This window comes from Cimex lectularius, unplaced genomic scaffold (assembly GCF_000648675.2).
Source record: "Cimex lectularius strain Harlan isolate CLEC.00 unplaced genomic scaffold, Clec_2.1 scaffold129, whole genome shotgun sequence".
NCBI classification, from domain to species: Eukaryota; Metazoa; Arthropoda; class Insecta; order Hemiptera; family Cimicidae; genus Cimex; species Cimex lectularius.
This window is the reverse complement of record NW_019392715.1, coordinates 128,919-201,007: the sequence shown is the minus strand read 5'-3', so window position 1 is coordinate 201,007 and position 72,089 is coordinate 128,919. Positions and strand designations below refer to the sequence as shown.

Sequence of the window (72,089 nt, the reverse complement as noted above, 5' to 3'; positions counted from 1 at the left end):
AACAAATATGATGAAATGGACGAATTAGGAGTAAAAGTGCCTACTCCTCTCAAACTGGGCCTAACCAGCCCAACATCATCCTCTTCTTCCCCAACACCTGCTCCTAACACCCAATCGCTCCCACACACCCATCCCAACAAACATCCTGAACGCCCCTTGAACTCAACTACCAACTCCACCACTCCGGCTCGCAAGACAGTCGATGACGAAGGGTTCGTCCTCGTTCCCGGTAAAAGGAAGAGGGCCCCACCAGTTTGCCAAAAAATGAAGCAATGGAATGTATAGAGAAGGAAAAGAAACCTGTGCTTTTGACATCTGAGTGACCGGCTCAGAAAGAAAGAAGAGAAGAGAAAGAAAGAAAATCTGGAAAAAATCGCAGAATAGCTTGGCATGAGTGGGTCTCGCTCCCATGGGGATTAGTCCATTCACCGAAACATTTGTGACGCGATACTATAATGTGGCAAGAAAAGAAGGAAATTTTAAATAAACATGCCCTTTCCTCCTTCATGAAAGCATCAAAGGGAATTTGGGCAAAATAAACTCTGTCACAAAGAGCAGGGACGGCAAAATATGTATCGGCATCACAGGAAAAGTTAATGAGGAGAAACTTGGAAATTTAAAGACGCTTTGCCGGACAAGAGGTCGAGGTTACCCCTCATCATAGGTTGAACACCTCAAGAGGGGTTGTAACATGCCATGATCTCTTGAACAGCAGCGTAAACGACATAAAGGAAGGCCTTGAGGTTCAGGGAGTGTTGGACGTTAAAATAATGAATACTCGCCGGATCAGACAAATTCTCACTTCGGCGAGTCTGATCCTCACCTTCAACACGCCAAAATGCCCAGAAGAAGTAAGAGCCGCCTTTTACAAATTAAAGGTTCGACCTTATATCCCGAGCCCTCAAAGATGCTATAGGTGCCAAATATTTGGGCATATCTCCATGCGGTGCAAGTCGTCGCACGATATGTGCGAGTGTGGCATGGAGGCACACCCGAAAGAATCGGGATGTGTCAACCCACCCAGTTGTGTTAATTTAGAAGGCCACCATACCTCGAGATCGTCCAACTGTCTTGTACTATTAAAAGAGAAAGAAACACTGAAATTAAAAGCCCTTAATACCTTGAGTTTTCGAGAGGCCAGGACAATGGTCGAAAGCCGAGGCACTGTGTGGTCATATGCCCAGGCAAAAGCCTTTCCTACTCTGGGGCCAAAGGCATGAAACCAACCCCTGGCGGTTCCACCTCAGAAAGAGCAATCGGGAAAGCTCTGTTTACAACGGGGGCACGTTCAGCCACCTACCCCATCAACCCAAGCAAAAGGATGGTTACATCCTCTTCACAAACGTCCCCGGCACGTAGCGTCACAGCCAGCTTGGAAAGGCAACCAAACGAGCAGGGGGCAACAATGCATCCACCCAAGCTTCCGCCTTGCTGGGCGGGAGTAATTCCTCCGTCATATCCGTCGCATATAAATTGGATGACTGATATAGAAGCCACGTCTGGGTCCGACAGTTCTTCAGCAGCCCGAGACGCTTCAGCCAGGAGGAAAAAGGGGTACCAGAAGGTTCGACCCACACCTAACCTGCGGAAGCATAAACCACACGAGAGCAATTAATGGAGTCTATCCTGCAATGGAACTGCAGAGGGATAAGTAACAAGAGACAAATGCTGCAGTTAATGGTCAGAAAACATCCTGGATCGTGGCACAGCAGTGAGGTCACTGCCCTGGTTGAGCAGCTACCCCCGCCAGTTTTGGTGTTGGGGGATTTTAATTCGCACAACACATGGTGGGGGTCGATGCGAACAGACGCTAGGGGCAGAGAGATGGGGGACCTAATAGGCGAGTCACCAGTGAAGCGTACAACATGCCTCTGACGATGGGAGAGTTCGGGTCCGCGAGGGGCGAGTCCGAAATTCAAGCCCCGGGTGTGACTGTATCCCATATGAGATGCTTCGCCACCTTTCCCAGGGTGCGAAGCGGCGTTTGTTGGACTTGTTCAACAAAATATGGGATTCGGGCTCTTACTCCGATCGTTGGCGATAAGCGCTTATCATACGTGTCCTTAAAGAGGGTAGGAACCCAAGCCTGGCTATGAGTTACAGACCGATTTCATTGACAACTTCCTTGAGCAAAGTCCTGGAATCTGCAGTGAACGGTCGTCCGACCTGGCACCGGGAGACAAAGGAATTTTACAGCCAGTATTCCGTAGAAACTGCTCTGCGATCGATTATAAACGTCTTTCCGAGAGTGACCTTCAGGACACGTTCTTGAAAAGAGAGCACACTCTGGCCGTGTTCTTCGACCTCGAGAAGGCCTATGATACGACGTGGAGATACGCAATATTACGGAAATGTCACGATTTTGGTCTAAGAGGCAAATTGCCACGGTTCCTCCAGGGTTTCCTGGAGAACCGTAGGTTCCGAGTCAGGCTGGTAATTGTGCTCTCTAGGGAGCACGTTTAGGAGAACGGTATCCCTCAGGGTTCGGTGATGAGCGTTGCGCTTTTCTTGGTGGCGGTCAACGGTATCTCTGACGGCCTCCCCCCCGCAGATAGAAAAATACTCTTTGTCGACGACCTCTGCTTCTACCATTCGGGTAAGGATCTGGCGGAGGTCGGCGGTAGGATGCAATCGTCGATAAACGATGTGGTTGCCATAGCCGAGAAAGGCCGGCTTTACCTTTTACACTTCGAAAACGGTGTGTGTTCACTTTTGCAGATTGAGGAGGGTCCATAGCCAGCTCTGTTTGGGGGGCACACCTGTGCGGTACGTGAAAAGGGTGCGGTTCCTCGGCCTACTGTTAGATGAGAAGTTGAGTTGGCACGCACACATCGACGCCGTCGAGGTCCAGAGAAGGAAAACCATTTCAGTGTTGAAATTTGTTGGTCACTTTAGGTGGGGAGCGGACAGGGAGATTCTGTTAAAAATGTTTGACTCGCTGCTTTGCTCGAGGATGTTTTATGGATGTATGGCTGATTCCTCGGCCCGAAAAACGAGCCTGAGAAAGCTCGATAGGCTTTATTATCAGGATCTCAGAGCGATCTCGGAGGCGTTCAGGACCAGCTCCTTGGCCAGTCTGTGCTGCGTGCTGGGGGTCTTGCCTCCCGAACTTCGAAGAGAGCAACTTACCCTCGGTTACGCGGCCGGGTTCTTGGCCAAGCCGGAGCACCCCCTCGCTATGTAAATCCTCCATTGCCCGTACAAAGTAGTCTACAATAGGCTTCGCTCGCGCACGAGACCCCTCGGGATTTGCTTCGGTGAATCCATAGGGAGGGCCGGATTGGCCCTGGGGACGGTGCTTCGGTTGGGCCACCGCCGACATCCCCTTGGGCTTTTCCGGCCGTACTCGTACGCGACGATCTGGCGAACTTGCCCAAATCGTGTACGCCGCCATACCTCTACCTGGCTAAGTTCCTTGAACTTAGAAATAGATACGCCGGTTTTCGTCTGATTTTTACAGACAGGTCCAATACTGATGATAGTGTGGCGTTTATAGCGAGGGATTGGCCACCTTCTGGTCGTTGCTCCCTCATTGCAGCGTATACACAGCAGAGCTGTATGCGATTTGGCACGCTCTCGAGGTTGTGCGGACCGGGGAGGGCTCGGGCTTCCTCGTATGTACCGACTCTTTGAGCGGTGTCTGGGCTATACGCGACAGGTTCTCTGCCGTCTCGTCGTGCTCTTGTTAGACAAATACGCGGAGCTGGAGCCTCTCGAAAAACAGTGGTTGTTGTCTGAATTCCCGGACACGTAGGCCTGGAGGGTAACGAACGCGCGGACGCGGAGGCGAAAGCCAGTACGTCCCACCATCCGGATCGGACCATCGCGATAAGGCCCTCTGACGATAAACACGCAGTTAAAAATATGATAAAAGAAAGATGGCAGCGACCGTGGGCAGTGTCGTCGGAGAGGCTCTTGCGAATCAAGACCACGACCGGTAGATGGCCCTCAGAGAGCCTGAGCAGGAGACGAGGATGGACTGAGAATTGGCCATACGCGGTTGACACATGGGCACCTGCTTTTGGGCCAAAGCCCGCGCAGGTGCCCCTTATGCAAAGAAAGGTTGCTCGATGTGTCCCACGAAATAGAGGCGTGTCATGCCTTGGCTCCATACAGAGAGCGTGTAGGACTTAAGAAGAATTGTCGAGCACGGTAGCGAGTTTTAGAATCCCCTGTTCCGCTTTTTAGGGGAAATTGGGCTTTTTTATTGTATATAATATGTCTTATGTGTTGTGTCTATATGTTTTTTCTGAGTGCATGTATTTATTAGCTTGAATGGCAAGGGTTGAGGGTGAAATATAACGCCATCATCGCCCCTCGAACGTTGAGAGCTTATGAGTGTGTGTGTTCGGGGTCGATGGCGGAATATTTATAAAAGTACTCCATCGACCCCAATCTAGATTAGTTTGAGTATAGGTCGGTGGAGGAATAAAGTACTCTACCGACCAAACGGAATGAGTGTACTGTATGGATGTATTTATGTGAATGAATGTATTTATTTGTATGAATGTAGTGTTTGAAAGGGTAAATAGAATATAGACATAGTTGGGGGCTGAAATGACCTAGATTTCGGAAGCCCCAGTCAAAAAAAAAATGTTTTATGCACTATTTATACGATCATTTACGAATTTTCATAGCACAGAATAATTAGAGATTTGGGTTAGATCAGCTGAAATTTTTCCCGGCGATGTTAGTTATATCTCGTCAAAAATTTCATAGCTCCAATAAATTTCGTTGAAACTTAATGTTATTTTTTTACGGGGGTTCGCTACTGCAGAAGTCCTATAAACCCTCAGTGTGCCTGTGTTTTTGTGAAAAAACCCATTTGTGAGTATGTCGGTTTTGAATGCACGGCCGCTGTATTCGAACCCGGGACCTTTACCTTACAGTGATGAGCGCTGTGTCAACGTCTAAACCGTTGGAGCCACCCCCCCCCTTAACTATTGTAAATTATTATTATTAAAACTGTTGAAAGTGTAATATCTTTTATATCTGCCAACATCAACAAGATCAAAGACTCTTTATAAGTTTTTTTTTGTTTCAAATTTTATATACAGAGTTCTAATTTATTCGCACTTTTTCCTGTCGATCGGTCCTACAAAAGTTATTATGATTTTTGTGATTTTCAAAACTAAAAAGAGGCTGTTGAAATGGAATAAAATTGTATTTAGGAGGTTTTAGATTTCAAAAACCGAACATCTACTTCGTTTCTTGCCAATTTTTTTAAACCTACTTTGCAAATACAAGATCAATCTGTCGGCGATTGAATTCGGATCTACTGACATACAATACATAATTATTTTGTCACCATGTAGCGAAGAACAGTTTCTTTTAGCACAAGAAAAAGTTAATATCTTTTCACCCCGAAAACTCTTGACTACAAATTGGCTTGAACAAATTTCAACAAAATTCAATACTCAGACATAAAAAAGTCAATGCGGGATTACCCCAAGGGAGAATACTAGGTCCATTACTCTACATACTATTTAGCAATTGTCCAAAAATTGTTGGCATAAAGATACTTTTCAAAATAAATACTTTTGCTGATAAGCCATGATTTCACTAGAACAGCTCGTTAACCATTCTTTTAAAAACATTCAAAAATCTCGCGCCGAAGTTATCAGTCGACCAAAATGTAGAAAATCAAGCTTATATCTGTTCAAAGCAGTGCATATTTCCTTTATCAACCGACAAAGAGATATAATAATCTTCAATTACGTGCATACACCTGCAGGTAACCATGTTTAATACAAATGTTTAAAACAAATTTCAGCTCCAAGAGAAGAAATTGGGAAAAAACCTCAGATTTGAAATTGTGTGACATCCAAAGCGAGTTGTTTGTCGAGCAAGCGTTTATGATCATTTTTGTAAATAACCCTTGTGACATATTTCTGTTATTTATTAACCGTTAATTAATGATTATTTGGAGATCGTGAGATGCGGTCTGTTGTGTCGTAGGTTTAGAAAAAGATTTTTTTATCGTTCCAACGTTTCATTCTTTATTGAGATCATCTTCAGGGCCTGGGATTTGTAAACATTGTTTCAATTTTACAAATACATATAGAATGTGAAAAAATGAATTTATACAATAATAGATATTTTAGACTCAATCAAAGTATTCGTGCTCACACTTGTGACAAATATTCTAAAAATAAAAAGTAAGATTGGTCTGAAATGCGAGCCCTGAAGAACACCTGAATCAATTGACATTAGAGAAAACAGCATTACTTATAAAGCAAGTGATTCATTAGACAAGAAAGAATCGATCAGCCCAAAAAGATATCTGTGAAAGAAATTTACTAAATAGACAGTACGTCGATAGCAACAAATGTATATCAAAATACGTAGGGTGTAATTAAACAAACAATAATAACTCAAAATTCTACTTGTGGTAAGGGGAAGAAAATCTCTCAATAAATGGTTGGCGGAATTTAAACAATAAATTCATTTGAATAATTGGGAAATTAACAATAACCGAGGTGAATCAAGATAACTTAAAGAGCAGATCGAACGTTTTTCAATTCAATGTTGGGTTTAAGTGAATTCATTTTTAATTTTAAAAATAACCTTTAACACTTATTGGGTAAATTCCCAGGATTAAAATTACACCGGCAGACTATTGAATATTGTTTTTAATTTATTTACAATCCTGGTCTCAATTAAATGAACAGCTATCAGCCATGAGCTTAAAAACGGCCCCAAGCCAATAAGCCTTTATAACCTCAGCTCAAACAGTATCCTGATTTGCATACAAAGCGCATATGGGGCCCGGGAAATAAATGTAAATCAATCAGCCGATATTGAAAGACTCGGTGAAATGTACACCTTGTCTAGGGCGGAATAAAGTCCGGCACGAGGAAGATGTGAAGTTGGGTTTACGTCCCAATTCCTCTTTTCAGTGGTTTTTCAACTGGTGTGGGGGAAGGGAAGACTTGTTTTTCCGATACAGAAATTGGGTTTAGCCACCGCCCCTGCCCTCCACAACCAACTCGCCGCCCCCAGCTCTCTTTCGCTCTCTGACAAGATAATTGGCAAAGTTATGAGACGAGAAGGATGTGAGAGAGAGAGAGAGAGAGAGAGAGAGAGAGAGAGAGAGAGAGAAAGATTTTGATGCAGTGAGAGTGAGCGGGAGGGAGCATATGGGGAAAGAGAGATCTACTGCAAGGGAAGAACAGGCGATATAAAATAAATGGATACAAAATTGAGCCAAATCACAGCCAGCCGTAAAACGAACTTTCGACCAGAAAATATAACAAACTGCTGTAGAGAATATTTATCCAGATAAATAAGTATAAAAGAGTTCGTTTATCGCCCGTCTGGCCATAATTATGTCCCACCATTTTTTTAAATTTAATAAATTAACTTAATAGGACAATATTTTCTGCAATTAAAAAAGATAGAATAATAGAGTCTTGTAGATTAAGGTTGTGGCTCGAAAACGAATAGCGCTTTTGTACCAAGCTTTCGACAATATTATTCGTCTTCCTCAGGGTAGGCACGTAGTCCAAATTAAAAAATGTTTACACATTTAACTAACAAAATTCCTTCATCTTTATCACATGGGTGAAGCCTAGACCACAGTTAACGTTTTCACTACGATAAGATAAAATAAATCAAATTATCACTCAAAATATTTTCCTTCAGTTTTCAAGATTTAGTCTGATAGTCACTAGTTAATAGCGAACGCATCCGTTTCACAGCATGCATTTTCTCCATGGTCTTAACAATACCTCTCTTCAGGTAGTCGGGATTGGTAAGTCTGGAAGCGAAAATTAGGCTTTCAAATAACTACATTTGATACGGCCCTGGCGTAATGTAAAACATTGAAATTTGATATTCCGATGGCCACTTGTTGAGAATGGGCGTTAGGTACGACATTTGTGTAATCTTTTCCTTGCTTTGTATGTGAATTTTGTTGTAATATCATGTGTTCCCGTCTGAACATAGATGGTATCTAAATTCACTAAATTCGTGGTCCGCTTGATCAATTAATAAATTACAATTAATTAAGGTTTTTAGCTGAGATAAAAAAGACTACTGAAAAATGGCAAAAAGGAGGGAAAATTCAAAAAAGTGGGGTTGAGATGGGAAGTTAGTATCTAAGTCGATCGAGGTCACGATAGCTCAAGTGGTAGAGCAGCGGCGTATCTAGCCTAAGATAGTGGGTTCGAATCCCGCTCGTGCCATTGACTTTTTTATCTCAACTAAAAACCTTTAATTAATTGTAATAGGTGGTATCATTTTGTGATTCTACTAAACTACGAAATACGACGTCACTCTGGTTACTTCTGAGTTGTTATTGTCTTTATGTTTTGACTGCTGATTGTCAAACTTGTCACTGCTTGGTAAGAAATTCCCCACCACGACATTAAACTTACAGGATGATGGATTCTTACGATTTTCGGATAGAAAAAGTTCTTTGTATATACACCATGATTTTTTTTTGTAATTTTTTTCAAAGAGCATTTTTTATGTTAGATCTTCAACCAAAGCTCATCACATAGCATCGTAAACGTAGCTCGGCACGCACTTGCAATTTTCCTACTTTCTTATCCGATCTTTCTAATCTTTTATGCATTAACAATTCTCGCCGTTCTCGGTCGACCTGATACTTAACTTCCTTCGACACCGAATTTGTCCTTGTATTCTTGTAGAGAAATGTAACCTAGAGAATCCCGTTGCAGACAAACAATAAAAGACACAGACTAAGAGAGAAAGAAAGAGCGTGAGAGAGAAAGAGAGACAGATAGAGTGGGGAAGAGAGTTAAAGAGAGAGTCGTCTGACTAGATAAAGCTAGACAGATATATTGTATTGTAAATACATAAATATCTATATATTTTTTGTTTCTAGTTCTAGTAATTGAATTGTTGAATTATTACAAGGAAAAAATTTAATCTTAACGACGTTTTCAACTAACGATCCGGAGATACTTTTCCCACCTTTAAAAGGTAGATTTCATTATACAAGTAAATATTTCTGCCGTAATCGTGACTAATAGGCGAAACATTAAGGTGTTTTTTCCCCAGGGGCGAATTTAATCTTTATTAAAGGAAGGCAGCTGAGCTCATTACGTCCAAACTTTTAAAATATTGCCCGAACTAACGGACTCGCGTCTTTAAGTCATTACATTATGGTAGACATAATAACTTAATTATTCCAACCCTTTGGGGTAAAATCGGCGAGGGGGCAGTTACTCGGCGGACGAGTAACACGGTTTGGCTTTTAGCCGTACGACGAGGTCGGAGGGTGAAGACGCAATTAGGTAAGTCGGAGTAATGCGACAACACTCCTCTGATCACGCCCAGGAGACCCTTCTGTCAATGTACCTGAAGAACCCTTAAAAGGGTTCTCCAATCTTTGAATTTTTTAAGACTTCACTCCAGTCATTACCTGTATTTGTTTCTTGACTGGGGCAGTTTGGACTGCCCTTCTAAGTGCCCACTTTGCGAAATGAAAACAGCCCCTTCCACCATTTCCAAATGCGAAATCGATTGATGAATTTTAAAACTTAATATAGCCTACGTACCTAAGACTTTCCGTCAAATGTAGATTTGGTTTAGGCCGGTTATACGGCATAACATGAAACGCCTTAGGAGAAATATCATATTATCTAATCACCAGCTCAAAAGCTACCTTACACTGATCGATACATCAATTTTAGCCGTACGTCATACCAGTAAAATTATTAGAAAAATGGTAAGACAGTGTAATTCGGTCTACTGTATCCAGTAACTTTTTTGAAAATAAAATATTAAGTATCATTTTTCAAAATGACACATACTTTTTCACTTTACTTACACACCTGTCTCCCCACTCTCTATCTATCTATAATTCACTAATTCACTTAGAGAGAGAGAGAGAGAGAGAGAGAGAGAGAGAGAGAGAGAGAGTGAGGGGGGAGTGAGAGTGAAAGAGAAAGAGATGAAATCAGTTTGTTATCAGTAAGTGACTTGCATTTTGATAAGCTATTTCATTGAAAAGTTCTGACGGCTGTAAAGTCGGGGAATATATAGAATACCCATTTGTGGTCAGCAGGAACGATCTACAGATCTTCGAAGAAATGTTAAAATAGGCTTCTGTTTGAATACCAAGGTCTGACTGTTCGCAATAGTTAAAGTTATTGAGTCCATGGATGGAGTGTCTATAAACGGAACTCAAATTATAGATGCTACTGATAGTAGATTAACCACGGATTTATTGGGCTTTACCAACTTAAAGTTATACTACTTATAACAATATATACTACTTCGAAGAAGCAATTTGAAGTGAACTAAGCAGGATTGGTGCATACACATCTCCTTCCCAAGGGGCCCGAGGACTGTAGAAGCATCGAGAACTGAACATTCATCAAATGCCTTACTAGGGGTATTCACGATCTTTGTGTTATATGTGTTAGGTCGTGTAATGGAAAATAAAATTAAGGGAAAAGATATTAGCATTTTTTCTGACAGCCAGGCTCGTCTTATGTCATTACAAAAAGATTTGTAAACCTCTAGACCCGCGGAAGAACTGTAGATCATATCAATAGAATCTCTTCCAAGTTTGAAAACAATGTAACCCTTATTTGGATACCAACACATGAAGGGCACTATGCCAATGAAGAGGCAGATGGCCTGGCCGAAGAAGGCTATAATACTGCGTTCATCGGGCCACATCCAGTATTACCTCACTCTATGTGCACAGCAAAACAGAGTATTAAAAACTGGGGTATGAAACAATTCCTTAAGGAGTGGAATCTATATCCCCCGGACACAGGCACTCGAAAGAGTTAGTTATGGTGATCAAACCAGCAGAATCGAAATGGCTATTCGAAAGAAGAGAATTAGGAGCCAACGGTCAAGTATTTTGACGGGCCACTGCCCACTGAGAAATCACCTCTTTGTAATGTTGTACATAACTCTGTACCAGTTCCCTTTTGCCGTTTTTGCAAAATAAAAGAAGAAACGGCAAGGCACTCCCTTGCTGAGTGTGATAGGTATACTAGGTCTCGATTTGACAACTTTGAAGGAGCGGACATCACCAAATCACTCGACGAGATAAAATGGTCCAAAACCTTGGGGTTTGTGAAAAAGTCCAAGAGGTTTATGCAGCACACGTGAGTCGACCAAGACCTTTTAGGGATGGGGTACAAGTCTACCCAGGCATTTACCCCCTCGGGTTTTGATCGCTCACTTTGCGTAATATATGTATATANATATATATAGGTCGTGTTAGATCGAGAATGACGTAGACTTGTAAAAACCGGCTAGATGTTAGGTCAAAAATGTAGTCACATTGCTATCCGCCAGGGCATGACCAACATGGCAGCCCTGAATTTAACAGCTGTTTTATTCTACACGTATTTTTATTCTTAAATACGCATTAATTAAATCAGACCAATACATTTGTTTTCTTAATTTCTGACCTGTCCTTATACTCTCATTCATACATCCCCCGTATTATAAAGTTGTAGGTTGTTAGATGTTAGGATACAAGTTAGGTACGTCGGTACGAATTGAATCGTGTCAATTATTAGTACTTTTCGAGTGCATAGATAGCATTCTGAATGAAAGAGGTTATTAACTATCATTTTTTATTAACTTCTGGCATCTTACAATTTAAAATAAAAGAAAACCAAAACAAACGGCAGCAAGCTTTCAAAGACTGTTATAGCTTTATTTTTGATTCTACCAATCGCCACGCGCAGCATTCCGGAAAAATTATCGTTTAACATTCTAGGAAAAGAAGGGTGCGTTCAGGATCTTACTGGACATTTCTCTATTCGAGTTAACATCTTAGAAACATCGTGAATACCCCTACTATGTAGTAGTAACATATATCTATTATAAATTATTCTTAGTGGAGAGAATGACTCGATCCGAAAAGGAAACATATGGTTCAGTCCTGTTCAGCACCCAACTGACAAGGTGTAATTTCCAAATATCATTTAACGTATAACTAAAGACTAAACGCCAGAATTTTACCATCGTTTTTGCACTATCTGCAACCCTTGCGAACATGGTTTCAATCCGAGACCTTTTCTGTACTGTGACTGTATGATGCCCTATCATTTGTTGTTATATTCATTTTTCAAATCATTATCAATTACAAACCAAGGGCTATGTCCAAATTCCAACCACTAGCTGGCAAATACGTGTCAGACTACCTAGCCACTCGACCACGGTACTCCCCCCCATAAAACAGATTAATGACTACTAAAATTGACTTTCACCCAATATCATAAATGGACGTTCATCGTTCCATGATAAGACTGATTCAGGCGGGTTTGTCTGATCGATTATCCATCAGTGATGAGTCGATAGTATCTACATCAAAAATGGGAAAGTCGCGTGTCGGAAGTTCTCCGTTAACAAATTGGGTAAACAGAACAAATAAATGGTCCCGGGGATGGGGGTCTTTTCCGTTTCAGAATAGGCCTTTCCGGAATGGGCTCATTCGAAGAAAATCCACCTATTTCTCCTGCAAGGGTAGATTAATGTGACGAATTTACTTGCAATAAAAAGAAATATTTACTGGCAAAATTGTAAGGATAAAATGTTCAATTTTAAATAAATAGCTTGCTTTATAATATTTAGAACTTAATACCTGCCATCGATAACGTGTGTTTAGCTACAGTTAATAATCAAGAAAAAATCAATAAATCTGAATTATTAGCTAGATCCCTTTATTTTTCTCTCTCCACGGAAAAACAGTTTTTTTATTACATTCATTTGACATTTACAAAAAAAGTATCGTATTAAGTAATAATTAATTTTCTATGCTCAATTTATCGTTTGAGTTTGTATAAGATGTTGCTCAGTGACTACACTCGTTCAACATGAAACCTCGTCATTAATTACTCCATGAGAAGCTCTCGAGGACAGTTTTTCTTATTGGAAGATTTTCTGGTAGGGTTAGAAGTGATTACTGTCGTACTAGTAGGTTATCGTAGAATGCTCAGTGATTGAACAGAAAGATGAAATTATTATAGCAGGTTTTGATGAGATCATGTACCTACATAGGGTTATGAAGGTCGTTATTAATAGTATGATTTGAAACGTAAAGGTACATTTATAATCTGGCGAAGAATTTTGGACTGAATAGATTGGAAACGTTGGATATTGGAGTCCGTGGTTGAGCCCTACACTTCACATCCTGACGACCAGGTAGGTTATATTAGTGCCTCATAGATTAAGTTTGTTTTCAACTAATTAAGGTTTTTAGTTGAGATAGAAAAGCCAGTGACACGAGCTTTTTTTTTAAATAATTTGTAGTACAATACAACTACCTTAAAGAAGGTAATAAGTAACAGTGAGCAAGGTAGTTAAAACAAGACAAAATTAAAAAATCAAGAGTGGAGAAAACACCCATTGGTAGTACTCCAATGTTACAATAATATTGTTTGTTCAATTGATACGTGTGTCATTATCACTTTCACTGGCATCACCATCACTTCCTAGGAGATCTCGCGGTCATCGTCTCTTCAGTCGGCGGGGAGGGTTTGAGGGGATTCGTCGGGATGCGAGGTTTCAGATGTGTTGGTTTACGTTAGTTGGGAGGTTTTTATGATATTTACGGTAACGGAAACGTATTTCATCTTGTACGAAAGGAATATGTAAATCTGTATGTGTAGTTTGGTTCGATACATAAAATGGAGCATCTAGTATTTTTCGTAGTATTATAGACTGGGCAGTTTGAATGCGGTGGATATTGGAATGTTTGGCTGAACCCCACACTTCCAGTCCGTAAGTCCAAATCGGCTTAACTATGGTGTTGTAAAGCAGCCTTTTATTTTTGAGAGGTAAATTAGAGCGTTTGTCAAGAAGTCGTGCAAGAACTCTAAATCGTGTCATAACCTCCTGACGTTTCAGTCTTGTGTGAGGATTCCACGTCAGGCGTTTGTCGATGTACAATCCGAGGTACCGCACCTTGTCCGCAGTTGGGAGGGGAATATTGTTTAAGAAAACAGGGGGGGAGATCTTTTTACGAAGAGTGAAGGTAATGTGGGTGGATTTGTCTGTGTTAAATTTTATCCTTTTCTTTTTACACCAAGACTCTAGTAGTATGAGGTGTTGTTGGAGGTTTCGAGTGGAAATGACAAGGTCGGAGTTGCTAGAGAGAATTGCCGTATCGTCTGCAAATGTGAATGTGGTGGTTTCGGGATGAGATGGCATGTCAGCTGTGAAAACCTGGTACAGTGTTGGGGCCAGAACGCTACCCTGAGGGACACCAGCATGGATAGGAAAATATGAAGAGAGGGAATGGCCTTCGATGACTTGGAAGAATCGGTCAGTGAGGTAACTGTGCAGTACGAGATAGTAGGTGGATGGAAGGATGTCCTTGAGCATGAACAGCAGGCCCGGGTGCCAAACTCGATCAAAAGCTTGGCTTACGTCAAGAAAGGCTCCGGAACAGTACTGTTCCATCTCAAGGGAGGATGAAATTATGTCTACCACGCGGTGACACTGCTGGACAGTTGAGTGGCGGTTGCGAAAACCAAATTGATGGGCTGGGATTATGTTTTGAGAATTTAGAATCGGAAGAATTCTTTTCGGTAGGAGTTTTTCTAAAATTTTGCCCAACGTAGGTAGTAGACTTATTGGCCTGTATGAAGTAGTACAATGTGTTGGCTTTTTTGGCTTAGGGAACATTCGAATATACGAGTGTTTCCAAGCTATAGGGAAGTAGGTTGTACGAAGAACAGATTTAAATAGGTGTGTAATGAATATGATGGCCTTTTTGGGAAGGTGTTGGAGAATGTTTGGGGTAATAAGATCAAAACCTGGGGCTTTTTTGGATTTTAGGTGTTGTATAGTAGAATGAACGTCAGAAGGTGAAAAAGCTTTTGGAGGGAGGGATAATGGAATGTGATCGTAAATATTCATCGATAAGTTCTGAATAAGTATGGTCTATTATTTTGACATGTGGGGTGAACACTGTGTTCAAGTAAGCGGCAAAAGCATTCGCTTTTTCCTCATCTGAATTGGCCCAACTGCCGTCGACTTGGCGGAGCGGGGTAGATATTTTGTGGTAAGATAGAAGATTTTTAGCTGCCGCCCAGAGAGATTTGTTTTCTGTTGTTACTGATTCAGTAAATCGTCTGAATCGGTCGGAGCGATATGCTTGCAGTTCCGTAGTCAGCTGATTTTCGTTTATCGGAAGAGTAACGTGTTCTTTGCCATTCTTTACGAGCATGTCTTTTTGATCGTATAAGGTAGCGAATATAAAGCGGTACGTTAATGTGCTGAGAATATGTGTTTTGTGGATATGTGTGAATTGTTGAATCACTGATCGATTCAGTTATTGATAATGTGAATTTTTCGATTGCAGTGTCTATTTCGTGGTGTGTTTTAAGGGGGGTTTTGAGATTTATTTTCTGGTCCAAATGTATTCCAAATTGTTTCCAGTCTACTGGACCGTGTATTAATGTAGCTGTAGGGGAAGTTGGAATGGAATAAGTGTCGATAGTTAATAGAACAGGACTATGATCCGATGAGAGATCATTCAATGTACAAACATGGTGGTGAAGTGAAGAGAGTTGAGATGTAATGAAGAAGTCTAGGAGATCTGGGCGTTTGTTAGTAGCAGTGGGCCAATATGTAGGATCAGGAGGAGATATGAAGTTGAGGCGTTGGGCGGAGAGGACATTGTGAAGGACACGACCTCGTGGATTAGCTACCCTGCAGCCCCACTGTGGATGCTTTGCATTATAATCACCACCGGACAGGAAACGCGGGCCAATGCACTGGAAAAAGGATAGAAACTGTTGGTGGGAAATGTTATGATTTGGTGGACAATATACAGCTGCTATAGTAAAGTTGAAGGGTGTGGAGGACAATTTGATGGCAGTGTACTGTAAAGATACAGAAGATTGGCTAGGCATTAGATAATGGTTTAACGTGTTGCGAATTAAGATAGCGGTAGCTCCACAGGCAATATCCATGGGATGGTCAGTCGAGCTGGTTCGACGAGCGTGGTCAGATCTTACTTGCTGTGCTGGTGGTGGAGGAGTATTAGACTGGTGTCTTGATTCGGAGGAATTCTGTCTTCTTAGCCGTTGTAAATCTTTGTGTGTGATGCATCCTCTGTAGTTGGCTGGATGATTGCCATTACAAAGCGAACAAACAGCTGGAGTTTCTTTTGATTTTGTACAATGTTCGCTCCAATGATATCCTGCGCATTTCACGCACAGTGGTGCATGGTTGCAATATGATCTGGTGTGTCCGTAATTTTGACAGCGCTTACATTGCGAGATTTTCTTATTTTTGAACGGTTCTTCTACACGTATACGACAACCGTAGAGATGGGTAATCATAAAAAGTCCAAACAGAAAAGCGGCAGTTTGATTATTGCTGCAGATTGGATGTTCGTAACATTTCGGACTTTGAAACCGAGTTCTTCTACTTCTTTTTCTATTTCATTTGGCGGGATGGAGGGATGAAGGTTTCTTAACACAACTCTAAATGCTCGTTCCTCTTTTAATTGGTAGGTGTGGAAGTCGCACTTTTGTGCTTTAAATATGTGTATTAGTTTTCTATAATCGTCGGCACTTTTCACGCGAACAATGGTGCAGTCAGTTCTTGCCTGACACTGGAAATAATTTTCCCCAAGAACTTCTTTTATGCTTTTATAAAACAAGGTAAAGTCAACTATGTTTCGAACGAAGATCGGTGGAGGCTGTTTGGAGGTGTTATTTTGTGAGTTTGCATTCATATTTGGTGTTATTTGTTTTGGCACATTTTGAATTTCCTCGTCGTCATCTACAGCGAGAACTCCAAATTTATTTGGTGATATAAAATTAGGAGTATGTGTTGTAGATAGTAAATGATTGGAGGATGAGGTAGAAGCTATTCTATTAACATTTGCCAGATCACTATTAACAGCAATGATAGGCTATTTGACTCCATTTTTGAGTTTTCACGGCTCGCAGATCGTGATCTAATTTCGGATTGGTCTATTATTTCTTCAACACGACTACCAACATTTCGTTTTTTAGAGGAGGCAGGAAGATTCTTCGTAGTACCAGGTCTTTTGCTTGGAGACATTTTTTTTTCTCCCAGCGCAAACACTTTCTGGGTTTTTAATGCTGCGACTAATTGTTTTCAGTACTTGAGGAGCCGGCAACAGCCGACATTGGCCAAGCAATGAATATAATATAAAAGGAGCTCATCTGAATCAAATATTATGCTTGAACGCTCAAATTGACCGGGAGAGCAACCTTCGGCCGCTAGCGGCGACGAGAAGCCTGAAATATTTCTGATTTCTGGCTGATTCGTCTAAATTCGAGAGAGCACCTAATACACACTATAACTAGACCTTCTTGCTACTTGGCCTACTAACTACATATGAGCGTACAAGATTTTAATTCTTAATTGTTTTTTACGTTTATTTGTATTTAACAAACGGTATTTAATTTTGAAGAAAATTAACAACCGAGAGATTAAATATGTCCATTTAAACCAGAGAAATTGGTTTTTGATTTTTTTTCAGCAAGAGTTTCAAGGTTTTGAAAACCCAGTCAGTCAAATATTGATAAATGCAGTTATCCCTGTCTCTCGTGCATCGAGATATATCGCTACAGAGGTGCGTGGTCCTGCATTGGAAAAACGATTTAACGTTTTAAAAAACGGTTTAGCATCCCTTATGTTGGGGGGAAGGGCGGATCTTAATTGACCCGCAAACTTCCGTACCCCTTTCAAAGGTACAATTAAATTTTGTTCTGTTTTTTCTCGCTTTTAAATAGGTGGCCACTATTATATTTAAGAGGGATTTGGGAAAAAGAAAGTGGAGATTGATAATACTTTAAAAACAAAATTAAATATTTACAATTTATTTTCACTAAGAAAAAAAGGTAAAAGAAATTTCCTTAATTATCCAAAATAATTTATGATCAAACCTACTGGCCAGGGTTTTACGAAAATCAAGCAAAAAAAAAACGAAAAGGTACTGGGTGAGCTGACGACTCGCTTTGGTTTTACAAAACAAATTAAAATAAAATAAAAGACGAAACGAAAAGGTACTTGTTGGGTTGACGACTCGCTTCTCCCAGCAATCGAAATAAGCGGTGTTGAGCTGGACGTTCCTGCTGGGTTCAACGCCGACGAAGGTGCCTGTAGAGCCGGATGACGATACCGTTGACGTAGTCCGTAAGGTCGGTGATGTGACGACAAGGTGTTGAATCGAGGAAATCGATGAAGAAAATCGATATTAGGTCGATAATCGATCTGGTAAACGGTGCGTCTTGTGCTGACCCAGGCAAGCGAGAGACTAACTTGCTCCCGTGCAAAGGCCGAAGACACCGGCGTTATCGCTTGCCAAAATAATAACAATGGGGCCTCAGCGAGTTAAACAGGACCTCCCGAGGCGAACCTTGGTCAGCCGAAAACAACAAAAATGAAAGCTTCTTGGGGCGTCAACACCTTACATGCAGAATTTTTTATTGCACAGTGTCCATACGGAGGAGAAAAGATTGGGCCGGGTCCTAAGTCATGTAGACGGAAATTCAAATCATCATATATATAATACAGTATGGCAGGAAATTTTGTCTATTCCTCAAGGCTGTCGGATAAAGTGACTTTAAAAATTGAAAAATAGATTCTAGATTGTGCAATTTTAGTTTTGGTAGAGCTAACAATTTCTGTCTCTTATGGTTATCTAAATGAATCTGATATTAATTTTCAACAGTATAACTGTAGCCGTTCGAATATTTGGAATTGTCGAATGCCCAATGGAACGATTTTGGTGGTATATCATACAAAAATGAAAGCGCGTGCTGGCCAGTCATGGTTTTGGAAACAGATTCCTCATAGCTATATTTTCTTGGATCTTTCTCCTCATTCAAAAATTGAATTTTTCCTCTAAAATTTATTTCTGTTCAGCAATGGGTTTATGGACGGCTTCAGATTACATTTGAGCGCTTTTCCATTGCGGATACAAGTTGAGTAACCAATTGTTTGATTAACTTTTTATTAGGATTCGTGGTCCGCAAGACCAAATAAATTCTTTCCAATTAATTAAGGTTTTTAGTTGAGCTAAAAAAGTCAGTGTCACAAGCGGGATTCCAACCCACGACCTTCGGCTAAATATGTCGATGCTTTACCACTCGGACACTAACTTCCCATCTCAACCCCACCTTTTGAATTTTCCCTCCTTTTTGCCATTTTCAAATGTAGTGTGTCTATTTGATTCTCGGCGACAAATGAAATCGTTCTTGGTTGACATTTTTATTGTTACTTTGTTATTGTGTTTTCATAGTTTTCATTTGCCTCGATTTTATGTCCACATTTTGGCACCTGCTGATACCACATTCTTCATTAAATTTATAAATTACGTTTGGTCTAACGTTTGTCAACAGTACATAAACAATTCTATAACCGACAAGTCATCCATAATTTTTTTTCTTATTTTGAGGTGTTAAGTCCGTAGTCATGTAATTGTGATTTTCTAAACTAGTTTGTTCCTTCTTATTTTGGTATGAAACAATTTCTTTATCCATGTTTTACCTTCTGCTATGAAACTTCGAATGAATGATGCTATGAATGAATTGATTTGAATATCTTTAGCTTTGCTACTACCGTAATGAAGGTATATGGTACCTTTTATTCAGATACTTGCCAAGTACAAATAATAAAACAACAATAATCAGAAAAAACAATTATTTTGCAGATCCTTGCTGTCCAGTGGAAATAACCGAATTAAACTAAAATCCGAATTACAAAACATTTATATCAATTTGTATAAAATAAGTAAACAAATTCCATTCTTCGAATGAAAATAGTATAATCTGAATTAAAATAATCATACAAAAAAGAAACAAAATAGTTTTTTCCTAATTACAAAACATCAAAATTATGTTCTATAAAATAAACGAACAAATTCAACTCATCGAATTAAAATAGAAAAATCTGCATTAAAATAATCATACAAAAAGAAACAAAATATTTTTCCTAATTACAAAACATCGACATTCATTTCTATAAAACAAACGAACAAATTCAATTCTTCGAATTAAAATAGAAAAATCTCAATTTGATTAGACACGAGCGGGATTCGAACCTACGACCTTGGGCTAGATACGCCGCTACTCTACCACTATACTTGGGCTATCGTGACTTCGATCCACTCGGACGCTAACTTCCCATCTCGACCTCACCTTTTGAATTTTCTTTTCTATTTGCCATTTTTCAAATATCGTGTAATCTATTTGATTCTGAACTATTGTTATATCAACTAAAAACCTTAATTAATTGAAAGAATTATATCTGAAGAATTGTATATTGAAAAAAGAAATAGGCCTAGTATGCTTCACTGAGGGACATCCGCCCTAATACGTACATAAAAATAGTAAATACAATTATATTTTTGGCTTAGTATCTATCAAACATCTCTGCAGAAAAAATAAAAGGTTCGTTGCTTGCGAAGTAATTGTTAAAGGTTATCGTACAGACGAAAATGTCTAGTGTTTTTCGACAAAAAAAGACACCAAATAAAATTAAAATAGTCATCCAACGTAGCTTCGGTTTGTTAGTCACATGAAGTTTTAGAGAAGTCAAAAACTCAATACACTGTACCTTTATTGGACATGGGAGTGACTGAAAACAGTTATAAAAGGGGAAATTGATTAAACTGTTCAGAACAAAGGTTGAATAATCTCTTGATGTTTAAAATTAACAAATCCCTCCTTCTTTATTGATTAAAAAAGAAAACCATATTCATCAAAAAGAATCCAATTTAATAGTACGGTTTATGGCGGGCCCCAGGCACCACTCCTGTAATTTCAATGGGTCATTACCCGTTGAGTCACACTGATGAGGAGAACATGGGACTACTGACGGATCCCCAACGGATTATTCACCTCCTCCACCCCCGTCGCCCCTTAAGCTTCATACGCTGAATAAAGACTGTTTACCAGAGGGTTTTTGTTATTTACGGGCCAGCATTAAACAGTAGACCCTTGTTGATTGGGACCTCCTGTAGATTGGGATCAAGAAATGCCCTATGCATTTCAAACTGTATTCCCTTCTGGGAATAGCGTGACTAGTAGCATTGCGGGGGGAGTGAGAAAGATAAAGAAATATCTCAAAGGACTGGAATAATTATTTCTCAACAGTATTTTATATTTCATACAACTTTAACGTTATAGAGATAAAACGAAAATTTAAAAACAAAAACATTTACTTTTAAAGAAAAGCCCTTAGCAAACAATAACAATTTTTTTCAAATAAAGAAATAAGTAGATTTAGTCAGCCCCAGTAAAAATTTAATTTTTGTATGACCGGTTTCGACCATTCAGCCTTTTTCAGGGCCTACAATCATATTTGGAAATACTAACTACTTTATTTTACCATTTTAACATAATTCTAATTTTCCACTATGGACATATATTTTTTAAGATATAAATTATAAATATGTCGAATAATTATTGTAAAATAGTCTCAGAAAATTTAACCTAGATTGTTTCACCATTGCTGCCTCTCTAGTGGAACCACCTCACAATTCAGGTCAACGTCATACCTGGAGTTAATGTGGATAACATTAACTACTTTCACTAGTTTTCGTGGTCCGCTTGACCAAATAATATCTTTCAATTAATTAATCTGTATTTAAGGTATTGGTTGCGATAAAAAAAATCAGTGTCATAAGCGAGATTCGAACCCACGACCTTCGGTTAAATACACCGCTGCTCTACCACTTGAGCTATCGTGACTTTGATCCATTGTGACACTAACTTCCCAACTCAACCTCACCTTTCCCATTTGTCTCCGAGAATCAAATATATTACACGACATTTGAAAAATGGCAAAAAAGAGGGAAAATTAAAAAAAAAGTGGGGTTGAGATGGGAAGTTACTGTCGGAATGGATCGAAGTCACGATAGCTCAAGTGATAGAGCAGCGGCCGCGGCGTATTTAGCTCAAGGTCATGGGTTAGAATCCCGCTTGTGACACTGACTTTCTTATCTAAATAAAATATGTTCAAATAAAATAACATCACATCATTGAGCAAAACAAAAAAACTGGGGAATCTTTGTTTAAAATACTGCTAATTTTTAAATCCAATTTTTTGGGACGTTTCGTCGTACATTTTTGCCGTTGAGAGTATGTGTAGTGTGGTGGTTTGTTAGTGCAAAATTGTCCCTGTGCCTAGTGCTGCAGTCAACAGTCATGGTGTAAGAGTATTAAACTTGTCTCAGTGGTCGCATAGAGTATTTATCGTTTGTAGGATCCAAAATCCAGGAACCTTAATTATACTGAGATGGTTTAAGCTATGACGAACAGCTATCTCTCTATCCAAAAGAATCCCTCTTTTGAAACTAGGAAAACTTTGTGAAGCATGCCGCCCAATGGGAAACGTATGTTAAAACGATGGCTATAGAGAAGTTTAATGCCCAAAAACCTCGTGCTATCTACAAAATAAGATTTTCCACCCGAAACATTAAATGAAATTGTAATTTAAATACTACGGGCTCTTTTCCTGTCAACCTTTCAGCAGTTCGACATTAATAATCGTAGAAAACGAGTTCAAACTAGTAAGTTGGAATCATAATGGTAATTAGATTCAACGTGTCCAAGGGCATTAAGGTAGACAGGCAGGCAACAATAGCGGGCCTAGTATGCTCCCTTGCGGCACTCCCATATTATTATTGTTCATGGAGCCCTTCCGAATCCATAGCCAAATTTAATCTCTACTTTAGACTTATGGTTGTAGATATGAGCCAAACCAGTTGAATAAATGACCTCCTAAACCATTCATGTACAATTTACTGAGTTGTTTATCATGACCAATCCGGTCAGAAGACTCGATTAGATCCAAGAGTATCTCCACTACACAATTTCTTTTATCCTAAGCTGAGTGCACATGGTTTTTCAAGTCAAAAGTTGGTTGTGTTGATTTACTTTTCAGAAGGCCTTTTGGTTCTCGAAAAATGATTCAATTTTTGGATATGGCAATTTTCCATTCAGTTGATTATACGTCTTTATTTCCCATGCATAACAAATTATAGTTTTCTGTAGGTTTGCTGTGACTCTCTGATCCGCTCATGTAAATCCTTTGAGGTCTGAAATTTTTCTATAACTCAAATTAAGTATTTGATGGTGAGAACTGAAACTTAATATCCTATACAATCAGTAAATAACAATTTTTATTGTGGCAGACTACATCAAACTATTTCCTTATTGCTAATACCAGGTGATCACAACAAAAATCATCACCTATGTTTTAAATAAAAACAACGAATTTTTTGATACTGTCAATCTAATTTTTATGGAACTCTAAGATAAAATGATGGGTAGGAAATAAATTATCTATTCCACACTAGCGGAACACACAATTGGGTGGAAAAGAGTATTTATTTCCCACCCATCAACTTCAATCCACCGAAGCATAGACGTGCTAACAAAATGATTTGTCTAAGAGCTGAATGTGTCAACGATTATCCAAATCTATCTATGTTAATTAATTTTATCTTTTGATCGCTCTTGGACATTTATAACATTCACAATCTAATAAAATAAAATTAAATTACCATTCAGGTGAGCCATTAATATTATTGAAAGTCTAAACACGTCTGAATGTCAAAACCAGGGACAATATGCTAACCTTAATGATTGAAGACGATCAAGCAATTGCAAGTTAGACTGATTTAATTTGATCAACATTGAATATAAAGTTTCATTGCTGAAAAATTAGCCCAGGAAGTGAGCAACGTGACGATCTAATTGAAAATGGTCTCACTGATTTCCATTTACAGACACTGCTGTTCCAAAATCGTTAAACGTTGGAAATTTTAAGGGGTGCATTTTCCCTGGTGATTTTCTTCCATAGTGCCAAGACAACGACCCATTTCTTAGATTAGTGATGGGGGATCAAAATGGATTCTGTATGTCAATACAATTCGGCAGTGATCATGGGGAAATGGACGTCCATTAAACACTTCTGAGGGCGGACTCACCCGAAGTAGATCACGTTATGGATTTACTGCGGACTAATGGTAGGGGTTCGTTATTATAAACTCTTCTGGAAGCCTATTATTTTATTAATTTTAGGTTTGCTGTTTATAAAATTAAACATATTTCATATAAATTTTTACACTGTCGTAGGTTTTTTATAGTAGATTCTTTCAATTATAAGATTGTTTTAGTGCGGTAGTATTAAGAAACATAATGTTTGATTTTTTTATGACATATGACAACAAGTGCTACCCCCATCCATTCATCATAACCATTGCAATAACAATCGGCATAATCTCCGTAATGTTTCCGATCCGTGAAGTCGAGAGAGGACGGACAATACATCACTCCTCCCATTGTGTCTCTATCGACCAGGATTGCTGAACAGTCGGTTGAGCACGGGGGTGAGGATTTTCTTACGTGGGGTTTAGTGAGATCGTATTTCTAATAATAAAATATATAAACATGTGCAAACATAAAAATTCGTATTTATGAGCCATCACGGGTGCTCCAATTTTAATAAAAGAAATTTCGTCTAGTTGGAAGCATCTTATTGGTTTTACTTTGTTTTAAAATATATTTTTAAGATTATTTAATACGATCCTTTATATTACTTTATTATTCTTGGTAACACAATTCAACTGATATATCAGAAATTTAAAATATATGAACAACAAAGTCGGAAAAAATTTTAAAATGTGAATTTTCGTGGTCCGCTTGACCAATTGATATCTTTCAATTAATTAAGGGTTTTTAGCTGAGATAAAAAAGTCAGTGTCACGAGAGGGATTCGAACCCCCGACCTTCGGCTAGATACGCTGCTCCTCTACCACTTGAGCTACCGTGACTCGGACAAGTGAGTGGATCGTAGTTACGATAGCTCAAGGGGGAGAGCAGCGGCGAATCTAGCCGAAAGTCGTGGGTTCGAATCCCGCTCGTGATAATGACTTTTTTATCTCAACTAAAAAACCTTAATTAATTTTAAAATGTGAATAAATTTAAAAATATTGCAAACAATTTTTTCGGCTCGTAGTGTATATTGGCAAGAAAGATTAAAATAGTTTTCTAATATATTTCGACTTAGTACCGCCAAAAAATGTGTCATCAACATCTTCACTTATTTACATACATACTAATAGATAAGTGCGTGAACAAAGTTGATTCTTTCTTATTTCGCAGTCTACCGGCAATTCCAGTTTTTGTGGTTTTGAATAAAATTACATGCAGGCATTGAAAATCACCAACCCGAGTGTTGGCAGTCCAGGGTCAGATATTAGTCTTATCCGTCCAGTGACCGAGGTCATCGACAGCTAGGCTCTAAAGCAATCAAATTCGAAAACCAAACAAGTATAGTTCACTCCATTTCAGTCACTCTTAATTTTTGTTTTTTATTTGCATGCCATTCATTCAGGGTGGTTGTGTACTCAATAGTCACCCATTACACCTTACATCTCTCTACACCAATTATACAACTACCCTATTGAATCGACGGGGAACAATATTCCGCCATCAGCCCTCTTACACTATTCATTCAAGCCAATAAATACACTCACTATCAACACTTGTCACATTTTTGTCTAAAAAAGAAAAAAAAGTAAATTGCTAATGAAAATGGAAAAAAATAAAACATAAAAAAAAAGACGGACAGATAAAATTTGTTTTACTTTTGCCTTAGATTTTTAATTAACATTTCAATATCGCGTATTTCGTCTTTTCTCCTTTATTTCATTTTGAAGATGCTTCGGCATACTTTCTACTAGTTTGGAAATGTCTCTTGGCTGGAGGATAGCTTCTTCATTCTTCTCAAAGCGTCTTTTCAAGATCGTGGAGTGTATTAAGGAGTGATGGACGTGCTCTTATTCGTCTTTTGAGGGTATCCGATGGGGTTCAAGCTAACGGGTTGGCCAGGCTAAGACCCGGATGTAATGCTGTTGAAGGTACGTTTGTAATATGCGAGCATGTGGACGGGCATTATTGTGCATTAGGATAGGATTGTCGCTGATTTCATCGAGGATAGGCAACGCATGATGTTCCAAAATTTCATTCACATAGCGAGTGGCCTTCAAATACCCTGCACCAACAACAGCCAACTCAGTGCGACTCTCCATTGAAATTCCAGCCCACACCATCATTGAGCTATGCTGAAAAGGTTGGCTCTGGGAAAAATTACAAGCTTCTTACTTTCATTTCGCCTTCTCCACACTTTTTCACGCCCACCTGGAGATCGTAGGGCAAATCTACACTCATCTGTAAAAAGTACAGCAGACCAAGAGATGTTTTCCGTCAGTGCATACTGATTTAATTTTCTTAGAGCAGTGCGTTCTGAAATTTGGACATCTCGAACTTCCTGGGAATGATGAATCGCTTGAACAAGAGTATGATGCCGGTTTCGCAAAATTCCCGAAGTCAAAAAACGGTCATCTGTCGTTCTGGTACTCGAGGGCGTCCAGAACTATGATAGGACCCAGATTCTCGAACATGTCTAACGACGTCTCGCAGTGTTTTGTAGGGAACTCCGATGGTAATATAGGGAATACCTGATGGAACGTCCATTACCAAATATGCCACACCACGCGCAACATCCTCAGCACTAATTGACATTTTTAAGTTTAAAAAATTGAAATTAAAAACACAAACATGAAAATTAAATTCCGTAATAAGTAAACATAGGAAATCTTTGTTTAGGGTTAAGGGTTAAGTGTGTTTATCTCTAATTGAATTCTCAATTTAAAATATAGCATAAACAAATATTTATTGATAAAAAAAACGGTCATCATGTGGTTTTGATACCCTAGGACATCCAGAACCGGGCCTTCTATGGTAGGACCCAATTTGTCGAAAACATCTAACGGCGTCTCGCAGTTTTTCATAGGGAACTACGATGGCGATAGCCGCACACCTGATGGAACGTCCATCATCAATAAGTGCCACACCACGCGCAACATCTTCAGTACTACGTGGCATTTTTATGTTTAACAATTGAAATTAAGAAAACAAACACTACAACTAAACAGTTTATTTCTTCAGAATTCAAATGAGACTGTATAAACATTTTAAATTCCGTAAAAAGTAAATATTGAAAAATCCTTTATATTTGTTTTGGATTAATGATTAACTGGGTTTATCTCTAATTGTTATTCCCAATTTAAAACATAGCATAAACCATTATTAATTGGTAAAACTAAAGGGACAAATTAAGGGCAAAATTTTCTTTTTTCGAGAAAATGAAATTATTAATTGGGTGGAATTTTTGACCTGTCATTGTCCATAATAAAACTTCAAAAAATCGAAAAAAACGAACCCAGATATTCGCTGCCGTGCTCGAGCACACATTCTCATATCGGGTGGCATTCCTACACGCTCTCTATAATGAGCCAAAGCATAGTGCAATTCAAGTACTTTCAAGAGCAACCTTTTTTTTATAGGCCAGACATGTACAACGTATTTGGCCCAAAAGTAAGCCTCCGTGTGTCAAACTAACATGGCTTCTTAATTGGGTGAGAATACCCGTCTTCTACGTGTCATATTTGTTACTTAGATTTTTTAATTTCTTAGTTTTATTCTTTACGTATGCGAATAGTTTTTTTTTGGCCAATGAAAAATTGTTGTAAAAAATTATCTAGTACATTTTACTATTTGTTTATTCCGGCGTCCGGTTGAGAATATGTTTATGTCAGTTATACCATTTCACGTGCAAAAAATAATTAATGATAAAATTAATTAAAATTAACAAAAAACAATAAGATAATTAACGCAAGACAACAATACGCTATCCTTCTTAATTAGAAATGTTTTCACTTCGTCAATGTGCCCTTTGCCCTGTTATGGCAAAAGAGAATTCGTAACACTTTCCACCGTTCTGCTCACTTTGACATAATTCCAGGCTTTGAATTATAAAGTCAAATCGTAATGTTTATTAACACAAAGACAATGTGTGAACGTCTGCGTTACACATGTTCGCCTTAGACTTTACCCTTTGATATGAAGGGACTTGTTCGCTTACAGAAACTCCTATACAAAGTCCCGTGCCAATTAGTGACGTCAAAACGTTTTGTTTGATGGGATTTAAATTTGGCCGGAGTGGGCCCCGCTTCACAAATCAAGTCCTGCCGTACACTCGTCGTTCGCTTCCCAGTGATGATGAGTTAACATTTTGAACATAATGCTTGTAAAATTTAAACCATTTAGAATAAAAAATGTGAACGTTCAGTCAAATTAATGAATAGAAATTTTATAGACACATATGTTTACAAATTGAATACAATTTTCAGTTTCTGTCTTTTTTATATTGTAGCTTCTCTCCAAAAAGTTAACCCAATTTTAACTACACAATTAATTTTTTTGAATTTTCAAATAAACTTATATTAACATCAAATTCATTTTTTTAATTTTCAAATTAACATTTCTAAACTTTAAATTAAAAAAAAATTTTAGTTTAAATTAAATTTTTCATTTTCAAAAAAATTAAAACATTCAATTTTAAATTACTGTTTTCTTAAAAGAAGTACCACTTAGAACGTAGAAGATGGCAGAAATATGATTACCTAAAGAATTTTTATTCCTGAACATTTCCGTATGAAAATTAAAAATTTCATCAAAGTAAATATACAAATAAAAGATGTTTCTTTTAGTTAGAGAAATAAAATAATATACAATGAATTTTCATATAAAATACCTCATGGAAATTATCATTTTTAATTTTAATTGCAATTAATTTTCATGTCGTCTTCTAATAGCCAAATTATTATATAAAATTATTTTTTATTTTATAAATTGACCTGTTTTAACTGCGAATTAACCTTTTCTAATTAAAAAAAACCTTTTTAATTGCAAATGAACTTTTTCTTTCAAGTATTAAAAAAACTTAGAAGGTGATAGGAAACAATCATCTCAAGCAAAATCCCTCTATATTCTTGGCGTTTTTTAAAATGAAAATAATTAGGATCTCAGAAGACCATATAAACACTGATGAAAAGAAAATTAAAAATGGTAAAAAAATAGATACAAAAGACAATTCTTCTTCTTTTGATTTGATTTTTTTTTTTAAAGTGTTGTATAAAATAAATTCTCATACATAATACCACATAAATATTAATTACGTCATTTTTAATTTTAATGGCCATTTATTTTTATTTATTTACCTTTTATTTTTTTATTTACAAGACCACATCTCATTATCAGTAAATAATGATTAATTTTTATATTACAAAAATATTACCAATTAGAAAATGATTTTACTTTACTAGCTCATAACCATCCTTTTCGTTTTTATTGTTTTAAAGAAATGGTTAATTTTAAATGGAAAAGGTTGTTTAAAATCAAAAATAGTTAATTTGTTATTCGGAGATGGTGAGATGCGGTCGTGCCAACGTTTCGATCTTTATTGAGATCATCTTCAGGGCTCAAAGTTTTTGTTTTCTGCGTAATTGTGCCATTATTGTGCCTCTCAACACGACCCATAACAGTGGTACAATTATGCAGAAAACAAACACTTTGATCTCTGAAGATGATCTCAATAATGATCGAAACATTGGCCCGATAAAGAAAATGTTTTTCTAAAATCTACGTCACACCAGACCGCATCTCACGATCTCCGAATAATCATTGACAAACGGTCATTAATCACCACACATAGTTATTTCAATTAGAAAAGATTTATTTGAAAATGATTAATTTTAAATGAAAAAATTTAATTTTAATTAAAAAAGTTAATTTAACTAAACAAGAATATAAGATTTTTTAAGTATTTCATCAACTACATATCATACCCCCATGGTTAGAACTAGTAAGATTCAAACCTTCTACCCTTGCAGTACTGATTCGCCATGTCAAAAACTCGTACTGTTGATGGAACCGACGCACCTTACATCGTATGAATACATCACATTATATTTCTTTTGCGGAAAATATTAGATCAGAAACCTGTGTACTTTTTTCAAACTATTTGGTAGCCGATTGGAAAAAATAAAATTTACAAATCTTCTTAGAAATTCCAGCACGTATCGATCAGATTGATCTTCGCCCACGTTTAAAATATCAATATTTTGACAAGTTTATCAAAATTAACTTTTAATACTTTGATATCATTTAAAAACGATATTTGTCTGCAATTTTCATCGTGTGAGCAGTATATTTATTTTTCTCGCAATTTTACCAATAAAGGCAAATAAAGTCAAATAATAAAAATTAAACTGAACAACGAAAATGTTACTTGGGCTAATAATAATTCGTAGAGTACAAAATTTATGTTATTAGAATTAAGTTTTAAAAATTGTAAAAACTTTAAGGTAGTCAATAAATTCGTGTTCCGCTTGACCAATTAATATCTTTCATTAAGGTTTTTAGTTGAGGTAAAAAAGTCAGCGTTTTTCGAACCTACGACCTTCGGCTAGATACGCCGCTACTCTACCACTTCAGCTATCGTGACTTTTTGGTGAGTTATCATGGGGTCAAGTCACGATAGCTAAAGTGGTAGAGTAACGGCGTATCTAGCCGAAGGTCGTGGGTGCGAATCCCGCTCGTGATACTGACTTTTTTATCTCAACTAAAAACCTTAATTAATTGAAAGTAGTCAATAAAATTAAGCAATAAGGTACAATTCCTTAAATTAAAAATAGTCAACAGAATCGGCAGGACAATCGAATAGCAATTCTTACTTTATTGTTAAGGTTGTCTCTTAAGTTATTTTATTCGTGATAATTTTGCATCCGACTTGTTTATTCAGCCTTCGTTTGTGTATGATTTTTCTAGTTTTATAGACCATTTTGTAGTTTCGGAGTTTTTAAGCTTTCACAATATGGTTGCAGTACCATCATTTATTATTGTATATTGTCTTGCAATTCTGAATCCTGAAACAAAACAGAAAATATTGCAAAATTGTTCGTAAGGGAAAGTTAAAATATTTTAAATTATTATATTTTTTAAACACCTAATTTATTTGCGAATAAAAACATTAAAATTTCAACATATGTTTCTTTAAAATTTGTGACAAACGTACTTAGTTATAGGAAATTGATTTTACGTTGTTTTATGTGTAACGACTTAAATCATGTTGCGATGGAAAAGAAACACGACGAAGACAATAGGAGAATTCTTACATGTCGAAGTTTGACTAGCAAGGGAAGTTCGAGGTGAATATTTTTCCGGACGGTTCATCCTTTTTGTACATTTTCTGCATGGAAGAGACTGCCAGTTCTTTGTGCAACTGAAGTGCATCATCCTGTTGCATTCGCAGGGTGATACAAGCCTCTCCTCTTTCTCCAAGTTGCACACTACGCATCCTTTTTGCCTCTGTTGTACCTCCGCACTCATGTCTGCTGAGCGCGTAACTGGAAAACTGAATTCGGTTATTCAGTGATCTGGCCGAACTAAAACTGTGTTGAATTCTACGGAAAGGAACTACTGTATACCTATTATGGCAAAATGAATAGCTGGAATTGCCTTAACATGTGAATTTTGATAATCTTGTCGTTGCTCAGATGTTAACACATCATGTTTTTTTAAATAATACTCTTATTGACTTGTTGAAATACATAATATATACCCCTAAATATGGGTGTATATATTTTATTTTTTAGATAAATGAAAAGGCGAAATGAAGTTCAAACCTGCTTATACTTTAGTAGATTACTAATAAAAACTGCTATACATTCCGAAAATTTAAAATATTTATTTTAACTATTAAATATTTAATACGCGCTTAAATTATACCAAATCATAATGTACTAAAATCCTCCATTTTTGAAAATTTTATTAGATTACAATAACACTTAACGAATTTATCATAGTATTTTTTTGTTCAGAAGTTTAGCCAGAAAAAATAAATAAATTTCACTTGCTCAAATTTCTGTCGTTTCATCATTTCTGTTCTCTACTCGTACTGTCTCTATTTCTGACTGTCTTTATTCATCCTGCATATCTAACGATGTGTGTAGTTTCTATATATATTTTATTTATAAATAATGGATTTAAGTATTATCTAAACTATCCGAACTCTTCTTCCTTTTAAACAATTCATACAGTATTACTTGTCTAGCAAGTCACCCCTCCTTGCACTCTCCACAAACGCTCTCTTTCTCACTCTCTCTCTCTCTCTCTCTCTCTCTCTCTCTCTCTCTCTCTCTCTCTCTCTCTCTCTTTCTCTCTTTCTTTCTCTCTCTTCACTTTTTTAATGCCTTTTTTCTGTTTCCCTTTCTCTGTGCTTTATATTCTTTGTCACATTATAATACTCGCTCTACCCTTCAGTCTTCTGACATTCTAGCTTTCAGTGATTATATATTTATTTAGCTGCAATATATTTCTCTCACTGAATTGCCTCTCCTCACTCTCTCACTCCCTCTTTCTCTCACTCTCTCTCTCTCACGNATTATATAACTTATTAATTATTTTCAATTTATGCATTACAAACTGTCGGATGTAGAAACAAGTACAAGTTATGTTAATCACATAAATCTAACCAATTTAATATTTGTACTTATAAGCAGTAAAATATGTTCACGTTCGTTTCGTTCATCCTACGCTGGAAGAGTCATACAAGAGGATAGGTTATTGTTTATAATTGCCAGGGGAGAATATGTGAACGGGTTTTGTTGTAATGCAGTTAGGGATGTTGGCGGAGGCAGTTAAAGGCCGCAGCCGGAGGCGGCTAACACAATCAACCCCGCCCGGAACACCCCGGTAGAGATCCACTTAGCAAAAAGTGAATCATCTGATCAACGGATTCGGGATTATTTTCAACTCTCCCGGGACGGCACACATGCTCCAAAATACCCCGGGATGTCGTCAACGCGTATTCCGCCTCGCATTAACCATTAATTGAGTTATTTATTATTGAACGGAAGGACCGTTCGAATCACTGCATGGCATGTGTTTAACAAGGATGCGGTATTATCTGCGGTTGTTTGGACAACGGCGGCTCGTGCCATTCTAATTGTTGCACTGTGCAAATATGCGCGCCCCCTTCCTCAGAAAAGAGATTGTTGTTGAGAAAAAAAATCAACAGGACGGTTGGAAGCAAGGGACCTCTTCAATTAACAGAAGTAATTGAGTTAAACCGTTGAGTAAATATTTGTAATGTACAGCAATAAACAAACTTTTGCTTACCACATGTCTAAATGTAATTATTATTAATAATTTAACAGTAGTACTAAATTATTATTCCTTATTTTAAGGCAATTACACGTTATATTCCGGTTTTGTGTCTTGTTCACACCGCTGTCTCACTAATGTCCACTAAATGTAAAAGTAACAGGTATCCTTTAGTTTTTAGTACTTCCGGGATTAATTAAAAAAAGGCCAAAATTTAGCGTAAATTGTCAAAATTTAACAACGGTTCGTTGGTAGTCAAACCTGTGGTTTTTTAGTGTCAGAAACATTCTTCACCAATGAACTACCTATTTCTACACTTTCTACACTGTCAGATACGGTTGACTAGTCCTAGACTATCTTCCTGAGAAGTCCAATATCCTCGGAAACCTTCTCTTAAAGAATATTCACTTTAGATTGACATAAAATCTTTTTCTCACCAATTCGCTACCACTACTTTCATGTCAAGATTTACGTAGGTTTCAAAGTTGTTGGTGAGAGAGAAAGAGCGAGAGGGAGAGGAAAATAGATAGATAGTTAGAAATAGAGTGAAGGAGAGAGAGAGAGAAAGAAAGAGAGAGAAAAAGAGAGAGAGAGAGAGAGAGAGAGAGAGAGAGAGAGAGAGAGAGAGAGAGAGAGAGAGAGAGAGAGAGAGNAGACAGACAGACAGACAGACAGACAGACAGAGAGAGAGAGAGAGAGAGAGAGAGAGAGAGAGAGAGAGAAAGACCTCAGAGACTGCGAGAAAAAAAGTACAATGGTAGACGCAGTAACAGAAATTGCTGTAACACAAAAAAAGGTAGAATTTTGGGTGTACGTTGTCTAGCTTGAAAAGGAAAAGTATATTAAAAAATTAGATAGAATATATAAATCGCAGGTTTAAAATTACCAACCCTAACAATCCCCAAAAAATAATATACAAGGCAGAAATGACCGCAATTATGTTCGCGCTGAGAGCCTAAAAAAAATTGTGTGGGAAAAAATTTGTGATATGCACATTCTCATTTAGCACGATCACGGCATTAACAAAATCTCCACAGACCCGCTCAGACAAACAACTTATAAAAAGGTAGACAAACTCGATCTAATCTGCGAAGTCATATTTATATGTATACCGGGACATGTCGGCATCCGGGGAACGAATACGAAAATGCGGACAAGGCGGCAAAAAGAGCAGCTGTGACCCCGCATAACCTAGAGACACCAATCAGGCAGCGGACATTGAGAACAAAATAATAAATATGAGTTATCAAGAATGGTGAAGTCACTGGGCTTAATTGACCGAAAAATAAAAATAAAATATAAAGCGCTAAGCTAAATCGTGGCCTTTAGAGAAAATGAAAAAAGAGAGAGAGTTTAACAATGCCTTAGGACAGGCCACACTCGGCTCACACAGGAACATCTTGTGGACGGCCGAAAGTCTGTCACCTACTAGTGGACTGTGGTGCTATCTATCGAGAACGGTGTGATCTACCCTCAGATGTATATAATGTAATTTAATTTGGTTCTTCACATGCTTTATGTGTGTATTTATTAGCGAGAATGTTGGTTGAATGAGTGTGAATGAATATTGAAATGACGTGAATGAAATGAAGACCTTTTGACGACGTGATGAACGACGACTGCCCGTTACCTAGTTTGTAGTGTCTATGAAGGAGGACTGGCCATTTGCGGAATATTGACTACCCCTTTGGCCCCCTGTAAGTTTTCAATTGTATAAAATTTAGTATGTATATGTATTTTAGCGTGAAAAATTGATGTTTAAACTGAATTTATCTGTGGGAATAAAATGGATGTTTGGTGTTTATATGTTATGGATTTTGTGAGGATGATGATGGGCTACTATCGGAATACAGAGTAATATGGAGGCCCGTCATGTAGTACGCTTGTTTTTGTATGAATGATGCGTTGATATCGATGGGAAGAGTCCAGATCTAGAAGGTGATAATATCGAGAATAAAAAAAATGCAGAGGTGAATAATGCACAAGATCGAAAAAAGAAACTTGATGAGAGCCGACTATGGCCTTGTTTGTCGGTAAAGTAAGATACAGAGAGAATGAGAAAGGAAAAAGGAATAGGGTTGTGAGGGAGGAAAGAGGGAAATTGCAGCGAAAACAGTAGAAACACCGGCATACCGCTAACTTCAGAGATTTGTCTGTGTGGTATTATGTCACTCGTGTTCCTTGTATACGTGTGAATTTAGAAAGATGACAAATAATCTATGTATATTATCCAGCGTAAATAATCGGTCTTATTATAATCTGACACTACAATGAATCTATTTTCAAAATTGATTGGATTGGAGGGAATTTTCCCCATTTGTACTTTGTTTCATATAATCATGAATTGTCGAAATTTCCGTCAATTCGCTAACCTTCTTTATTTGTTGGATAAATCCGACGTTTATAGAATCTACTTAATCTTTTCTCATACGAAGTAATAGTCTTTTCCGGTATTATCGGAGAAGCCTCATCATGGGGCGCTCATCTCAAACCCATTTCACATGTATATAATGCGATGGGTAGGGAGAAAGGGCGGTTATGGTAATGATGAAATATATACTTTCCAGCGATGGGACCCCTAGACGAGGTGGGGCGAGAAGGCCCGATATTAAAAACAGTGGATCAGAAGGGATGCTGGAGGGACGTGGAAAGCGTGAGTCAACTAGTTAATGCAATTCTCCCCTTTAACCATTTATAACAATGTTTTTTTTTCAAACCTCCCACCGCGGAGTCTCGTGTCGAGCAATGGTCACGCCGTTCTTCGAGATAATACATTTCCATGTAATCGTAAGGGATATCGAATAACTCGCCTTTCAAAGAAAGCAGCCATGCAGTAATATTACTAAAATGATAAATTGATCAACGTTTTCTGTTTCTAAACTAAATTTTAAAAACAGTACGTGACGAACACTTTTTTATTATATTTAATTGCGGCATGATTGAACTGTATATCCATAAATCAATTAGACTTCGTGGCCCGATTGACCAAATAACTTTCAATTAATTAATATTGAGGATATATATATATATATATATATATATAAATGTTAACAACAAACAAAAATTAAAAATTATAAACCAAGAATAATAAAAAAATATTAAAATAAATCCAAAAATAACGGTAAAACGTTAAACGTTACTTTATGATAAACCATAATCATAACAACATAGTTGTACCATAAATAAGACCACCCAAGTAAACCAGATATGTAACAGTTTATTAACTTATATTATTAAATTATTATAATCTAAACATATAATCTTACCCAGAAAACAAACATTTTGAGTGAGTAGAAATACTTTGATCGAATATAAAAAATATTTTTTGCATTTTATAAATTCACTTTTTTTCCACATCCTACATGTATTTGTTAAATTTAAAAAATGTTTGTAAATCCCAGGCCCTGAAGATGATCTCAATAAAGATCGAAACGTTGGCACGAAAAAGAAAATGTTTTTCTAACACCTACATCCCACCAGACCGCATCACAAGATTTCCGAATAATCATTATAACTTAAGTTCCAGTTTATTTATAAAAACAATAAATATTATTACTTAAAAAATTGAATGAAACAAAAACATATTTTTCTGCAATAAAAAGTGATTAAAAAAGAATGGCGTACAAAATAATGAAAGTAAACTTAACAATAATTATAAATTAAATTTTTAAAAGCAACTTGTAAATGAAAATCAAGCAGTACTTACTATTGACAATTTTGTTAATATAATTCAAATCATAATCAGTAATCAGTTTTACGTGAGCAGTAACATAAAAACGGAAATAGAAGGTAAACAGGTAAAAGGTAAAATAAGAGAAATAGAGAAAGAGAGAGTGAGTGAGTGAATGGGTGGGGAGAAAGAGAGAGAGTGATAAAGAGAGAGAGAGAAAGAGAGAGAGATGAAATGAAAAAGAAAGCAAAAAAACTAGAGAGGAGTCAGAGCGTGAGATAGATGGAGAAAAAGTCAGAAAAAGAAAGAGAGAGAGAGAAAGAGAGAGAGAGAGAGAAAGAGTGAGTCTTGCCTGGTAGTGTGGATAAGAACGATTTATAAGGTGATAGTGAAAGATAATAAATATCCGCTAATAACAAATAGAGGTGTAAGAAGATACTGATTGGTTGAGAGTGTAAATGAAAAAGATAAAGAAATAAATCATTAAATATAATTAATAAATACACAGAAACAATTTAAAACGGAGTATAACTCCAGTTTAAATTAACCCAAAAGAAGGACTTGTGATAATAACCGAAACGGTTGGCTATAAATATTTAACACATCTCGAAATCTTTCTGTGCGGTTTTCTCCTTTTTCTGAGTCAAAATGTACATACTTAACATTGTCAAAAAATTAATTACAAAGGAAGAGTATCGGCACGTTTCGGCTTATAGTCATATGTACAATTGGCTTTGAAAATGGCGTCTGCCAGATTAAAACACCAAGATAGGCTGAGAAAAATTATCGGAATTAACCAACTTGCAGGCTAGGAAATTATCAAAAAAGAAATAGGAACAAAGTGTGGAAAAGTGTGAAAACTGTAGAATAGTGGGTTGACAACTAATAGGCCTGAAACCCTGTTTTCTAAATTGCCAAAACTGTAGATCAGACAATGTATTATGATTATGATTGGGTTCTCAGTTCAAACCCACGAATAAAACTTACAATACAACTTTAACTATTATAAAGTAAAGAAAGTCAGAAGACTTTAGACAAAATTAACTTTTATTATAGTAGATAATGTTGGGAATATGGTGTTTTCCAAAAGAAGGATGGGGCAAGAAGTACAACTAGATGGCTATCATATAATGTCGGTAATGTAAAATTGTGGATCTTACTAACTTTGTCAGAACTATAGCACAGCTTTAATTTGTGAGAAGGTGGTGTTTTCAAACAGAGAAATTTCTTTGAAGAACTGTTGTAGGTAGAAATTATGTAGAATGGTAGCAAGGTAAATATTGAAAATGAATCGCGATAGGTTATGTCAAGTGAATTGACTCATCAGTCTCGGCCTTGAAGGCATCAAAAGCCAATTATGCTATGTTGAACGTTTCGGTTTCACCCGATGGTCTTGACACGTGACCTGTCAGTAGGCAGATGTCCCAGGAACGACAACTGGGAGGCAGGAGCCGGATTGAATGCAATCTCCACTTCGCCCTCTTTTCACCGTGGGAATCTTCCATACAATACGAAGCGAATCCTCGCTTTGTTGCCGGTTCAACAATTAAGTGGATTAAAGCCGGTGTACGAATGCATGGCCCATTTAAAAACCGAGACTGTGCCATTGTCTTCAACGATATAGAGATAAATAATAGGCTTAGAGAACTAACTCGATCCGCCCGCTTCACTACAAACGGGAAAAGCCGTTTTACATACTGTTGAAACCGACAGAAGGCTGACTTTAGCCTAAATCTAACCAAAGAGCTTGAGTCGGCTAAGTTGTGAAGGCTATGAAAAGTTATTTTGCAGCTTTCACCGCAGCTAAAGCCTTCGATGTTTCATTCCGTCAAGTCACCAAGGAATTCAATATGTCACACCATATCAAAGTTATGGAACTGACTCTTTGATATTGCTGGAAGTAAGACAGATGTAGTCTAGTCATTGTTGATCTTGCAACGTTTCAGGATTACAAAGTTGTCTTGAAAAAAAAATCGTAAAGGTTATAATAACAGTCAATTATTTTATTCAGACAGACCTGTTAATGTTTTGTGTTAAATGTCAATGTAAAATTATTACATTAATCCAAGTTTAAAATCAACACTAAATGAAAAGCGGTTAATTAGATATAATACATTATTTTTCCATAGTTCATTTTAATATTAGTTTGAAACGAATGAATCTATAAAAAGTAGTGAGCCATTTAAATTATTAAAATATTTACAAACCTTTCAAATATATTTAGTATTTCGCAAATAATATTGAGAAAAGAAAGTGGAAAGTTGTTTTTAATAATTTGTTGAAGTCGTGAAGAACAGTCAAAAATTAAGTATTTTTGAAAAACATATTTTCGTTTTTTACCGCCTTTTCGTCTTTATTGGGGTCATCTTCGGGGCCTGGGTAAATTAAAAACGACATACACAGTACTGTATGAACTATCCCCCTTGGATAGTCAACAAAACTACTAGCCGCAGTAAGACATCTGTAAAGACACTTAGTCTTCGATGCCATCATAGGTTAACGCTTAATTAATGACGTTATAATAATAAATGTATGAATTATCGATACATACGTATGTGGAACAAACACTTACTAATGAGCTTTTGCGTATATTTGAAAGCTTCGGAAAAAGTAAAAAATGAAAGTAATGATTTACCACACTGTCCATACCTATACAGAGGTCCGAATGCCGGGGAACATTTTATGAAATACATTTATGATTTGGCTCTTAAGGTAGGAGACATCTACAAAAATCAGAAAACTATGATACCCCCTACTCCTGAGGAACTGCTAGCCGCTCAAAATTCTAATGTTTGTTGCGTTTGCGGTAAACAAATTGAAACGTCTGACGTCAGTCTGTGATCACAATCACATAACGGGTCGTTTCAGGGGTATTGCCCATAAAAATTGTAATTTAAGAGCAGTTGTACCAAATTTCCTTCGGGTGATCATTCACAATCTGAGCGGTTATGATAATTATTTTATAATAAAAAATTTAACTTATGATGACAGGCGCATTGACGTCATACTCCATAGAAAAATATATTTCATTCGCGAAGACCATAAATAAGCATATAAAAATTAGGTTCTTGTCTCTTATCATTTTTGGCCTTCGTCATTATCTAATTTGGCAAAAAGTTTAAAATCCTAAGAAAATTTTTTCCCGAGTCATCTGCGTTGGAATTAGTAAGGGAGAAAAGGCGATTTGTCTGTATATTTGTGTGTTGAAGTTAAACTACTTTCGATCCGTCATGGTCTCTATTCTACTAGATACTTGTTACGCATATTCTTTGGCACAGCCTTTCTGTAGTGTATGATGTTTTATGCATTTCATTTTCTTTACTGGAATTGATATATAGTTTTGTGATGCCAAAAGATGTTAACCAATCTTTCCATTATAGATTCTACAGCATTATATTTCAAAGTCAAGGTTCAGAATCGATTGAAATTATTAAAATATGAAGAAAATTGAGATAGCAAATATTAAAGAAAATGGTTTTTGTCGCTGTATCCAATTATCTATCAAGTTTTTTATCCACTCTACATAATTCGTGAAGTTGTAAGATAAAATATGAATTTATTATTTACTCACATTTCCAGAAAGACTAATATCCATTATAACTCCAATTTAATAATAATTTGAAAAAACTTGAAGAATGGAAAACATCCTGTTTGAAAATGCCGCAGTCTGCTAACAAAACCTCTACAATGTGCGGTAGACACAAAAGGTCGGTATGGGTGGGCGTAATGAGGTAATAACAGCATATTTTCACTCCGTATTATGAACCAATAAAGGAACGGGCGGATTTTTAAACTCCCCGTCCATTTTCAAATTTCATCGAGGCGTGTTATTCTTTTCCTTGCAAACTCACCTGCGCCGGGGAGTTTTGTATTGTATTTCGGCGCCTCACCGTACTTATTCCGAAGTGGAAGTACCAAAGATGGCCTCCCTCTTTTTCAGGGGCGGAGAAAAAAGTAACACAGTTAAATTGTCCGCGATAATGGCTTCAAAGAAAAATGCCATTTAAAAAAATTGCCCTCCTCAATGGCCATTAGTAATAATCGAACGTGGAGGATACTCTGACCCTCTGGGTTTTGTTCGAAAATCGGACGCAATTTATCTTTATCTTTTGCTGTTAGTGAGAGTGAATGTTTCATAGCTTAATGCCGTTCGTTCATAGAGAGAGAAAAAACGTTATTGCAAGAGAATGGGATTTTAATCTTTCTAATTAAGTAAATGTTCGTATTCAACTTTTAAATTAAATTTCATTTTATATAAAAGTTAAAACAATTTCCATTCCATGGAAATCATAAATATCAACCCTACGAAAATATATATCATAAAGTTTAAGTGATTTTAAATGTTGAAATCTTTTTTTTTTTTGTTAATTCAGATATCGTGAGATGCGGTCGGGTGTGATGTAGTTTTCAGAAAAACATTTTCTTTATCGTGCCAACGTTTCGATCTTTTATTGAGATCATCTTCAGTGCCTGGGATTTATAAAATGTTTACATTTAACAAATACAACAAATACATTTAGGATGTGGACAAGAGAATTTATACAATGCAAAATATATTTTATATTCAAACAAAGTATTTCTACTCACTTAAAGTGTTTGTCTTCTGTGTAATTGTGCCATCCTTGCGTGTCGTGTTGAGAGTGCCAGTGAGATTTTGCTATTTTATGTTTTATATGTATGGTTTTGAAGGGGTGGGGAAGGAAGTCGGTATATAAAAGACAATTTTGTGTAAGGCGTCGGCTTCTTTTAATTGAAAAAAGCCGACAAAGGGAAACAATGTGTTGGTAATAGTTCGGCCAGATTATCCTTTCAGGATTATATAGAAAGGGGATAAATAGGAAAAGGAAGTTGAAATCTTTATTTTTGAAAACTTTCTTCACCGTGGGTAAACATTTTCTACAACACCTGTTTTTTCCTCTATAGCCTTTTTCATTGCTGACCCTCTGAAAAATAATGGAATCAGTCAGAGTTGCTAACAATGCTCGTTGCGGAGTTTTACAATTTACGGTCGGCCCTGCTGGGTGGAGGGCACCTTGTTAGAAGACCTCTTTCGCCCCAGTCCGGCCCTAAATCAAAACTTTTCCGCGGCCCGATGGCCTTTGCTAATCTGTGACTGATTTATAACCGGATTAATTAATTGTTACGGCGTCGGTGGCACAAACGGTTACGTTGTTGACTCGGCGCTCATCACTGTAAGGTAAAGTTACCGGGTTCGAATCCAGCGGTTCTGCATTCGAACCAGACATACTTACAAATGGTGAGGTTGAGATGGGAAGTTAGTGTCGAGAGGATCGAAGTCACGATACCTCAAGCGGTAGAGCAGCGGCGTATTTAGCCGAAGGTCGTGGGTTCGAATCTCTCTTGTGACACTGACTTTTTTATCTCTACTAATACCTTAAAAACTAATTAATTAATTGAAAGATATTATTTGGTCAAGCGGACCACGAAAACTTGTGAATACTTACACACATACTTACACTTATTCAAAAACACCGGCATCCCGAAAGTTTATACGGCATAACCTCGTAGTTAAAATTTCCCTCATAAAAAATTGTTTTCCACTTTCTTCTTACGAATTCCTGGATTAAGTATGCGTCGGAATTAAAACTTCCGCGAATAATTCGCAAATTCGAAAGGATCTTGTGATCAGTGTCAAGTTGTCGCTTTAAAATCCTACCTGGTCGCCGTATTTCTCACGGTGTTTTAAGCCGTGTAAAGATCGCGTGTTGGACTAGAAAGGACCCATGAAAAAAAGTTTACTTAAAATGCGAGAGTAGGATTAAATACCGGCCTGCCACATTCAAAATGAATATCATAAAATTATCCCTCGGACTTGGCCTGAGTTTCACAAGGAAAAATGACACTCGTGTATTTAATATTCATGCATTGTGGTTTAAAAGAGGAAAAACGGAAAGTAGGGCGCATAGAGTAGATTAAAATAAAAGTATTATCACAATGCAAATTCATCTTTTTTATAATTAAATTACTGACAAAATGGTCTCCCCTCATACAATCATACTCGTGGAATCTTTCTTTCCACATTTTTTATACGTTTTTCTTTCTTGACGCCTGTAACATTTAAATACTCTCTACCCCTAACTTTCACAGGTGATCCTTGAATTTATTTTCTAATTATTGTAGTTACTCCACTTTCTACTATACACTTTTTCCTTTTCTATCATTTTATACCATTTTCTACTTCAAAGGCGTAAATAACATGTAATTTGAATTTTTACACTCTGCTTATAGTAGGACCATCAAAATTTTTTGGTAATCCATTCCTTAGCGATATAAATCTGATTATACGAATTCATGCAAAACAAGGAGATATCGTTATATTCTACTTTATAGCCCGGGGGACAAAGCCCAATTGTAAGTATGTCGCGCTGGATTCGAACCCGGAACCTTTACCTTTTAGTGGTGAGCGCCGTGTCCACGCCTACACCGTTGCGGTAACGTACGCCCTAAGAAATAACGTCATAAAATATCTTCAGTATTAGTTATCTGCAAAGATTCTATTGTGTAGACCATTTTTGATCGGATTTTAGAAACGAAGAGAGGAAAACTTATTTATCCACGACCGACTCAGCAAACTTTTTTTTCTTCGTAAACGTTCTACGCATGGCACCCAATTTCCTGTTCAACAACCCATCGTATTTACCGTTTTCCGATCGTGCATTTGAATTTCTATTAGATCCGAAAAACACGCCCGCCGGAGAATTAAAGCCAATTAGAAGAAACTGCGGAGTGACAAGTTGATCCGGGGGTCTAAAGGGATTATGTGGTTCCCAGATTAGACTTGTCTTGCGGTGAGACCTGCCCGAGGGATTACGGGACGCCCCGTCTGCCAAACCGACTGGATTCCTTCTTGTTATGTAAATAAAGCGGTCATCTTGAAATTGACGCCTGACAAGAATATTTCAAGCTCGGCCGGCCTTTTTCACGCCCTGTAGGAAAGAGAACGGTCTGCGGCACGTCCCTCTCGTCTGAGGTCAACTTTTGTTGTTGGCTACTCTGGCGTGATTCCTACAAAGTGGATCCCATTAAAATCATAATGTAAAAATACTGAGCAACACGAACGTTATATTAACCATTTTCTTATTTTCACTACTTCTTAAGTTATATTTATTTTAAATCAACATTAATAAGAATATTTATTAATAATTTTTCTTGTAAGTTAGCCAGTTTAACCAAAGAAAGAAGATACGAAAAGAAAAATGAGAGGAAGAGAAAAAGGAAGAAAACGATGTTATGGGTACATTATCAACGGTTATGGACTTTGGTTTTACACATATACATTTCTTATAGAAAACAAGACAAGAAAGAAATCTAGTAAATGAGATGCCAGATGATTATTTCTTTAGTAATACATCAGCCTTTTCACATGTGTCAACTTAGAAGTTTCACTTTCACCAAAGTTGTGCGAGAGAGAAAATGTGAATTTGTGGATAACAAAGATCGATAGAGTGTATAATTACCAAAGGTTGGTAGTGGATAAATAAACAGCTACCTTACATTAAATAGGGAAAATTTAAATGAAAACAGCAACAATTACTATTATACAAACAGTTCTGAAAACAAATTTCATGTGTTATCAGTAATCGGTTTGTAGGTGAAAAACAATATAAATGAACAACGGAAATATAACGTAAACCTAGAGAGAGAAATAATGAGGGCGAGAAGCTGGAGAATGGAATGTTAAAGAAAAATCAATAGAGAGAGAAGAGAGTGATGTAAAGGAGGGTGAGAAAGAAAGGAACATTGCATTAAAAAAAGACTAGAGATATATTGATAAATAGAATTACGAAAAGTCGATATCAGGTAGATAAATAAATAGCTAACCTAAAAAGATTGTGTGCAGAGAATGTGTAAGGGAGAACAGGAAAATGAGCGATAGTGACAAATATTCTAAAATATGATCGCATAGTATATACACTAACAAAATTCCACCTAACTAATTTATGTTAATTTTCTGGGTTAAAGAAATTTCTGCCCTTTATTTTCTCATTGTTTTTACCAATAAATATTTGTTTACGCTATGTTTTAAATTGGGAATATCAATTAGAGGTAAACACACGTCATTAATTTAAAATAAGGATAAAGGATTTTTCAATGTTTACTTTTTACGGAATTAAAATGTTTATTCAGTCTCATTTGAATTGTGAAGCAATAAAGTTTTCTTCTGTGTTTTCTTAATTTTAATTTGTATACATAAAAATGCCACTTAGTGCTGAGGCTGTTGTGCGAAGTGTAGGTGTGGCACTTATTGATGATGAACGTTCCATCAGGTATGCGGCTATTGCCATCGGAAATTCTGCGATAAGACGTTTTCCAGAAACTGCGTATTACCGTAGAAGTCCAGGTTCTGGACTTCTTAGGGTCAGAGAACCACAGGACCCTTTTTTGCACGCATTCTTGCGAAACCGGCAACTTACTGTTGTTCAAGCGATTCATCAGCTCCACGAAGTTCGAGGTGTCCTAATTTCTTAACGCACAGCTCGAAGAAGATTAAACCTACATGGACTGATGTTTGATGTGACTGACTTTTCGCCCCGTATGAGGACCTGAATTGACCAGTGAGCATTTGCTCGAGAACACAGACATTGGTCTTTCAAAGAGTTGTCTGCTGTACTTTTTACAGATGAGTGTAGATTAGCTCTACGACCTCCAGATGGGAGTGAAAGAGTGTGGAGAAGGTGAAATGAAAGTAAGAAGCCTGTAATTTTTCCCAGAGCCAACCTTTTCAACGAAGCTCAGTGATGGTATGGGCGGGAATTTCAATGGAGAGTCGCATAGAGTTCGTTGTAGTTAGGCCACTCGCTACATAGAGGAAATTTTGGAACATGATGTTGTCTATCCTCGATGAAATCAGCTACTGTCCTATTCTAATGCACAATAGTGCCCGTCCACATATCGCTCGCATAGTACAAACGTACCTTCAACAACATAACATCAGGGTCTTAGCCTGGCCAACCCATACTTGAACCCCATCGAACACATGTGATAACTTCAAAAGACGAATAAGTGTACGTCCATCATTTCCTGATACACGCCACGATATTGAAAAGACTCTTGGTGAAGAATGGGCTATCCTCCGATTTTCGAAAAAAGAGACAATTTCAGACTGGTAGAAAGTATGCCGAGGCATCTTCAATATGTAATAAAGGCAAAAGGAGGAAATACGCAATGTTGAAATGATAATTAAAAATCTAAAACAAATTTTATCTGTCCGTCTTGTTTTCAATTTCGTTAGCAATTTACATTTTGTTAAAACTTTTTTAGACACAGTCAATTATTAAACGTTAAAATACATTGAACTTTGAATAATATATTTAAATATGTACAAATCAAGTTATATTACTAGCGGGTGGAATTTTTTGCCTGTCTGTGTATAAATAGATAGAGAAAAATAGATGGATAGAAAGATAGATAGATAGATAGAGATAGATAGATAGATAGATAGATAGATAGATAGATAGATAGATAGAGAGAGAGAGAGAGAAGAGAGAGAGAGAGAGAGAGAGAGAAGATAAAAAGTTCACTGAGGAAAAGGGTTCTCCAGTTAGTTTAAATACGCTTTCTTTTTATTTAATAATTCGGATTTTACGGACATATTCAGGTCGTCAGCATACACACAAAATAGGCAGTTAGTAACTTCGTAATGTATTCTGTTTCCTTATAGGATAAACAATAAAGTTAATAGTGTAAGCCCTTGTGGGTCACCACGATTGGTAAACATCCAATTATAATATTGTTTTTTGAAGTTTTTACACATTGTTGTCTATTAAAAGTGTATTATATAAACCATATTACAGGATAGATTGATGGATGTCAGCACTGAAATGAGTATAGCATATATATCATTATCAACACGGTCACAGAGAGAGATAGATTCGAATATTCCAAAAACAAAAAGGGTCAAAGAAGAGAGAGAAAGAGGGAAAATGAAAGGAAGTGGGTGTATATAAATAAATGAATTCGAAAATTCACTAGTTTCCGTGGTCCGCTTGACCAATTAATATGTTCCAATTAATTAAGGTTTTTAGTTGAGATAAAAAAGTCAGAGTCACGAGCGGGATTCGAATCCATGACCTTCAGCTAGATACGCCGCTGCTCTACCACTTGAGCAATCGTGATCCATTCGGACACTAACTTCCCATCTCAACCCCACCTTTGAATTTTCCCTCCTTTTTGCCATTTTTTAAATATCGTGTAATCTATTAGATTCTCGTCCACAAATGAAATGGTCACGGAGAGCTTTAGTGAAGTGTACTTCATTTTAACTTACTAGCCGAACGTCGTGTGTTCGAATCCAGCTCGTGACGCTGACTTTTATATATATATATATATATATATGATTAATAATTTGCTACATACACGTTTAATGTTCTGGCTAAAACGTAAGGTATAATATCTTTAGCTTACACCATTTTGTGGCTAAATAGGATTTTAAAAATGTCCTAAATACGGTTATTCGTGACAGAGTTTATATCCTTCGTGCAGTGGGGCACTAATTGTTTTAATCAAGTTAAATCGTTGGGGTCTGAGGGGAGACGCCAAATTGTTTTTTTCTCCTTCTCCACTCATAAAATATTTTCATTCCGTTTAAGCCTGAGATAAAGCCGGTATTAAACATATTTATATTATGCCCTCGACGCCCAGGAAAAAATGGTGATAGAGTGTAAAGTCGGTCGTCGTCGGAAATCCTCTATCAGAATAAGTCACACGCCTGAGACGCCCTATAACATAGAATTAGGAAAGGGGAAAACATTTTGCCCGTAGATAACTAAGGTTTAGTCTAAATAGAATTTAGAGGTCGGGAGTAACGTCGGCCTCAGGTGGTCTTGGGGGAATTCTTTCCTTCTCTGAAAAATCACCTGAATCGATATTAAGGGTGTTTTCCTACCTTGACGTTAACTACGGAACATTTCTTTCGAATAGCGGGCTGGGGTAAGTGAAAGGGATTTGATTATTGTTTCTTAGTGCGCGTTTTACGCTCTCTGCTCCTGAAAGAGAATTCTGAGTAGAATAATACATTTCCTAGAAATAAAACCCATATTCACAAACCACCCTTGCCCGGCACAGATCAATTCTTATGATGTACTGTTAACAGAAAGCAGAAATTGCTAGGGCAGTAATAGATATCGAGTTACTGTAGTGAAACGAATACGGCTGACCTTAGTAAGAAAGTTGAGCGTTAGTGGAGATGGATAAAAACATATGGCAGGGTTCGCAATTGAAGCAAGGAACTATGAAATTTTCATCATTGCTGAATCTAACTAAAAGTAACGATTACAAAAAATAAATAAATTCGTTTAAACATAACCCCTTAAACGAACCTTTTTATGAAGAAAACTATAACCAGTACATCCATTTCAAAGTGGACTTGCTGCCTCATCAGCAAACAAAAATCATGACAATTATTGATGTGCGCACCATATAATATGTCCAATTTGATTTGCAAGAGAAGATAGAGTGCGAGATATGAAATAAATTAATAAAAAAGAGAGAGAGTGAGAAAAAAAAGAGAAAGAATGAAAAAATTAATTAATGAAACAACATGCTCTATTGATAAGGTAGGGTGCGAGAAATGGAAGAGAGTGAAAGAGAGAGAGAGAGAGAGAGAGAGAGAGAGAGAGAGAGAGAGAGAGAGAGAGAGAGAGAGTGAGAGAGAGAGAGAAAGAGAGAATTAATAAATGACGGAACATAGTTAATATAATTATTTCAATTTTTTTTTAAATTAGTTTTTATGTTTAAAATGTTTCTTTTGAAATGTATTGTGGCCACTCTCAACACGACAGACAAGATTGACATATCTACACGAAAAACAAACACTTTGAACCCTGAAGATGATCTCGATAAAGATCCAAACGTTGGCACGATAAAGAAAATGTTTTTCTAAAACCTACGTCACACCAGACCGCATCTAACGATCTCTGAATAATGATCGTCTAACGGTCACTAATCACCACACATTGATAGTCAACTTCAACCTACATTTCTTCTCTAAAGTAAAGCTTAATAACATATGTCGCTTTTACATCTTTACGTATTTCTATACGTGTCCCGTCTTTATATGTGTAAAATAAAAATCTATCATTTTCTACGATCTAACAACAAGTAGAGTGAAATCAGTGGATTTTACCTGTTTTCAGGGCGTAAAAATGAAGAAAAGAGAGTAAATTCTAAGTCTCCCCCACGGGATAAAAAATAAGTGAGAGAGAGAGAGAGAGAGAGAGAGAGAGAGAGAGAGAGAGAGAGAGAGAGAGAATGAGAGAAAGTGATTGAACGAATTTTTGTGTTGATTTCCACTTAAAATATTTGCTTGTTTTAATAATATTTTAATGGTTACCGGGTAAAATATATAACATTAACAATCACAACAAGGAAATTGTTGACTTAAATTGCATAAACATTTGCTGTGGCTAGAGGATGAAGACCAATATTTTGAACCTACATTACTGGTCGACTGGTAGTTTTGAATGTAAATTACAAAACTTCTTTTGTATCAGTAACCATCTGACACGTTAGAAAAAAATCTCAGCCGTTTGTTTTATGAGGTCTAATATGCTAATAAAACAGGCCAATTAAAATTCTGAATGTGATGAAAATTTACGCGTTTCTAGAAAGAGAAATTGTAGGTGAGCCGGGTATAGATCAGGTAGCGTGTGTTTGTAATTATACAGGAGAGGCCCTTAGTAGAATACAGGGGTTGTACAGGAAGGATAAGGTTAACTACCAAGAAGGGGGAAAGTTTGTAAGAGTTTTATTACAGGAATGAACCTACACTTGGCGTCAGTTTAAATGTACCAGGAAAAAACTTATTATATTAAGTAACGGACTGTTCGTAAAGGGAGCTTAACTATTGATTACCAATGAGGTTGGTGTGCTTCCCAACGCGAGTTGGGTCTTGTGGGATAAAAGATTCATTGAATACAAATTATGTTTGTCGTTCGTGCTAGGGTGAACATTTATCTTGAAAGTGAGCATTAGTACACCGTCTCGATTTAAATCAACACATAATTGGATTCGAGAAACAAACAGATAAGTTGAAGCAGGTAGGCGCCTGGATTCCCTCACACCCTTAAATTGTTATCGCGCCCAACTGGTTTTTGTTTCATTGTCCCTACGGCAACTCTTGATTTACACGACGTGACTGTTTACCTGTTATTTATTTTTTTAATTTATAGTTTTCCTTAAAACATTTCCCAAAATCAATGCCAATAACGTTCACATAATTCTATTGGGTTATTTCGCAAGATATATCCAGTTTTATTATTTTAGAAATATATTAATGATTAAAGGGTTTCCTGTATTTTCAACAGACATATTTTCAGATTATAATTAGCAGATATTTATGTTTTATATTTTCTTTACATTCATGTGCTCCCGAATTCAGGCATACTATTTAGTGTACCGTCAAATATGATGACATGAGATTATTTGCTATCAATTAATTATTTTTTTAATGGAAGGTCTTGATTGATATAAAAAAGTCAATGTCACGAGCGGGATTCGAACCAACGACCTTCGGCTAAATACACCGCTGCTATACCACTTGAGCTAGCGTGGCTTCGATCCCCTCGGACAACAACTCTCCATCTCAACCTATAACCGTTCGAATTTTCCCCTCCTTTTTTCCATTTTCAAATGTCGTGTAACCAAGACCTTCCATAAAAAGAATAATTAATTGAAAGCAGTAACTTGGTCAATTGACCACTAAAACGTAAATATTTAATAAGTAAAAGAAGTATCACTTCGCTAAACCGCAGCTCGCCGTGGCCACTTAATTAATCGCTGAGAATCCAATCCTGATTACACGACAGTGGCGTTTAGCCAAAGGTCGTGGGTTCGAATCCAGTTCGTGACACTGACTTTTTAACCAAGACCTTCCATAAAAAGAATAATGAATTGAAAGAAGTAACTTGGTCGATTTACCAATCGGAATATTCGACGTTCGGTCACAAATACGTATTTCAATACCTGTGGTAACTATGACAAAACTAATTCCCAAAAACAGTTTTGATGCAGTGACGGAACGACGGAGTAAAGTAGGTTAAATTATGTTTCTAACAAGAAATAAAGTTGATATTCATTTGCTGGCCCTCAACAACTCCAAAAACAAATGATTTGGAAACTTAAAATATATTTTTCTCTCAAAATTTTCATTTAAAAAAACATTAAAGAACCTATGTCATACTACACCGCATCTCACGACTTCCAAATAATTATATTACCTTTGTTCAGTCACTTATTAATTCTACCTATTCTCTCTCTCTCTCTCTCTCTCTCTCTCTCTCTCTCTCTCTCTCTCTCTCTCTCTCTCTCGCTCTCTCCCTTTCACTCTCCTTCCATTTCTCTCACGGTACCTTCTAAATAAAGCATGTTGTTCATTCATTGATTTTTTTGTTCCATCTCTATTTTCTCACTCTCCCTTTCCCTCTCACTCTTCATATCTCTCACTTTACCTTCTCTTGCCAAACAAATTGGATGTAATATATGGTGCGCACTAATGAATAACTGTCATGATTTTTGTATGCTGAAAAGGAAGCATGTCCACTTTGAAATGTATACGTTTTAATGAAGACAACTGGTTATAAGTTTTCTTCATAAATAAGATCGTTTACTGGGTTATTTTTAAATTAATTTCTTTATTTTTTGTAATTGTAATAACTTATAATAATAATTTGTATTGTAATAACTTATAAATGAAATTGATAACAAATGATTATTCTATTATTGTTTTCTGAGTAAATGAGCCATTCTTGTGTGTCGTGTTGAGAGTGCCCCAACACAAGAATGGCAGAATTTGGCAGAAAACAAACACTGTAAGCTCTGAAGATGATCTCAATATCGATCGAAACGTTGACACGATAAAGAAAATATTTTTCTAAAGCCTACGTCACACCAGACCGCATCTCACGATCTCTGAATAATGATCGTCTAACGGTCACTAATCACCACACATTGATAGTCAACTTCAACATACATTTCTTCTCTACAGTGAAACTTAATAACATATGTCGCTTTTACATCTTTACGTATAGAAACCCCGTCTTTATATGTGTAAAATAAAAATGTATGATTTTCTACGATCTAACAACAAGTAGAGTGAAACCAGTGGATTTTACCTGTTTCCAGAGCGTAAAAATGAGGAAAAGAGAGAAAATTCTAAGTGCTCCCCCAGGGCGTAAAAAATAAGTGGACCTTGGGGAGGTGAATTTTTACGGCATCCTTTTAAAGTCAGTGCAACCACCGACGGGTGATATATTGGCGTTTAGTCACACCCGACCGGCTGACGTTAGATGTTTTTCCAAATAGGACCGGACAAAAGGGACGGACACAGATGCATCCTATTGACACGGACCAAGGTGCATCTGCCCTTGATGATCAGTTCGATAGATTGAGATCATAGAACGGTTAAATCGGAAATCACATATTTTTTACGTTTTTTAGTCTGACTTGCTTTCCTTATGTTTCTGCTGTACCAAAACACATAGACTTCTCAACAAAACTTCCTCTCATAAGATTTTCTCGATACTTGTCAAACAAAATGAAAATAAATGTAAATTGGTATGCTTTTCCGATTCTACCGATAGTAGCAACACTTAAATTATATGTTTTTTGTTATTTTTCCATGTAATTTTGAAGTTAAAAAAATCCAAAATAATAAAATTATCCCGCTCTAGCTTTACATTTATTTCTTGCTCTCACACACTCACTCACTCCAATCTATTTTTCAAACTTTTTATTTTCTATTTATCAACTTAAAAAAAAATTTATATGCATTTTATAATAATAAAGATTGTTTATAATATTGTATATATTAAACTATCCATCTATCTATTTATCTGTGTATGTTTTTTCGTCCATCTTACGACACATTTATTATTTATCTATCTTTCCATCCATTCCAATTTATCACTTATGTATACATCCATCTATATATGTACATCTAAATGTCCATCCTTCCATCCACCTATTTGTGCATGGAATTCATACTTTTTTCTCGATTGACTTACTCATCGAACTATATTATATAGGTCATGAGGATCATTATTTATGTTGTTATTATTTAAACTCATTGCTTGTAAATTATTATGTAGTGCAAAATTTTCATTTAGAGACAGAAAGGAGTAAAATTTCTGATTTCGAAAATGAAAGTAAAATCCATTAAGAAATGGCATTAAAATTATACCTGATTCCCTCATAAAATGATAAGAAATTATACATGGAACGGGTAAATTTTTTAAGACTAAAAATTCTTGTTTCCACGTCAAATCTTCAATTTTTAATTGTATTCGAATTTTGGCAAATGGTTGTATTTTATTTCCTCCTATTGATATGACTGCATCATTTATTTCCGAATTTATTTGAACGATTTTTATTTTTGATAATAATTTAATGAATAGATCGTAACTGATAGAATTAACACTTGCACCAGAATCTAATAATGCTACACAATTGACGTTATTTAATTTTATTTTTAAAAAACCTAAAATTGTTTTTTTAGATTGATTATTTTTATGTTTAGTTTTATTTACGTTGCTATAACTTACATGTACTGATCTTGATATTCCCCCCAAGTCATTTAGTTTTTTGATAAATACGTTTTGGCTGAGTCATTTTGAAATGTTTGGTTGGAATTTGGGAGAAACCTTTCATTGTTTGTGAAAGAGTGATCTAATCCCATGAGGCCATAATTATTTTGATTTACTTGTTGTTTAAATGGTTTATATTTATTTTTATTATAAAAATTTTGTGAATTCCTATTACTTTTTGTGTTTTGGTAATTATTGTAATTTGTGTTATTATTAGGACATTTAAAAAATTGTATCGGAGGATTGTATCTTGGGGTTGGATTAAAATTGCCATTAGAATTTCTGTTATACGGATTGTTTTTTGTGTTATTGTAGTTGTAGAAACTGGTGTGACGAGAAAAGTTTGACCGAAGATGTTGTGGACATCTAGGATTGTAATGTTGAAAGTTATTTTTTTTGTAATAAGGATTTCTGTGCCACGGTGTTGACGACTGAGGTTGATAACTAGGTTTTTGGTTGAACCTTGCCTTCCACGGTACGTTTCGATTATTTTGAAAATAGTTTCGGGTCCCTGTTATATAACGCGTATTAAATCTTGGGGAATTTGCTGAAGTTGACTCGCCCGAAAAATAAACTGAAAAGTTTGGAATTTCGTTTTCCATGTTTGGGTTTTTTGCAATAGGGATTTCTTGACTCATTGCACGATTTGCAAGAATCATCTCTAAATAAGTAACCTGATCCCATAATTCTTTTAATGAGTTAATTTCAGGTTTTGATCCTAATAAGGCTAAAAATTTTGGATGAATTCCTTCCGTTATTGAGTCTACTAAAATTTTTTCATTTTCTTCTCCTAGAATTTTTGCAATTAAAATTTTATTATTAATATAACCTCGTATCGTTTCATTGTCTGTTTGCGTCCTTAGAAAATATTTAGTTTTAAGAATATGAAATTGTTTTTCTGTAATTTGGTGTTTTAATAAACTACGTCGTAATAAGTCAAATGTAATGTTGGGATGAGATGCTGCAGCTGAAAGTGTTGCTTCTGCGGCACCGGTATGTAAATCAGCTAACGCCTGTAAAATAGATGCAAAATCATAAGGATATCTATCTGCGATTGGATGAAGTCCGACTAAAAATTTCAGAACACTTTCGGCATCATAAAGTTTAAATTTCGGAATGTTTTTTAATCGATTTTGAACTGAGTACGGGATGATATTATTTTTAAATTGAGGTTTGTGTAAATTTTGATTTGGATCCGTTGATTCATTTATATTATATTGGTAAGAAGGTTCCAGGAAATTTTGCGCCGCAAAATTGATTGTTTCCGTTTTGCCATCATGGCTAACTTTTTCATGTTCTTCTGGGAGCGAATGGCATGGATAGTTTTCAGTTAAATTTTCTTTTGAAATCAGTTTATTCTTTTTGTTAAGGTTTTGAATTTTTTGTTTGAATGCCTTTTTGTATTCATTGACAATTTTGTGTACATTACTTTTAATATCTTTTGTTATCTTTCTTGGTGAATTTTGTAAAAGATTCGCAAGTGTTTCTTTTAAAATTGATTGGAAAATTGCATTTTCTGATAAATCTAAGGCTTGGGATAAGGCCCTTGTGGCTTCTGATTTCTGTTGTTCTAATGAAGGCATACATAAGTTCTGATTGCCATTTGGGCTTTGAAAATTTTCAATCCCTATTGAATTTGGCATTATGTTTTTTTTTAATATTTTTTTTTTATAATGTTGCAAAAATATTGGAACAATTAGATTATAGTAAAGAAGGAAATATCTATCTACTTTACACTAAATTAAAATTTAGCTATTTTAAGTAAAGAGGATAGTATACGCTCTGCTACCAAAATTTTGTTATAGAGGTTGTAAATTTAATTGATTATTATTAGTTTACATTCACCAATTATATAACTTTTTTATTTTGTAGTTACTTATGGAGTTTTTGATTTAAAAAAGAACAAATATAGAAATGAAATTATAACTAAACAATCGGTTTATTATTGAGAAAAAAATATACATGAACAATATAATTTCTTATGATAATTATCAGTAATATCCTAAAGTATTAAATTTAAATAAATTTAAAAAAAAATAATTTTCCCTTTTTTATACATATATATAACCTCCTAATAATTTTTTTTGTAAATTCAAAACTAAAGATTTCCTTTTTTACAATAAACGTTTTAATTAAAAATAAAAATTTAATCAAAATATAATTATGAATCAAAAAATTAATTTTCTCCCTTAATGAACAAACAAAATAGATCCTCTTCTTCCGAATGAGTATTTTTTTTTATGGCTCACCGTTGATAAAAATGTTCCCTTATTTTGGCCGATGTTCTCGGTACTGTGTTCAGCGTAAGACTCCCTTCCTCTTCTGTTTTTCTCTTGATCCTGTAGGTCCAGTAGGACAGCGTTGATTGACCTTGTTGTTACGTAACACATTCATTCGACCAATTATATAATTATGTATCTACCCATCATTCATCCATGGATCCATATTTTGATTCGTCTATCGATCGATAAATTCATTCCTCGAACTATAAAAATTCCATTGATGTATCTATTTATACATCCATATATCAATCCACCTATATGTACAAATAAATATCCATCCATTTAGCCATTTATCTATCCATTCATCCCTATTGATCGAACGATACATTCATTCAAACAGCTATATAGTTTACTATCTTAGCCATCTATTCATCCATCCATTTATCTACCCATCGGTATATCATTTCATCTAACCTGCCATTTATTCATCACCAACTCACTCACTCAATTTTATTTTTCAATACCATATTCTTCTTTTTCTACGTGTTTTATGATAATGAAATGTTAAATTTGGTGCAGTGCGTTGCTAGTCGTCAATATATTTATCAATCAATCAATCTATCTTCTATCCATTTGTCCACATATCGATGCGTCAATATATCCATCCATCTCTTCTTAAGTCTGTTCATTCATTTCTCCATCTATCTAATATATCTTTCCATCTACTTTACCCAATTCCATTTATCAATAATATACACATTTTCATTTTTGTCTTCGTGTTTTAAACTACCAAAACAGAATTTTCCATCCAATACGGTGCTGTTTTTATATCTAACTATCCATCTCTTTACCCCTCTACCTATAATCTATCTTTCACCTATGTATGTACCTATCTATCTAACATCTATCTACATATCTATCCATATATCTATCTAAACATTTATCCATCTGACTGTTTACTTATCCCGTACCTATCTATCACACAGCCAATTCCATTATTCAATAGCATACTCATTTTCTTCTATTTCAAGGTATCTTACAATTTCAATTAATTAAGGTGTTTAGTACAGATAAAAAATCAGTGTCACGAGCGAGATTCGAACCCACGTTCTTCGGCTAGATACGATATAGAAAAGTTGCAAAAAGGAGGGAAAAGTCAAAAGGTGGGAAATTAGTGTCCGAGTGGATCGAGGTCACGATAGCTCAAGTGGTAGACCAGCGGCATATCTCGCCGAAGGTCGTGGGTTTGAATCCCGCTAGTAGCACTGACTTTTTTATCTAGACTGTAATCCTTAATTAATTGAAAGATATTAATTGGACGACCGGACCACGAAAACTAGTGAATTAGTATCTTACAATGATAAAAAATAATTTGTCGTACAATACGGTATCTATATATTTATCTATCATCTATCTATCTATCTTTCTATCTAACCTATCGTTATATCTCGACCTCTCTTTTTGCTTTTATCCTAAACGTTTATTTCCTTATAAACTGATTTTCTTTTTCTGCTTCTTGTTATGTTAATACTCATTTTGAACTGCAAATATGTGTTTAATTTTCTATTTTGTTTCTAAAATAATTGTTAGTCTATATTTTAATAAAGTGGCGCACAATTCTACAACCAAGCTTCATGAATTATTTTTCATAGCTCAAGGATAAATATCATTCAAAGGTGTTTCTACAATCACTTATAATTTATTTATGAAAATACTATTCTGTAGTTTGGAAACTAACAAGCAGCTATTTCAGATTTTAGAGGAACAATTTAGACCAACACAAACAAATTTTTGAAAATAACTAACTGTGAGTAGGAACTATCTTTTTAAAAAGATTGAACAACACACTCACTCCACCATTTATCATTCATATCAATTTAGACCCTTTCAGGATGTTAATTATTGATTAGGCAACCGGGTATAAAATAAGATGTTAGGAGTTCCTGTCGTCGTTACAGGAAGAAGTCTACCTATTCGGATATCGTTTCCTTGTTGGTTTATGTACCTTTGTTTGCACCAATGTTGGCACTCATGTGCGTGTTTCACCTTTGTTTACATTCCCACGACGCCTCTTCCACTGTTTACAAACCTCCATAGGAATTTCTTGTTAAAAGCGGCATGCTCGGATGTGATAAGAGCCATTTGCAGTTTTTGCAATGAAGGGAGATTATGTCTAAGTGCGCCTATGTTTACGAAAGTCTATCATCTGGGTAAGTGACACGTTGTAATATTCAGATCGTTTTGACGCTTAGTTGTATCGACTTTTTAAATATTTATGCAGATAGTATTTCATAATATGTAAAATATGTTAGAAGCCTACTTAATTTTTTACTTCTGGTTTCATTTTTTAATCTCTGGCTTGAATAAAGTGAAACGTAACATAAGCATAGTTAAAACTATCGTTTTTCAAATAGCTCACCTTTTTTTTCCGTTTATTTGTTTACTTGCCTTTCAATAACCCTCACACTATTATCATCAACCTAACTCTAAAATGTCAAACGTTTCATGTCCAAATTTTTTAATATTTAATTCTTAACTCGAAAATGTAATACAAAGTTTACCACCGAGTGATATAAGTGGTGTTTTGATGGTAGAATTGGAGGTGAAAAGTTTGGTTATAGCTCGGCGGTGTGGGACGAATAGCCACTTAAGAGGATTACGGGTCTGCAAGGACACCTGCGATAGCTATACACGGATACGAGCTGATTCAGTCACTTGGAGGTGGCTCACGTCCACGAAAGCCCTTTGATGGCGCATTTTCGGCATGGAAGGTTGTTAATAACAACGATTCCTCTGTCACACTGTGGTTTAAGAAATAAAGAATAATTCCCATACCGTATAAGTTGTTTGCTAAACTACTATGTGTAATATAAGGATTAAATTGCTGCCATGTGATAAACTGGGAAAGTGCTTTCGGCAGGGGCGAAATACGTGCTAGACATGCAGATAATTTTTATGTTCCCAATTTTTATTTTGCCGATATTTGTAAAAGGAACATCAAGTTTGTACAGAAGATAGTGATCAATGTGATTTAGTGGACTACTAAATTTAGGTTCATCATAATTTTCTAGTCATTTGCTTGATTAAATTCAGGTAACCATGAAAGACTTGGTATGGTACAAAATTCTGTTCTTCTCCCTTAAATGTATTGCGCAGACATGACCCAAAACAAAAATAAAGAGTTGTTACGAGTTGGATCTTCGGGAGGTCAAATGATGAAATTAAAAAAACAAGGAACAGCTTCCGGGTTCAGCCGAACTTTCAGCGACTTATATCGCCATCCTCAGGGCATCCCCAAGAACAATGAATTCAACAAGAACAATGAACATCATATAGGTTAAGATCGCACATGTTGAGTAAGGTGTTGAGAGACGAGATGAGGCATCCAGCAAAAAATGCAAGAACAAAACGCACAGTCCAACTACTTAACTACTTATGCTTACATTACTATTTTATATAAAACTTTGATCAGGTACTGGTTATTTGGGTTTTTTCTGTACTTATGGCGTTCACAGAAATGTCATCTCTACAAACGAGCTGTAAACACAAATGCTTAATTTCCCTTGGCTAATTATCACTAATGTAAGATTAACGTTTAATAGCTAAAAAAATTTATTTTTTGGACACATTCGGGTAAAATCTGAACATAACACGCAAAACAACATTCTAAAATTTATATCAAATTTTCAATATGTATGTCATACGCTAATTTCTATAAAATGGAATTGTTAATTTAATATTGTTTACAATAGCAATTAATTAAGGTTTTTTTAGTTGAGACGAAAAAAAGTTAATGGCACGAGAGGATTCGAACCCACGACCTTCGGCTAGATACGCCGCTGCTCTATCACCTGAGCTATCGTGACCTCAGCTCAGGTGGTAGAGCAGCGGCGTATCTAGCCGAAGGTCGTGGGTTCGAATCCCTCTCGTGCCATTAACTTTTTTTCGTCTCAACTAAAAAAACCTTAATTAATTGTCATGTATTAATTGGTCAAGCGGACCACGAAAGTAGTGAATTAATTGTTTACAATTAACATTGTTTTAATGCTTATGTTTATGTATTCATATTTCTTAATATTTCTGCATTTCTAAACTAAAACCTATATCATAAACATAAAACAAACTATATTTCTTGTCAGTTCCCTTCTATTTTTACTTTTCGTTTTTTCATGTAGGGGTGGTCGAGTTTGCCAGACAATCGTATAATTTAATCATTTCCCGGGTTTCATCAGACGGAGTGACGCCCTTGCAGAGAGGCGTCACAGGAGCATAAAATAGTCGTGGAGGGATGGGGGAGCATATGCCGGGATTGATCCTAGAGCTAATGTCTGCCGGTCCTTTGGGAAATAGAGCGGCCCACCTGCTGCACACTACGGATTCAACATCATGGATATAAAAACAAAATATGATCTTTTTCCTTCTCTAAGATTTCGCTTCGTACTTGTATATCAGAGAAAATGAGAATCCACGCTCCTAAATTTTGTTATTATCATAAAGGTTTGAAAATAAGCAGATTTTTTTGTACAATACAAAAAAGGATGCCTGTTTTAAGAGAAAAACCTTAAAATTTGTACTATTAACATTTTTGTAATTGGTTAGTTTTTATTTATACAAACAAAATCATTTGAAAATGTGATTATGCTATTACATTTCCATTTTGTATTAATCATTTTTAATTCAACGTACATTCTAGTTGGTAGGAAAACTAACGATTTAGAAAATAGTTGCCAATAATTCGTTAAAAGACGTTTTTTAAATTGTGAACGTAAACATCAAATTAAATTGAATGCTTTACGTCTATACGCTGGAAATGTTAACGAACTGGAAGCTCGGTTTAACCTAGTTTCAATTGTTCTCAAATGGCTTAAAGGTTCAAAACAAGCCACAATGAGCTTAAAGGGGATAATAAATTTATTTACAAAGCCATATCTGGCTTATATATGGTATGCAAGTGTCGTTTATTTTGAACTTTGAAATTTATATTAATTACAACATAATGTTATAATTCATCACAATGAAGATATGCTTTCTTTATAGATGCATCGTTTATGCTTTATTTCAATTAATTCACTCCTAACCGTCAACATCTTTTCGCTTTACTTACAATTAATTAATCTGTAGTTAAGATATTGGTTGAAATAAAAAGCGCACCACGAAAACTAGTGAATTTAATAAGATTAATGTAGTATATCTTCATTAAAGCTCTCCGTGGAAATTTCATTTGCCGAAAATCAACTAGATTACACATATAAACAATGGCAAAAGGAGGGAAAATTCAAAAGGTGGGGTTGAGGTGGGAAGTTAGTGTCCGAGTGGATCGAATTCACGATAGCTCAAGTGGTTGAGCAGCGGCGTATATAGCGGAAGGTCATGGGTTCGAATCCCGCTTGTGACACTGACTTTTGTATCTCAACCAATACCTTAAATAAAGATTAATTAATTGAAAGATATTATTTGGTCAAGCGGACCATGAAAAGTAGTGAATTTACTTACAATTATTTTTAATTAATTTTCTGTTGTTAACGCCGTAGTATATTTCATTATTATGTTTTTTTAAAGTTATTCTTACCTCTTAAAAACTATTATGTTGCTCTTTGGTTGTTTAAATGGCATTATGATGCATAAACCTAAAATATATTAATGTTGCAAATTAATAGATACAATTATTCAATTAGCCCGGTTTTTTATTGTTCAATATGTTAAGCATGGTTTTTGGTAAACTTAAAAAACGTGATGTAACTTGTAGTAAAGAAATCGTGGTTTATAAATCGCGTGGGATCATAAATTCAGCGGAAGCTCATTTTAACTCAGTCTCAATTGGCATGAGTTGGTTTAAAGGGATAAAACAAGCCAGAATGAGCTTCATAAATAAAAATTGGGATCCTCTCTCTCCACATTAGTCAAACAATATTGCATCCAGGGGATGGCCCCTAGTTCGATTTAGGGGTAGACGTTTGGAATAACGTTGGGTGTTTTTTTCTAGTAGCGGGCCGACCCCTTCTGTTCTGAGGGAGTTCCCCTTTTTAATTCCAGTGGAAACACGAGATACCAAATGAGTGTGAAGTCGGCAGGCCCGGAGGAATGGAGGAGTCGAAATCTCACTCGATTTCCAACGAAATCTGAGAGTAGCCAAATACGAATGTAATGAGCTATTTCCGCCTGTTTCGGCCCGAGGCACGGACGGCAGATGTAATCTGTCAAAGCGCTTGTACCAAGTGGGCTCGGAGCCGTGTTTCCCTGGGCTTTTACCGATGACACGTTGCTCGGTTAAATTGGAATGTGTTTCTCATTGGCTTAACACACGGAAAACTTAATTGGTTCTAAATCGGTGAACTTTAACATGTCAGACTAGGCAGACGATATTTCATACAAAATTACAAAAATCATTATTTCTCATGAAGTATTTCCTTAAAGTAACAATTTTTTCTATCAATAAGAATGTAAAAAATACGATAGTAACAAGGAGACTACGGCCACGGGACCACCGGTTTTATTGAAACATTTTTTGGTGAAGCTTGGTCGAAAAATAGTAGACATGAGGTCGAGGGTTCATGCTGCACTACGAGCGAAGAAAAAATAGGAAAGTCAACATTAAAAAAAAAGTTTTTCATCTTTGTTGTTTATGTATTTCAACGTTATTAGGGTGTTCGCTTACTCGTGTCACCAACTTTGCCGGTAGATTCTACATTCAAAATGGAACCAAAAAGTCCTGATTTACTATGGTCCGAAGCTCAACAGTGTCGGAGTTATTCCCGTTTTTCTGATTTTTTAAGATTTCACGACCTTGCTTCAAATAAACAATGATAACACCAAAACTAAACTTGTAAACGTTGGTGTGATAAGAGTTTCAGTAGCCAGAACCTTTAATTTTTTATTTTTTTTTTTTTTTTTTAAGTTGAAAAACGCACTATGGTGAGCCTAAAGTACTCTTTCCAAACCTAGAGGCCAGCAAATTTTTGGTTAGAAATGTTGTTAGTTAGAAATTTTTAATTATTTTTTCCAAGATGAACAAATTGATTAAGGAATGGAGAAAACCGTGGTGGACGGATTGGTAAGGTGGAAAGATAATAATAATAAAAAGTAAAAAATAAAACTTAAGGAAATTTTGAATGAATTTATTAAACTTTTTTAATTTGGGTTCGAAATCGGAACAGTGCAAGTTTTTACTTATTTACCAATATGACTCTATGCGATAAATCAACACTATGTTGTCATTTTAAAGCAACGGGTGCTGTCCGCTGCTGAAAAACATAAACGTGACTTAAACATTTGACTTACAGTCGCGAATATGAGTAAAACGGACTCATTTATGCATTGCAACGTTTACAAGTTTAGTGTTTATCAAACCTTTTTGGAAGTTTAACGTAGTTTTCAATGGTATCAATAGATTTGTCCAAAACCTTTTAGTTTGGCATTTATTACTTTTATTTAAGCAACGTTGTGAAATTTTAATAGAAGGAGTTAGTATTTCTTAGGACTATTTTCGTCGTTTTGTTATCAGAAAAGATCGATCCCACATGATGACTCCCCTGTGGAAGAAAGATCTAAAGACTTTAAAATAAAAAGAATCATACTGTCTTTCTTTATATCATTCATTACATGAAATTGAATTTTGTCGAAATTGAATTCGTCATAGATTACACAATATAATGTTGTAGTAAAATTTCTTTAGTTTTATTTAATTTTGGTTTGTCAAATTAATACTTCAGCGACAATTAGTACTTGTCCCATATATTTTACTTTTAAGTAAGTATAAGCGGGCCACAGTGCAAGGAAATAAAAGAGGCTATTTACCTCTTTGGTAACACATGAACGGCAACAATGCTTTTGTAATTGTCGTTTCCATAGAAATTTGTATACAGGGTATTCGGCCACTCATGTTACAAACTATGCCAGTAGATTCTTCATTTAATACAAAACCAAAAAGTACTAATTAACTATGGTCTGAATCTCAGCAGTTTCGGAGTTATTCCACTTTTTCTTATTTTTTAATATTTGACTATCTTGCTTCAAAAAAAAAAAACGATAACTCAAAAACTAAATGGTTTCGTTTTTTTTTTTTTTTTTTTTTTTTTTTTTTTTTTTTTTTNGCAGTAGCTTGATGACGACGCCCCGGGGCCTGCTCGCGCACCCCTGTCGGCCGCCGGCACTGGGGACCTTCCCCCCTGCACCGTAATGTTTACTCCATTTCTATTTTCCATCGGTGGTTTTTGTCAGGGTGCCTTCCCTTAGTCTTTTATACCTACGACCAGGTTGGGAAAGGGGATGTTGGGAAAAGGGATGTGTTAGGGAGTGACGAGGAGTGGACATTATGGGGAGAGGGATGGTCGCTTCTCCTCACTGGGATAACGGTGAGGAAAAGGCTCTTTTAGTCGCCTCATACGACAGGCAGAGAAACCGTGGGCCTATTCTGCCCCGGAACCCACACGGGGAGATAAATCCGTTGATACAATTTAAAATTATGTTAAATTTTCAATAAAATGTGATTAATACTAAAGTTGTGAACCTTCTCGAAATTAATAAGCGTTTTATTAGCTAGAACTTTGAAAAATAAGTGTTTTTTCAAAATTGAAAAATTACTATGGTGATTCTACACTACTATTTCCAAACCTAGAGACGAGCAAATTTCAGAAAATGTTCTTCATTTAATATCCTTTTTACGGGTCTAATTTTTTTAATTACTTATTTCAAAGATGAAGAAATAATTGGAGGAAATAAAAAAAAAAATGGCTGACGGATTGGTACGGTCGAAAATTAAAAAAAAAAAGGTGTGGTGATTAGTGACCGTTAATCGATAATTATTCAGAAATCGTGAAATGCGGTCAGGTGTGATGTAGGTTTCAGAAAAACATTTTCTTTATCGTGCCAACGTTTCGATCTTTATTGAGATCATCTTCAGGGCCTGGGATTTACAAACATTGTTTACATTTAACAAATACATTTAGGATGTATTCTTCTTTTCACCTCACAGAAGCCGACGCCTTATACAAAAATGTTTTTTTCTATACCGACTTCCTTCCCCACCTCTTCAAAATCCAACATGTATATAAACATAAAACAGCAAAATCTCACTGGCACTCTCAATACGACACGCAAGAATGGCACAATTACACAGAAGACAAATACTTTGAGTGAGTAGAAATACTTTGATTGAATATAAAAAATATATTTTGCATTGTATAAATTCACTTTTCCACATCCTAAATGTATTTGTTAAATGTAAACAATGTTTGTAAATCCCAGGCCCTGAAGATGATCTCAATAAAGATCGAAACGTTGGCACGATAAAGAAAATGTTTTTCTGAAATCTACCCCACCAGACCGCATCTCACGATTTCTGAATAATTAAAAAAAATAAAAAATAAAATAAAAGTCAATTTACTAGTACGCGTTTTTGCACTAACATATAAAATTTTAAAATTAGATAAAAAAAGATCATTCATTAGCAAGTTACCACTTTATATAAATATCCTTTTATTACAATAAGTTTGATTAGAATATGTGATTTTTTCTAATTATATATTATGTCGAATTAAATGTAAAAAAGTTTTTTTTTTATTTGGTTTTAAAACAGAAATAGTGTAAGTTTTTACTTAATTATCAACACGACTGCAACATTGATTAAAGAATATTGTATTCCTATTTTCCTGAATACAATATTTTTAAGATTCAATACGTTTTTAGTTATCTATGTGATATCTGGTTACAACTATCGTTATTTTTTCTAATGAAGAATACGCTGATATACATCTTATGTACAGATTTTGCGGGTTTAATGTGACGGCAGCGGAGTGCATTTCAAAAAAAATTAAAAAGTTTAATAAATTCATTCAAAATTGGAGTAGGTTTTTATTGTTTATAATTGTTAATATTTCCAGCTTACCAATCCTTCAACCATGGTGTTTTTCTTTCCCTTCATCGATTTCTTCATCTTTGAAAAAATTAACTAAAAAAGCAATTGTACCACTAGTAAAGGTATTAAATGGAGTATATTTTCCGAAATTTTCTGGTCTCTAGGTTTGGAAATACTAGTTAAAAGTCACCACAGTACATTTTTCAATTTTGAAAAAAAAAATATTTTTCAAAGTTTTCTTTACTAAAACGCTTATTTCAACAATGTTTACAACTTTAGTATTTATCAAAACTTATTGCAAATTTAATAGAGTTTTCAATGATATCAACGGATTTGTCCAACATTTTTAGTTTTGGAGTTAACATTGATTTTTGAAGCAAGGTCGTGAAATCTTAAAAAATCAGAAAAACGGGAATAACTCCGGAACTGTTGACATTAAGACCGTAGTTAATTACGACTTTTTGGTTCCTTTTTGCATGTAGAATCTACTGGCAAAGAGAAACATGCGAGCACCCGAACACCCTGTATATCTGGAAAATGGTATATCGCTTAGGAAAAAACAATAAGCATTATCTTATTAAATTATACTAAATAACCTAGACGCTACAAAGCAGATGTTGCGCACAGAGAAATGTTTATCCACAATTTCTCTTATTTTCAGCTCGATCGGGGAACCCGTGATATGTTCCAAGCAGCTTCAACCGATATTGTTTGAAAACTTTTAATTAGCCGCAACAATATTAGGCGTTGTACTTTCATTAAATTTTAATATTTTTTCCTTACCTAAAGCTGCCGCCCAAGCTGGAACGCCGTACAGGAATAATTGCTCCTTTGTTGATTATCGCTAAAGCATCCGATCCTATTTCTTAATATACAACAACAAACCGGGCTATATGCACAAGTTGGGTAGAATGAAGACGTATATAGTCTATGTGGTTGTTCCAGGTCATATTGGCATCAAAGATTACGCCTTAGTATTTTATTTCTTGAAGCGGTGTCAATCTATTCCCTTTTTAATTATAATCCAATTTCACTGTTACAGATGCGCTTGGAAATTACCATTAACATGGATTTTTCACTGCCGAATGCTATACCGTTTAGCTCATACTCACCCTCTCACTCACTCTCTCTCTCTCTCTCTCGCTCTCTCTATCTCTCTCTCTCTCTCTTTCTCTCTCTCTCTCTCTCTCTCTCTCTCTCTCTCTCTCTCTCTCTCTCTCTCTCTCTCTCTCTCTCTCTCTCTCTTTCTCTCTGTCAGTCTTATTTTGTCGCTGTATATCTGACCTTTTGTCTTTTTGTCTGTTTTCCCTGTGACTGTCATTCCATTTTATTTTCCCAGAGTCTGACTCCCGCTCTTCTCGTTTTCTTCGCATACTCTACTAATCACTAATTCTTGTGTACATGATTTGTATGTTACTGACGATAACAATTAAAATATAAAGTAATATGTTCAACCTGAAATTTAAAATAAGTAGGAATATTTTATACTATTATAGCTTCATATTTTCCCAAAGAATGTCTGAATGATTTACTTTTTATAGAAGGGTGTCTTACTTCCGATGTTATTGAGTCTATTGCAAGTGAGAGTACAGGGGATGGAATTCTGAAAAAGGGGCTTTCGTTTTTCATAATGTTATCGAAATAAAGTGTATAACGGCGTGTATCTCCTAATATCCTCCCGTATACTGTACTCCGAGATCTTGTAAATAACTTCAGTCGATAGCGTCTCAGCCACTCCACGAAACTCTTATCGCCACGAAACCGATCGGGTGGAGGGTTGCCTCTCGCAACACGCGTGTGAACAACATGAAACGCAGATTTCGAGATACGCGGTTCTTTGTTATTATTACACAAGGGCCAAAGATGGGGAAAAAACCCGACGTGATTCAATAGACCGTCCGCGCATCAGAGATTTATCTTAATTAAATCGTACCCGGTCCGCCCGTGTACAACCGATTTGCCTAGAGTTATCTCAATTGTGGGGTTATTGTGGTTTTGTATAAGACTTTTGTTCTCAAAAAAGCTTTTGATTTTTTTTCCATATTTTAATTTAATATTCGTCTGATCTCATTATGACGCATGGGCAAATAAACGCAAAATGCTATTTATTAAAGTGTATATTCTCTAGACAATTTAGACCCTTTTTACACACACATGAATACTAAAAATTTATTTATTTAACCAGCAATCTTACAAAGTTGAAGTTGTGAAGTTAAACGCCAAACTCAATTTCACATCAAACATCAGTATACTTATAAGGTACTCTTACCATAATTTTTTTGTCAACAACAAAATAATGACTGTAACCTGCTCATTTATTTATGCAATTGCCATTTTCATAATCAAAAATCAAATCCTTTTCCTAACTAATTTGACAATTCATACTCGTAATATTCGCTCAAAGAAGGATTTTAGAACCTAAATGTGTATGCTACACGGGAATTCACATTTTCAATGTTCTCCCTGCTAGTATCAAATCGATTTTTGTCCAGTTTTAAAAGGGCTTCAAAGACACATTAACAGAAAATATTAATTATTACGATCTAAATGAAGAAAGAATTTCAGCCCCCAACGAAGTTTATATTCTATTTACACTTACAAACACTACATTCATACAAATAAATACATTCATACAAATAAATACATTCATACACATAATACACATAAATACATCCATACAGTACACTCATTCCGTTTGGTCGGTGAGTACTTGATATTCCTTCACCGACCTATACTCAAACTAATCTAGATTGTCGATGGATTACTTTTATAAATATTCCACCATCGACCCCGAACACACACTCATACGCTCTCAACGTTCGAGGGGAGATGATGGCGTTATATTTCACCCTCACCCCTTGCCATTCACGCTAATATATACATGCTCTCAGACAAAACATATAGACACACAACACATAAGACATATTATATGCAATAAAAAAAAACCCAATTTCCCCTAAAAAGCGGAACAGGGGACTCTGAAACTCCCTACCGAGTTCCAGAACTCTTCTTAAGTCCGGCGGCATGCCTACACGCTCTCTGTATGGAGCCAAAGCATAACACGCCTGTATTATGTGGGACACATCGAGCAACCTTTCTGTGCATAAGGGGCACCTGCCCAGGCTTTGGCCCAAGAGCAGTTGCCCGTGTGTCAACCGACCATGGCCTATTCTTAATCGCGTAAGGACAATTCCTTGTTTCCGGCTCAGATTCTCGGGGGGCCATCTACGAATCGTGCTCTTGACGCGCGAAAGCCACTCGGACGATCTTGCCCAGTGACGATGCCATCTTTCTGATACCTTATTGTGATAATTTTGTAATTATTTTCTATAGTCTAATTGCATTAACACTTTCAACACGGCCGTAAACCACCTTCATCCCGACCAATTTTGACTCGTTGCTCTGACCTGGTTCCATGTGGCGTCCGTCGGTACGGGTGTCTTGGCATTGCTTTAATAACGTTAAATAAATTTTTGTAAATCGGCAAATGTTTGCTTTTCTGTGAAGAAAGGTAATATCCTATGTTCAAAATCAACACAGTAAGGTAAAATGTATGTGTAAGTGCTTAAATTAAAATTCAGAATTATGAGAATTTTATGTGGCGTTTAGTGACCGTTAGCCAATGATTATTTGGAGATCGTGAGATGCGGTCTGGAGTGACGTAGGTTTTAGAAAAACAATTTCTTTACCGTGCCAACGTTTCGATCTTTATTGAGATCATCTTCAGGGCCTGGGATTTATAAACATTGTTTACATTTTACAAATACATGTAGGATGTGGAAACATTTTTTACAAATACTTTGATCGAATTTAAAATTTCTAGCATTGTATGAACTCATTTTTTTATTTATTTTTTTCCACATACTACATGTATTTGTAAAATTTAAACAATGTTTATAAATCTCCGGCCCTGAAGATGATCTCAATAAAGATCGAAACGTTGGTACGATAAAGAAAATGTTTTTCTAAAACCTATGTCACACCAGACCGCATCTCACGATCTCCGAACAAAATTCAGAACCTTGATAAATTAATTTTAATATGACCAAAAATGTGAAACCCGTTCACCACAACAACAGTATTCCTACAAAACCGAGTTCAACGTCTAATGGGAAAACGATCAGGAAAATAAAATAATAATTATTTTAAATATGAACGCTTGCAATGAAGATTTTCTAATTTATCAGAGACATATCCTTGTTTTTTACTTTATTATATTGTATTAATAATGTAACATTATAAAAGAAACTTAAGTAAATTCATAAAAAACAATATAATATAATAAGTGTGTGGGGTTTGGTGATCGTTAGTTAATGATACATGGAGATCATGAGATGCGGTCTGGTGTGACATTTTTCTAAAACCTACGTCATACCAGGCCGCATATCACGAACCCCAAATAAACATTGCGATATATTTTTTTTTAATTTAGAGCTTCAAAATATAATTTTCTTATATTTATATTATAAAAATATTCTATAGACATTATGCATAGGGCCATCCTAATAAAGTAGCCAGGTCATCGCCGGCCCTCTTAGTGTTTACCTTCTTTTTCCCTTCTATCCCGCGTGTTTGTTTTTAACCTGAAGCTATCTGTTTTCTGAACCTCAATTTTAAATGTGGACCACATCGATATCCTAAAATACTAGCCTCTCGTTTGTACCTAAGGTAGGCAAATGTAAAATTTCATCGAGGGGACGTCGAGTTGATAGGAAGATGTATATATATATATATATATATATATANATTTTCAATCAGTTATTGAGTGTATATGCCTTTACATTAAACGAAATCTCAAGTGTAGATGTTAAATGGAAAAAATCGGAGTCATACATCACGAAATACAATCAAGACGCAGCTGGATGCGTTTATAAAACGAACGAAAAAACAAACTTGGTATCTCCATACCGTATTACTCCGATTATAAATAAAACTGATGAATGCCTTCATGACACGGGTAAATAAACACGTTGTAGGAGAACAATGAATATTGAACGATCCGGGTTATTGATGAGGAGCGGGCTAGACTTTAGAATGCCTCTCGTCGAGAAAGCCGTTTGAAGACCGACCCATTTACAAACCACCATGGTACTTCAAGGGTGTGCAGTGTTTTGTACCGCGGTACCAGATTTCTTTTACGTGACGTGAATAAGATATTTAAACAGATAGCGACGTCTTTATTAACACTGACTTCAATAGAGGCATCAGAGGGACGTTATCACGGTATCTTGATACAAAAACAGAAAGAAAAAACTGTATTCTTAGTTCCTGTTTGTATAACAAGCTTACATAGAACAACAGTGTAAATCATTCTGATAAATTTTATTCTACAATATTCCGTGGCCGCAACAGTTTACACGGCGCTCATCACTGTAAGGTACAGGTCTGATATTCGAATCCAGAAAGCGACCTACTTACAAATGGGCTTTTTTCAAAAACACCATTTTTATCAAGTGCTGGAAATTATATACGGAAAGAGATATCAGAAATCAAAGTATCAGTGCTGGTCATTATTCTAAGGGGTTATTTAGCCATGTCAGTCATCCTGAAACCGAGATACTGTAAACTGTGAGAGTGTAAATAAAGAGCCTGTAAAATTTTTTGCACTCCGAAGGTTCTTATAACGTCGTAGTTGAAATACCGCTGCAAAAATGTATAAAATGCAGAGATATAAAATATGTCTCGCCATTGACTGTCGTCATAATTTTTGTTATTATCAAATATAATAACACCTCTTATTTTTGGTAGGAAATATATTTTTTATGTATCTTTCTTCTTTCAATTTTAAAAATCAATTTCACATAATAAATTATGTGTTTGATTAATACATTAAGCTTTACATAATTAACAATTTTTACATGTTTATGTCTCTTTTCCTCTCACACCGTCTCAGAATCACTCTTCTCTTTCTGAAGTTGTATCTCTTTTTTTGTAGGTTTTAGTTGTAGTTTAGTTTGTTAGGAAAACCTCTCTCGTTTTCCTTAAATTTTTTATTTATTTATCCCTCTATCATCCAATCTAAATATGTAATTTCTCTCTCAGTTTTTACTGGTTAATGCCTATCGCTCTCTTTCACTTTCTCATCTTCTCCCTCACTCGCATTCTCTGTCTGTCTGTCTCTCACTCTCTCTCTGTNCTCTCTCTCTCTCTCTCTCTCTCACAATCTCTGTCTGTCTGTGTGTGTGTGTCTCTCTATGTCTCTGTCTTTCTCTCTTTCTCTCTCCCTCTCTCTCTCTCTCTCTCTCTCTCACAATCTCTGTCTGTCTGTCTCTCTCTCTCTCTCTCTCTCTCTCTCTCTCTCTCTCTCTTACAATCTCTGTCTGTCTGTCTCTCTCTCACTCTCTCTCTCTCTCTCTCTCTCTCTCTCTCTCTTCTTTGGCTTACAGGTTGCTTAAATTCAAGCGAACAAGAGGTTTTGGTAGATATTTATAAATATCACACTCCCGCTTAGGACCACCGACAAACAGACCAACCCCAGCAAGGAGAGGCAGGCCAAAATGATCGGTAACGACCAATTTTAGCTAAAATGCAGACACGTGGAAAAATATCACAATTCAATCTAACGATGCTTTTATAATGTGCTTTTTTTTGTTTACATGTTTATTCTTTTTAAAAAAATTTTGTATTACAATGGTTCACTTTCGAGACATTATTTTTTTTGCTTGTTCTTTATTTTAAATTGTGCCAATCGCTTATTATTATTAACTATTGTTAGCGATTGATTTCGTA

The 72,089-nt window shown here is 36.0% G+C and overlaps 1 long non-coding RNA gene across 1 annotated transcript; it reads right to left on the bottom strand.

Moving 5' to 3' along the window:
- Positions 1–30,553: 30,553 nt before the first annotated feature.
- Positions 30,554–31,435, bottom strand: LOC106663790. Its single transcript, XR_001340092.1, has 2 exons — positions 31,025–31,435; positions 30,554–30,775 (listed from the first exon to the last, which is right to left on the bottom strand). It is a non-coding gene; the product is annotated as an uncharacterized LOC106663790 (long non-coding RNA).
- Positions 31,436–72,089: the final 40,654 nt, after the last annotated feature.